This window comes from Mixophyes fleayi, chromosome 3, assembly GCF_038048845.1.
Source record: "Mixophyes fleayi isolate aMixFle1 chromosome 3, aMixFle1.hap1, whole genome shotgun sequence".
NCBI classification, from domain to species: domain Eukaryota; kingdom Metazoa; phylum Chordata; class Amphibia; order Anura; family Limnodynastidae; genus Mixophyes; species Mixophyes fleayi.
In genome coordinates this window covers 6,182,588-6,254,676 of record NC_134404.1, presented here as the reverse complement: position 1 = coordinate 6,254,676, position 72,089 = coordinate 6,182,588, and the positions used below count along the sequence as shown (strand labels likewise).

The following is a 72,089-nucleotide window of genomic DNA, read 5'->3' as shown; positions in this document are numbered from 1 at the left end:
ATCGTTTCTCATATACCCAATGAGCAGCCCTCACTTATTTCTGTCACATCGCCATAGGAAGTGATTTATGACTGAATGCTCGGCCTTGGTTATGAGCATCATCTTATACGTGTAACCTGTTTTCATGTCTACTCGCTATTTCGGCTTAAAATGTTATCGAAGATACTTGGCTCTGTCCAAAATTGTCAAATTAATTGTTGAAGTATTTCGTTATTCATCTTACAGTGAATAGACCGAAGCAATGGGCCATTAGACACGCAGCGAGGAGACCGGGGCCGTTAGCCGTTAGTGACGCAGCGAGGAGACCGGTGTCGTTGGATGTTAGTGACGCAGCGAGGAGACCGGGGTCGTTGGATGTTAGTGTGTTAGTGACGCAGCGAGGAGACCGGGGTCGTTGGATGTTAGTGACGCAGCGAGGAGACCGGGGCCGTTAGCCGTTAGTGACGCAGCGAGGAGACCGGGGTCGTTGGATGTTAGTGACGCAGCGAGGAGACCGGGGCCGTGGGGCGTTAAGGACACAACGAGGAGACCGGGGGCCGTTAGTCGTTAGTGACGCAGCGAGGAGACCGGGGCCGTGGGGCGTTAGTGACGCAGCGAGGAGACCGGGGTCGTTGGATGTTAGTGACGCAGCGAGGAGACCGGGGCCGTGGGGCGTTAAGGACACAACGAGGAGACCGGGGGCCGTTAGTCGTTAGTGACGCAGCGAGGAGACCGGGGTCGTTGGATGTTAGTGATGAGGTGAGGAGGACTGGGCCGTGGGGCGTTGGGGACACAGTGAGGAGACCAGGGCCGTGGGATGTTAGTGATGCAGTGAGGAGGACCGGGCCGTGGGGCGTTAGGGACACAACGAGGAGACCGGGGCCGTGGGGCGTTAGGGACACAACGAGGAGACCGGGGTCGTTAGTGACGCAGCGAGGAGACCGGGGTCGTTGGATGTTAGTGACGCAGTGAGGAGGACTGGGCCGTGGGGCGTTAGGGACACAGTGAGGAGACCGGGGTCGTTGGATGTTAGTGACGCAGTGAGGAGGACTGGGCCGTGGGGCCTTAGGGACACAAAGAGGAGACCGGGGCCGTTAGTCGTTATTGACGCATCGAGGAGACCGGGGCCGTTGGTCGTTAGTGATGCAGCGAGGAGACCGGGGTCGTTGGATGTTAGTGACGCAGTGAGGAGGACTGGGCCGTGGGGCGTTAGGGACACAACGAGGAGACCGGGGCCGTGGGGCCTTAGGGACACAAAGAGGAGACCGGGGTCGTTAGTGACGCAGCGAGGAGACCGGGGTCGTTGGATGTTAGTGACGAGGTGAGAAGGACTGGGCCGTGGGGCGTTAGGGACACAGTGAGGAGACCAGGGCCGTGGGACGTTAGTGACGCAGCGAGGAGACCGGGGCCGTGGGGCGTTAGATACACAGTGGGAAAATCCTGGTGTTTGGTGATTAGTGAAGCAGTTACTGGGAAATTTTTGGGTTCTTAGTCACACAAAGAACATGATTTGTTGTAGGATTTTTTAGTGGTGTAGTGAGGAGCACAAGGTGACGGATTATTCTTGGCAAATCTTACTCCCTCTTGGCTAAATAATTAATACAGTAATCCTAAAAAAGGAGGAACATAGTACACATTCATATACTGTAATATGAATAAACACATCTGTTACTGCATATCCCTATCATACAGACATGAAGTATGAGATCCGTTGATCTGGAACCTCTGTCCGCAGAGTCATTTTGCCTTTAGAAGACATAAAACGCTCCTTCTATTGTGATCCAGACCCTTGTCCAGCTGGCAGAGAATCGTTCTGTAGAACATACGGGTTGTACAGTATTGGATCAGAGCCGGCTGGGAATCTGCAGATCTCAAAATACAGCACTTTGTAAATTGTCAGAGCAGTGATTATATCAGTCCAGATATATTTTTGTTATGTGTTACTTCTTTATCTGAACATATTGGACGTACAATTTTAGAGACTAATTCCCGGTTGGCCATTACTCAGAGTTCCCGGCTGCTGGTGTCATTGGTGATATAAATAATTCTGTGTACAATAACCTGCTCAGGCACATTACACACAGGCTGAATATATAAGGTGCAGGTATGTACGTGTCAGTCATTGGTCAGGACCACGTCATACGTTCATCACATGTGGGGTTATCACTATCCTGCGTTGTCTGATAATAAGCTGTATGTATCTGTCAATGCACACTGGGCAAACGTCTATAGGGACTATTGTTACTTGTCCGGGGAGCCTGTTTTATTTCTCTTTCCCCGACCACGGTGAGTAATACATACAGAGACATCTATCTAAATATGAAGGAACGTCTATTTATTTATAAAGGAATTTGCCAGGTTTTCCTGCCTCCATCGCATCCAGTTTTTGTGGTTACGAGAGGGAGGTTGCAAGCTCCTAAATAAATTTGTTTTTGGGGGTTTAAAGACAACAATAGATCTAAATTGTCCAAAAGCGGATTCTCTACATGTGTCCATAATCATTGTAATCTCTGGAGCCGGCTGAGAGATCTTCATCGATGGGTCTCTGCATTGACCGTATAATGGGATCACTATGGATGTGTTCATCTCCCATGTAAGACTGTACAGTATAAAGTGGTGGGGTCACATCTTGTACAACTAAAATGTTTGCAGATTAAGAGAATGTCTTCCCCAGAGGCCCAAAGCACCAGAGATTGAGAGAATGGAAACTTTATGGATCCATCTGAATACCCTGATTTCTCCTATAACGGAGATTAAAGTGCGATTCCTCTTTCTCTAGGTGACTGTCGACCCAACGTCGAACGCCGGATAATTTTAATATGTAGCTTTCTTTTGCATGGGGTCTTTATATGTTACATAAAGCCAAAGGTACATGAATGTGCTGTACTAGAAGCTCCTAGTGTCATCTGCTGCTGCTATGTGTCAAAGTGGAAGATTGTTCAAAAGATGACGTCTTCCAATCACGTAACTCTGGTAAAGAGAACATTAAAGGACAAACCCATTACACCTGAAGCAGCTTTTTCATTGATTGAGCTCTGTGACAACAGTATTTCTAATCTCGTAAATATTTAGAGTAGTTCAGACTAAATTAAGTCAGTTGATCCAGTTTTCATGGTAAGGATACGAGCAGCAGGATGACAACGGGTGGGTAGGTGGATGTACGTTCAGCTCCACTTACTTAACTGATTGAAAGTTTTATTTTCTGATACATTAAAATTTGCACCTTCAGTACCACTGTCACTTCAGAAAATACCGTTATCGGGTGGAAGCAGAATGTTGATCATATCCTTCGAAGGATATTTAACAGCCTAACAAGGTTATAGAGCCGCGGTCCTTGGGATCTTTGTCATTGTAGGAAACAGACTCCAGGGGGTAAATGTATCAAGCTGAGTTTTCCAGCGGGTTTGAAAAGCGGAGATATTGCCTGATTGGTTTTTCAAAGTCGCCGGAAAACTCTCCGCTTGATACATTTACCCCCAAACGTATTTCAACCCACCAGACCTCATGTTAATGTCTTTACATAACTTTGGCAGCTGGGATGAGAAAGCTATTGGGTATATATACACAATGGTTATAGAAATGATTTCTCCAGCAACCATTGGGGGACACTGGATACATTGGGGTATAGTGTAGGGATCAGTTGTACGGGCACTTTAAGACATCTTAGAATTTCACCCTAGCTCTCTATACCTCACTTCTGTTGGGCCTTCAGTGTAGTTTGTGCCAGTGTGGCTGGGTGTGTTTCTTAATACTAGGGATGCTCAAGTATATTTTTATGGTGGTGGGAGACTCCTTTAGTTCCTTGACCTCTGCTTGGGTGAACAAGACTGTGGAATGCAGGTCTGAGCAGCTTTCCAATGGCCTGTTAGCTGGCAAACCTGGATCTGAATTGTTCCTGTTGGAGCAGATTCAGAGAGCTACGAAGTATCTGGGGAAGGTGGCTCTAAACACCGGACTGATTGGTGCTCGGATATCTGCTTCTGTGATCTCAGCTAATCTTGCTAAAGTCCTCGGAGGCTGGTGTGGTTTTTAAGAAGACTCTTGAGTCACTTTCCTTTTCAGGTGTCCTGTTTGGGCCAGAGCTGGAGAATATTATTAGTCGGGAGGAAAGAGTCCTTTCCTTACGGTTAATGCACCAAAAGCCAAGGTGTCTGGTTTTGCTTCTTCAGTATGTCAAGGGATTAGCACTTCAGTTGGCAGTCGTCCGCCCTCAGGGGTAATTTGCAGTGTGGAAAACAGGCCTAGTATGGTAGGTGCCCAGCCGATCAGTGGTTTCAATCCATTACAGATGCCGAGTGAGGGGAATTGGGTATACATGATAGATCTCAGATATTCCAAAAAGTCAGATAAAGTATCTTGCTCTGCAAGAGGTCATCATCTCCCTGACTTCTTAAAGGGTGGTTATATGAGCTTTGGCTCATCAAGGAGCTTTGGGTTTTTATTACAACCTATTTCTGGTACAAAAACCCGACCATTCATTCAGACCGATCTGGAACTTCAAATCTTTGATCACCTGACTGCAGATGCCAAAGCTCAAGATGGAGTCCTTGAAGTCTGTAAGTCACAACATGGAACAGGACTAGTTCATCATCATCATTTATTTATATAGTGCCAGCAAATTCCGTAGCGCTTTACAATTGGGAACACACATTAATAAAACAATACTGGGTAATACAAACATACAGAGGTAAGAGAACCCTGCTCGCAAGCTTACAATCTATGGGACAATGGGAGTTTGAAACACAAGGGCATGTGCTACATCATATTGCACATTGGACCAGCTGGAATGCAAAGGTAAAAGTATTGAGTGGGCTGTGTGATCAGTCACACAGCGATGTTGGTCAGAGGCTTGTTGTCTTGTCTTAACTGTGTAGGGGGTGGTAATAGGGTAACCTAGGGAGATTAAGAGGGTGGTAGAGGAATACTATAAGCTTGTCTGAAGAGGTGGATTTTCAGAGAATGCTTGAAGACTAGAGGAAAGTCTTACTGTGCGAAGGAGGGAATTCCACAAAGTGGGTGCAGCCCGATAAAAGTCCTGTAGCCGGAAATGGTGACGCAGATCTTTGGCAGAACGGAGGTGTCGAGTTGAGAGATATTTTGAGACAAGTGAGGAGATGTATGTCGGTGCAATTTTGTTGACGGAGTTGTATGTTAGTAGAAGAATTTTATATCGGATTCGTTGAAATACAGTCAACTAATGTAGAGACTGACAGAGTGGCTCAGCAAAGGAAGAATGATTTTCCTTGCAAACCAATCTAGCCACTGCGTGCAAAATAGATTGTAGGGGTTCAAGTCTGACTTTGGGAAGACCAGTAAGGAGGGAATTGCAATAGTCGATGATGAGTGCATGAATTAAGGTTTTTGCAGTGTCTTGTGTGAGATATGTGCGTATTCTAGAAATATTCTTTAGATGTATGTAACATGATTTAGATATAGAGTCAATGTGGGGAATAAATGATAGTTGTGAGTCAAGGATTACAACTAGGCAACGAGCTTGCGGGGTGGGATTTATGGTCGTGTTATCAACAGAAATAGAAATGTCAGGCAGGAAGCTTCTGTTTTTGGGTGGGAATATTATTAATTCAGTTTTTGAAAGATTGAGTTTGAGATGGCGAGAAAACATACAAGATGAAATGGCAGAAAGACAGTCAGTAACGCGTGACAACACAGATGGTGAAAGATCAGGAGAGGATAGATAAATTTGTGTATCATCCGCATAGAGATGATACTGAAATCCAAAGGAGCTTATTAGTTTTCCAAGAGAAGAGGTGTAGATAGAGAATAGCAGAAGACCTAGGACTGAGCCTTGTGGTACTCCAACTGATAAAGGAAGCGGAGCAGAGGTGGATCCAGAGAAATTAACAGTGAAAGAGCGATTAGATAGGTAGGATGAGAACCAGGATAGGACAGTGCCTTCAAGACCTAGGGATTGTAGCGTTTGTATGAGGAGAGAGTGCTGAGGATCTTGTGCACTGATGGTAGTTGGATGATATGGGGCAGGAGGATTCAGAAGAGATTTAAATGTGTTAAAGAGGCGTTTGGGGTTAGAAGCCTGAGCATAGATGAGTGATTGGAAGTAGGTTAGTTAAGCAGTGTCCAGAGCATTTCTATAGGAGTGGTAGATATCAGTATATGTGATGAAATCATTAGAGGTACATGATTTACGCCAGTGAAGTTCTGCTTAACAAGAAAGTTTTTGTAGAGTTCGTGTTACTTTAGTGTACCACGGTTGGCAACGTAGTCTATATGTATGTAGTGTCGCTGGAGCCACTTGATCCAGGGCAGTTGCTAGGGTTTGGTGAAAATGGGGTACTGCCCGATCAGGGGAGGAGAATGTAGAAATTGGGGAGAGAAGGTGTTGGAGAGAGGTGGAAAACTGTTGAAGATCAATAGAGTTGATATTCCTGCGGCTGTGAGGAAGCTTGGAAGAGTTTGACACTGGGGAGGGTAAAGAACTAGTTCATGGATACTTTTGACATCAAGGACAGGTGTCTACAAGCTCCCCCCCTCCCCCGGAGGGTCACCAGTCTCTCAGGTTTGTTGATTTGTCAGAATAGCTACAGTTCAGGGCTCTTCCTTTGATCTTTAGCCCCACGATTCTTCGCAAAGATCATTACGGCTCTATTGAGGTCCAGGTTTGTGATGACGATTTCCTTTCTGGACAATCTTCTCTTCTAGGTGGAGTTGACAGCGGTACATCTGTCCCATGTTCAGGTGAAGTCACAGACTGGGATCCCAAGGCTGCATTCTGCATGTAAGAAGTCCAAATTGATTCTGTTTCAGCAGATGATCCTTATGGGTCTTCTCTTCGACACCCACAAACAGAGGGTGTTTCTTTAGCCGTACAAGATTTAGGCTTTACAAAATATGGTAAGGTCTCTATTGGCTGACAGACAAACTTCTGTAAGCTTCTGCTTGAAGCCTCTGGGCAAGATGGTATCGACTTGCAAGGTGGTCCAGTGTGCTCCGTTTCGTGCCAAGGAGTTTCCGCTGGAGCTCGTCTTGAAGTAGAACAGATCTTACTTGAACCTTTCCAGTCAGCAGTTTAGTCTTTTGTTAAGGGTGCGTCAGTGGCTAATTTGCTGGCTGCAGAAGAACAATCTCTACAAGGGTCAACCATCCTCAATCTGGGATTGGACCTTGGTGACAACAGACGCCAGCGTTCGGGGTTGGGTAGCTGTATGTCTTGACGCCAATGGTCTGTACACCCTGACTTGCTCCTTCTCCTAAAGTTCAGTTTTCAGGCACTTTTGGTCATCCTTCAAAGAAGATACCTGGCTCTGATGTACAGATGTTCTTACAGGTGTTAGGCTGCTGGCCCTGATCACCAACCCACAGAACTAGATGACGGAGATCTTCGCCTATAGCAGCCGCCTTTCCCTTAGAGTAATATAAAACAATTCTGGCACAAAGTAAGGTAACCAAGAGAAGAAAGGCATTGAATAAAATGAAAGTTATGTTTATAAACATATGTACATAGGAAATCAGTGCACTGAAATATAATTAAAATTGCCACTAATCAGTGTATACAAATAGACAATGGTTAATCAATAACCGTTATGTAACATACGTCTTGCTATTGCAGGTACGTATGCAAAATATATATAATGTTGCAAGACCCAAATGGGAATGAAAGAGTTATGTGATCTCAACAGGGATAGCTACTAATAGCCTGTAGATACATACAGTTGCAATGTTTCTTGGTAGAAGTCCCGTGAAAAACACAAACTCTCTATGGTAAGGTGATAACTCTGTTGGACTCACAACCGTTCGTTCACTCTTCGTGCATCCAAAAGATAAGTTGTAAATCTCATGCTTGAAGTTATGTTTCCTGAAGACTGATAATTTTTCAATAGATCCAGTCTTTCGGAATTTGGTATCCGCGCGGGTGATTGTCCGTCACACTCCTGCGTCTATTGCCTAATCACTTCTGCGCCTTTCCCTTAGAGCTTGATGCGCTCACCGGTACTCGGATGTCCCCAGGACTTAGCTCCAAGTGTAGTGTGGGTTGGTAATGCTGGACCTCAGCGGCGGGCCAGGAGACTGGTAGAAGACAGTGGGTAGTCGAACGATAGCCAAGGTCAAGGGCCACAGGCAAGCAGGGTAATAATCGATGAACACGCCAGAAGTCGGGGTCACAGGCACGATAGCGAGGTCCAAGGTACAGGCTGAAGGGTCACTGGCAAACAGGCAGAGTCTAAAGTCCAGGCAGGGGGTCATACACAAGAAATCAATCCTACAGGTTTCCACCAACACAATACAGGAGCAGGTTAGCTGACAGGCAAACTGGACGCTATAACCGGCAGGGAGGCTAAGCCCTCCCTGCCTAATATACTAAGGCGCTGTTTAGACTGTTGCCTTGGCCGGAAGTGACGCCCCGGTCGTCATGGAGATGGCCGGGACGTCAGGGAGAAGTAGAGAGTGGCGGCGGTGTCCGCGGCTGCCGCGGCTCCTGACAACAGGTTGTGCTTCATGTACAACCTCTGTATGTTCCTCCAGTGGCTCCGTGGGATGTAAACCTAGTGTTGAACGCTTTGCAGCATTCCCATTTAGAACCCTTGGACTCTCTGGATTTGAAGTTCCTTACCTGGAAGACTTTCTTCCTTTTGCCCATTTCTACATCTAGGGGAGTTTCAGGTTTTGCAGCCTTGTCCTGAAAGTCTCCTCTGGTTTTCCATGAAGATTGGGTGATTACATCTGAGGACAGGAGCGCTCATTATTTGGATGTGGTCATAGCTTTGCACATTTATGTACATAGGACTCAAGACAGGACTGAGGATCTTTTTAGTTTCCTATGATTTGTACAAGAGGGCTGGCAGCCTGTAAGGTTACAGTTGCTGGATGGATTACGGCTGTGATCCGTCAGGCTTATTGCGTAGCAGGACACCCCGTTCCCCTGAATCTTTGTGTGCACTCCAGCAGGTCGGTAAATGCTTCCTGGGCGGCACGGCATGGTGCCTCGATGAGCAGCTGAGTTGGAGGGCTACCTGGTCCTCTGTTCACACTTTTACCCAATTTACTAGTTTGATGTGTTTGCATCTGGGAACGCCAGTTTGGGAGGAAGGTGCTTTGCGCTGATACTTCTGAGTATTCACACCCGTGATGGTGACTTTGGACGTCCTCAATGGATGCTGAGAAAATTGTATTTTATACTTACTTTAAATCTCTTCTCTTAGTACATTGGGGGACACCGGGGCACCCCCCTTGACACTGCAGGTTCCCCTTTGTGTGACATGTCTGGTTTGGGAGGATGTTGTTCCCTTCTTTCTGTTCGTTGCTCTATTTTGTCCTTTTTTGTGGGGTTGGTTAACCATAAACTGAAGGTCTAACCGTAGATGGGGAGGAGCTACGGTGAACTTCTAAGACGTTGTAAGTGCCTGCACGACTGGTCCCTACACTATACCCTAATTGCCGAAAAGGATTTAACCCAAAAATCCTATGAACCGCTGATTCCTCAAGTCCGTCCCACCTACTTATAGGACTGCCTGAGCCTAGGTGATGGGGAACTGCAGGCACTGACTCAAAGGGGTCGTTCCTGGGCATGAGTGTTAGGAAAGCCCACTGACACTTGGCATAACCTGTTGGTATGGTGGTCTCTATGATGAGGGGATCCAAGCTGCACATTTGTTGGGTTCCGCTGCAGAGTTGTGGGAAGTGGAGGCTCCGCAGCCACATAATAGGGGCTCACTGTTCAGGATCCGTTTCTAAGGAGGCAATTCTGGTGGGGGAGAGTTGGCTGAGTCTTTATTCGATGCACTGTTAACTCATATGTCCTTTCACCGGGAAAACAGAGTAGCAAGTACTCGTCGCTGGCCCCAGCGGTGTCATTCTTTGTGTTTAAAACGTCGCAATATTTAATGGAACTGTTTCAATCTAATGCTTTGGGCGTTTTTCCCTTTAGGATGAAGGTTTTTAACGATATTGTCACGCACATACAAATGTGCGACTGATGTTAATTTTACAGTTTTCATAACATTTAGGTTTAAATAAGCTTAGATGGTGAGATATCATATCCGCAGACACTGTCACAGCAATAAATGTGTGTATATATGTATGTGTAATATACAGCTTACACTAACTGTTCTATACCAAGCAGTGACATCACAGAGGCTGGTTATGATGTAGGCAGTCACATGATCAGCCTGGTCAGCTATTACACCACAGTCTGCCACCACTGATATTAAGGATTCCTCATCCCCTTTATAGGGGAACAATGGCTGCTCCATAGACTACAATCTTGGCTCCAAAGTATTTATGATTTTGTGACCTAGAAGCTGCCCGTGTTTAAATCACATTTCAGCTTTCCAGCTCTGTCGGCAGTAGGATAAACATTTGTAGACATATATACATCCAATCTCAAGGAATGGACATATAAATTTATTCAGGATTTCTTAACACTGAACAACACAAAATACTCTGTAATCCCAAATGAACTAATGTAAATCTAAAGCTTTTCCCTCTGTAATCATTTTCTTATATTAGTATTATTATTTGTAATTAATTATTCACCTTTTTTTCTCAAATGTGTTCAGTGGTCTCTTATTTAATCCACGGGCGTCACCTGTGTAGAATGGATGTCTGACTGTATTTCACCATAAATACACTTGTCTGTGCGAGGTCTCACTGACAGGGCCTGATTAAGGGTTCTGGCCGCCCTAGGCTAATACGGCCGCAGCGCCCCCCCCCCCCTCCTCCGAATATATAGGTGTATAGGAACACTCCTGAATATGAATGTCCAGGTGTATTCTCCAGCATTCAAATTTAGACAGATTGTGCCATTGTCTCTTACCTGTTCTTGCTCTTCTCTCTTGCAACTTTGTTATCCTCTCGTTGGCTTCTGGAAAGTTGGCGTCCTGTTTTGAAAATGCAAAAATGTATTATAATGCAAACCCTGAATGATTAGGCCCTTTAGTTAAAACAAAACACTCCATTATGGCCAGCTAAATGTACCCCATTGGACAGGCATATATAAGCAATATCTGAATATTTGTTGTCAATCAAATACAAACCTCTACCAGCCCCATCTCACTAATATTTAGTATTCTAGTGATTGCTGAGACCACCCATGTGACCACCACACAATCATGAGATTCTGCCCCCCAAAGCTGCTCTATTTTTTAAATACCCCCTGCAGCCATTTTCCTTAACCACAACCCCCCCCCCCCACAGCCATTTTCCTTAACCCCTGCTGCAGCCATTTTCTTTACCTCCCATCCTGCATCCATCCCCCTTGCAGCTATTTTCCTTACCTCCACTCTGTAGCTATCCCCCCCCGTCACATCAAAACTCCCCCAGTCACATATATCAGCCCCCCTCCTCTGCCCTCCTTCATACATATCAACCTCTCTCCCTACCTATAGATTTTCATGGCAGCACCCCCCCTCCCACCCTATAGATTTGTATGACAGTCCCCCTCTCCCTCCCTATACATATGCATGACTGTTCCCCCTCTCCCTCCCTATAGATATGCAGGGTAGTTACCCCCCCCCTCCCTATAGATATGCAGGGTAGTTACCCCCCCCCTCTATAGATATGCAGTGTAGTTCCCCCCCTCCCTATAGATATGAAGGGTAGTTCCCCCCCTCCCTATAGATATGCAGGGTAGTTTCCCCCCCCCCTTCCTATAGATATGCAGGGCAGTTCCCCCTCCCTATAGATATGCAGGGCAGTTCTCCCCCTCCCTATAGATATGCAGGGCAGTTCCCCCCCTCCCTATAGATATGCAGGGCAGTTCCCCCCTCCCTATAGATATGCAGGGCAGTTCCCCCCCCTCCCTATAGATATGCAGGGCAGTTCCCCCCCCCCTCCCTATAGATATGCAGGGCAGTTCCCCCCCTCCCTATAGATATGCAGGGCAGTTCCCCCCCTCCCTATAGATATGAAGGGCAGTTCCCCCCCCTCCCTATAGATATGCAGGGCAGTTCCCCCCCCTCCCTATAGATATGCAGGGCAGTTCCCCCCCTCCCTATAGATATGCAGGACAGTTCCCCCCTCCCTATAGATATGCAGGGCAGTTCCCCCCCCCTCCCTATAGATATGCAGGGCAGTTCCCCCCCCTCCCTATAGATATGCAGGACAGTTCCCCCCCCTCCCTATAGATATGCAGGGCAGTTCCCCCCCTCCCTATAGATATGAAGGGCAGTCCCCCCCCTCCCTATAGATATGCAGGGCAGTTCCCCCCCCTCCCTATAGATATGCAGGGCAGTCCCCCCCCTCCCTATAGATATGCAGGGCAGTTCCCCCCCCTCCCTATAGATATGCAGGGCAGTTCCCCCCCTCCCTATAGCTATGCAGGGCAGTTCCCCCCCCTCCCTATAGATATGCAGGGCAGTTCCCCCCCTCCCTATAGATATGAAGGGCAGTTCCCCCCCCCTCCCTATAGATATGCAGGGCAGTTCCCCCCCCTCCCTATAGATATGCAGGGCAGTTCCCCCCCCCCCTCCCTATAGATATGCAGGGCAGTTCCCCCCTCCCTATAGATATGCAGGGCAGTTCTCCCCCTCCCTATAGATATGCAGGGCAGTTCCCCCCCTCCCTATAGATATGCAGGGCAGTTCCCCCCCCTCCCTATAGATATGCAGGGCAGTTCCCCCCCTCCCTATAGATATGCAGGACAGTTCCCCCCCTCCCTATAGATATGCAGGGCAGTTCCCCCCCTCCCTATAGATATGAAGGGCAGTCCCCCCCTCCCTATAGATATGCAGGGCAGTTCCCCCCCTCCCTATAGATATGCAGGGCAGTCCCCCCCCCTCCCTATAGATATGCAGGGCAGTTCCCCCCCTCCCTATAGATATGCAGGGCAGTTCCCCCCCTCCCTATAGATATGCAGGACAGTTCCCCCCCTCCCTATAGATATGCAGGGCAGTTCCCCCCCCTCCCTATAGATATGAAGGGCAGTTCCCCCCCTCCCTATAGATATGCAGGGCAGTTCCCCCCCTCCCTATAGATATGCAGGGCAGTTCCCCCCCTCCCTATAGATATGCAGGGCAGTTCCCCCTCCCTATAGATATGCAGGGCAGTTCTCCCCCTCCCTATAGATATGCAGGGCAGTTCCCCCCTCCCTATAGATATGCAGGGCAGTTCCCCCCCCTCCCTATAGATATGCAGGGCAGTTCCCCCCCCTCCCTATAGATATGCAGGGCAGTTCCCCCCCCCTCCCTATAGATATGCAGGGCAGTTCCCCCCCCCTCCCTATAGATATGCAGGGCAGTTCCCCCCCCCTCCCTATAGATATGCAGGGCAGTTCCCCTCCTCCCTATAGATATGCAGGACAGTTCCCCCCCTCCCTATAGATATGCAGGGCAGTTCCCCCCCTCCCTATAGATATGAAGGGCAGTACCCCCCCCCTCCCTATAGATATGCAGGGCAGTTCCCCCCCCCTCCCTATAGATATGCAGGGCAGTCCCCCCCCCTCCCTATAGATATGCAGGGCAGTTCCCCCCCTCCCTATAGATATGCAGGGCAGTTCCCCCCTTCCCTATAGATATGCAGGGCAGTTCCCCCCCCTCCCTATAGATATGCAGGGCAGTTCCCCCCCCCTATAGATATGAAGGGCAGTTCCCCCCCCTCCCTATAGATATGCAGGGCAGTTCCCCCCCTCCCTATAGATATGCAGGGCAGTTCCCCCCCCTCCCTATAGATATGCAGGGCAGTTCCCCCCCTCCCTATAGATATGCAGGGCAGTTCCCCCCCCCTCCCTATAGATATGAAGGGCAGTTCCCCCCCGTCCCTATAGATATGCCGGGCAGTTCCTCCCCCTCCCTATAGATATGCAGGGCAGTTCCCCCCCCCTCCCTATAGATATGCAGGGCAGTTCCCCCCCCTCCCTATAGATATGCAGGGCAGTTCCCCCCCCCTCCCTATAGATATGCAGGGCAGTTCCCCCCCCCTCCCTATAGATATGCAGGGCAGTTCCCCCCCCCTCCCTATAGATATGAAGGGCAGTTCCCCCCCCTCCCTATAGATATGCAGGGCAGTTCCCCCCCCCTCCCTATAGATATGCAGGGCAGTTCCCCCCCCTCCCTATAGATATGAAGGGCAGTTCCCCCCCCTCCCTATAGATATGAAGGGCAGTTCCCCCCCCTCCCTATAGATATGCCGGGCAGTTCCTCCCCCTCCCTATAGATATGCAGGGCAGTTCCCCCCACTCCCTATAGATATGCAGGGCAGTTCCCCCCCTCCCTATAGATATGCAGGGCAGTTCCCCCCCTCCCTATAGATATGCAGGGCAGTTCCCCCCCCCCTCCCTATAGATATGCAGGGCAGTTCCCCCCCCCTCCCTATAGATATGAAGGGCAGTTCCCCCCCCCTCCCTATAGATATGCAGGGCAGTTCCCCCCCTCCCTATAGATATGCAGGGCAGTTCCCCCCCCCCTCCCTATAGATATGCAGGGCAGTTCCCCCCCCTCCCTATAGATATGAAGGGCAGTTCCCCCCCCTCCCTATAGATATGCAGGGCAGTTCCCCCCCCCTCCCTATAGATATGCAGGGCAGTTCCCCCCTCCCTATAGATATGCAGGACAGTTCCCCCCCTCCCTATAGATATGCAGGGCAGTTCCCCCCCCCCCTCCCTATAGATATGAAGGGCAGTCCCCCCCCCCTCCCTATAGATATGCAGGGCAGTTCCCCCCCTCCCTATAGATATGCAGGGCAGTTCCCCCCCTCCCTATAGATATGCAGGGCAGTTCCCCCCCTCCCTATAGATATGCAGGGCAGTTCCCCCCCCTCCCTATAGATATGCAGGGCAGTTCCCCCCCTCCCTATAGATATGAAGGGCAGTTCCCCCCCTCCCTATAGATATGCAGGGCAGTTCCCCCCCCCTCCCTATAGATATGCAGGGCAGTCCCCCCCCTCCCTATAGATATGCAGGGCAGTTCCCCCTCCTTATAGATATGCAGGGCAGTTCCCCCCCCTCCCTATAGATATGCAGGGCAGTTCCCCCCCCCCTCCCTATAGATATGCAGGGCAGTTCCCCCCCCTCCCTATAGATATGCAGGGCAGTTCCCCCCCCTCCCTATAGATATGCAGGGCAGTTCCCCCCCCTCCCTATAGATATGCAGGGCAGTTCCCCCCCCCTCCCTATAGATATGAAGGGCAGTCCCCCCCCCCTCCCTATAGATATGCAGGGCAGTTCCCCCCCTCCCTATAGATATGCAGGGCAGTTCCCCCCCTCCCTATAGATATGCAGGGCAGTTCCCCCCCTCCCTATAGATATGCAGGGCAGTTCCCCCCTCCCTATAGATATGCAGGGCAGTTCCCCCTCTCCCTATAGATATGAAGGGCAGTTCCCCCCCTCCCTATAGATATGCAGGGCAGTTCCCCCCCCTCCCTATAGATATGCAGGGCAGTCCCCCCCTCCCTATAGATATGCAGGGCAGTTCCCCCCCCCTCCCTATAGATATGCAGGGCAGTTCCCCCCCTCCCTATAGATATGAAGGGCAGTTCCCCCCCCTCCCTATAGATATGCAGGGCAGTTCCCCCCCCCTCCTTATAGATATGCAGGGCAGTTCCCCCTCCTTATAGATATGCAGGGCAGTTCCCCCCCCTCCCTATAGATATGCAGGGCAGTTCCCCCCCCTCCCTATAGATATGCAGGGCAGTTCCCCCCCCTCCCTATAGATATGCAGGGCAGTTCCCCCCCCCTCCCTATAGATATGCAGGGCAGTTCCCCCCCCCCTATAGATATGCAGGGCAATTCCCCCCCCCCTCCCTATAGATATGCAGGGCAGTTCCCCCTCCTTATAGATATGCAGGGCAGTTCCCCCCCCCCTCCCTATAGATATGCAGGGCAGTTCCCCCCCCCCTCCCTATAGATATGCAGGGCAGTTCCCCCCCCTCCCTATAGATATGCAGGGCAGTTCCCCCCCCCTCCCTATAGATATGCAGGGCAGTCCCCCCCCCTCCCTATAGATATGCAGGGCAGTTCCCCCCCCCTATAGATATGCAGGGCAATTCCCCCCCCTCCTTATAGATATGCAGGGCAGTCCCCCCCCCCCCTCCCTATAGTTATGCAGGGCAGTTCTCCCCCCCTCCCTATAGATATGCAGGGCAGTTCCCCCCCCCTCCCTATAGATATGCAGGGCAGTTCCCCCCCCCTCCCTATAGATATGCAGAGCAGTTCCCCCCCCTCCCTATAGATATGCAGAGCAATTCCCCCCCCCCTCCCTATAGATATGCAGGGCAGTTCCCCCCCCCTCCCTATAGATATGCAGGGCAGGTGCCCCCCCCCCTATAGATATGCAGGGCAATTCCCCCCCCCTCCCTATAGATATGCAGGGCAGTTCCCCCCCCCTCCCTATAGATATGCAGGGCAGTTCCCCCCCTCCCTATAGATATGCAGGGCAGTTCCCCCCCCCTCCCTATAGATATGCAGGGCAGTACCCCCCCCTCCCTATAGATATGCAGGGCAGTTCCCCCCCCTCCCTATAGATATGCAGGGCAATTCCCCCCCCCCCCTCCCTATAGATATGCAGGGCAGTTCCCCCCCCTCCCTATAGATATGCAGGGCAGTTCCCCCCCCCCTCCCTATAGATATGCAGGACAATTCCCCACCCCCTCCCTATAGATATGCAGGGCAGTTCCCCCCCCCCTCCCTATAGATATGCAGGGCAGTTCCCCCCCTCCCTATAGATATGCAGGGCAGTTCCCCCCCCCCCTCCCTATAGATATGCAGGGCAGTTCCCCCCCCCTCCCTATAGATATGCAGGGCAGTTCCCCCCTTCACTTACCTGTAGTTGTGCCAGCGTCGCTCCTCTCCTCAGATCAGCAGATAGGAAGTGAAGACGTCCTGCTTCCTGTCTGCTGCACAGCAACAGGCAGCCTGGCGATTGGCTGTGTGTTGCTGACCACCAATGCTTTTGATCGTCGAACCCTCCACCCCCCAGCGGCGACCCCCAGTGGCGACCCCCCCCCCTTCCCCACCCCGAAAAAAAATATGAATGAAGAAAAAAAAATAAAAAATAAAAAAAATAATAAATTATTTTTTAAAAAAAATAAAAAAATACCCACAGTGCCGCGCCCCCCGGGACCCAGCGGCCCAGGCTGCAGCCTGGTCAGCCTAGTGGTTGATCAGGCCCTGCCCACCGAGGGTGTATTTACATAAGAGATTCCTCAAGGGAATCTGAGAGGCGATTAAACATAGCACCAACTAGAGAATATATAAGAACATTCCAAAGACTGTTTATATTCAAATATATTCAACATAGAGAAATCCTGGAGGAAAACCTGAAAAATCCCCAATAAATACATTTTGCATGTGAAAAATGCCAGATGGGTGGCAGTGGGTGAGAACTTGTTATAGCCGCTGTAAGACCCTGATTCAGACCGACTGGTTGAGGATAAGGGGGCTGGATGTTTCCTGATACGTTCCCGTAATAGAAAGGGAAAACACTTTGCTGGTTGAGTAGATGTTTAGCACTGGTTTGAGAGTCACAGGACAAACACAACAATTTAAGAAGCTCGCTTGATGCATCCCACAGTCTGTCTGCACGGTCCATCCATGGTCACACCTGAGGGGGAGATACCGCCGAAACTAGAAGTGCACCTCGGTGTGTGGAGCACAAGTGTAACCGTCCCGTCATATCCAACCATCCTAGAACGACCACTTCATGAAATGTTTCTGTCGTTCTCGTAAGGAACAGTTGGTTTTGCCACATTTATGTATTAAATTATTCATGAGAGTAACGGGACATCGGCTGCCTATATCCTTGAAGAGATAAAACAGCATTGTTCCATCAAACATGTTCCCTACCTGACCGTGCTCCATCCTACCTGTCCTGACCATGCTCCATCCTACCTGTCCTGGCCGTGCTCCATCCTACCTGTCCTGGCCGTGCTCCATCCTACCTGTCCTGGCCGTGCTCCATCCTACCTGTCCTGACCGACGTGACCGTGCTCCATCCTACCTGTCCTGACCATGCTCCATCCTACCTGTCCTGGCCGTGCTCCATCCTACCTGTCCTGGCCGTGCTCCATCCTACCTGTCCTGACCGTGCTCCATCCTACCTGTCCTGACCGTGCTCCATCCTACCTGTCCTGGCCGTGCTCCATCCTACCTGTCCTGACCGTGATCCATCCTACCTGTCCTGGCCGTGCTCCATCCTACCTGTCCTGACCGTGCTCCATCCTACCTGTCCTCGCCGTGCTCCATCCCACCTGTCCTCGCCGTGCTCCATCCTACCTGTCTTGACCGTGCTCCATCCTACCTGTCCTGACCGTGCTCCATCCTACCTGTCCTGGCCGTGCTCCATCCTACCTGTCCTGACCGTGCTCCATCCTACCTGTCTTCGCCGTGCTCCACCCTACCTGTCCTCGCCGTGCTCCACCCTACCTGTCCTCATCGTGCTCCACCCTACCTGTGCTCACCGTGCTCCATCCTACAAGTGCTCACCATTATCCATCCTACCTGTCCTCGCTGTGCTCCATCCTACCTGTCCTCGCTGTGCTCCATCCTACCTGTCCTCGCTGTGCTCCATCCTACCTGTCCTCGCATTGCTCCACCCTACCTGTCCTGACCATGCTCCACCCTACCTGTCATGACCGTGCTCCATCCTACCTGTCCTCGCCGTGCTCCATCCTACCTGTCCTGACCAGGCTTCATCCTACCTGTCTTCGCCGTACTCCATCCTACCTGTCCTGACCGTGCTCCATCCTACCTGTCTTCGCCGTACTCCATCCTACCTGTCTTCGCCGTACTCCATCCTACCTGTCCTCGCCGTGCTCCATCCTACCTGTCATGACCGTGCTCCATCTTACCTGTCCTCACCGTGCTACACCCTACCTGTGCTCACCGTGCTCCATCCTACCTGTCATGACCGTGCTCCATCCTACCTGTCCTCGCAGTGCTCCATCCTACCTGTCCTGACCGTGCTCCATCCTACCTGTCCTCACCAGTCTCATAACATCTCACAATGCTTTCTGTGCTCTTCCTAAAACCTATCACAGTCTCATTACTCATAACATAGTCATAACCTACAGTTTAAATGCCAAACAAATCAGCATCATGCACTTGAGTGGGAGAGGAATCAGTAGCAGAAAGAAAGAAGTAATAATACCACTGTATAGGTCATTGGTACAGCCTCATCTAGAATACTGTGTTCAGTTCTGGAGGCCATATCTCCAGAAGGATACAAATACATTACAGACTGTACAAAGTAGTTCAACTAAAATGGTGCATGGCCTACAGCACAAAACTTACCTGGAAAGATTAAAATGTATAGTTTGGAGCAGAGAAGAGAACGGGGGACATGATAAAAACTTTCATATATATCAAGGGTTATAACAAGGTACAGAAGGGAAACATTCTACAAAGGGAGAGAAGTTTTAGAACACAAGGACATGTACTGACACTGGGGGAAGGAGGTAGTGTATAAGTGGGATAGCCTCCTATCAGAGGTGGCAGCACGGTGGCTCAGTGGTTAGCACTTCTGTTTTACAGCACTGGGGTCATGAGTTCAATTCCTGACCATGGCCTTATCTGTGAGGAGTTTGTATGTTCTCCTCGTGTTTGCATTGGTTTCCTCCAGGTGCTCCGGTTTCCTCCCACACACCAAAAACATACTGATAGGTTAATTGTCTGCTAACAAAATTGACCCGCGTCTGTGTGTTAGGGAATTTAGACTGTAAGCCCCAATGGGGCAGGGACTGATGTGAGTTCTCTCTACAGCACCGCAGAATTAGTGGTGCTATATAAATCAATGGTGATGATGATACAGTAGAGCAATACAAACATGCTTGGGATAGACAAGGATAATCTTATAAAGAACTAAGGATCAAATGTTTATAAACTATGATTCTGTTCTGCTCTGAAGCATCTCCTACTTACCTTGAGATTAATAGCTTGTGAGCAGAAACCTCTTCCATGTTGTCTCTCCTGTTCGGTCGTACTTGTGTCTCATTGTAAAGCACTTCGCAGTATTGTCGCTATACAAAAAAAAATGGTTTCTCTTTCTTGCACCTCCTGCGAGATGGAATGGACAGAGCAAGGTTTTTTGGTAGATTTAACCGACTGGTTGTTTAAAGCAGCTTGTAGCGTCTCCGGTGACCTGGTATGGTAGTATCCATGTATCTGATAACGGATCACCAGCAATCAATGTGGATGTGTAACAGAGGCGGAGAGAGAGAATCTGGGGAGTACAGTGGTTATAGATCCTTCCCATGGATAGACCACAAAACGCATGAAATGCGGAAACAGAACACCTGCCACTGGAAAATGATCTGTAACAATAGTATAGAACAGAGGTGTCCAAACTCAGTCCTCGAGGCCTACCAACAGTTCATGAAGCCCTTGAGGACTGATTTCGGACACCTCTGGTATAGAAGGAAGTTGTAAAATGGGAAAAAAAATCTACAGGAGAAAACCTTGTGGTAGACAAATGTTTCATATCAAACTGGTCTTCATTAAGGTATAACGTGAGATTCATCTTGTAAAAGTAATAGATAATCAAAGTGAGGTATGAAACCCTGTACGTACCTTGGCGTATATAATAGGTGTATTGTTAAATTCTTTATAACTGAAAGTGTATATAAAATAAGCCAATACAATAAGGACATATAAATTAATCCCACGTCTAACACCATCTGTACATCTCCATTGCAACTTAATCCAGAGAGACAGAACAATGTCAGATGTCCGATGCCAGAGAAGACATAATATAGGCTGTGTAAAATGTTAAATATCTGTTCAGCATAAATAATGTTATTTCTCATGTGTTTCTGTGCATTACATACTGAGGATTATTTCACATTCAATTATACATATTAACAACAAAGGTGAACTTTCGCCAATAGTTATTAATTATCTAAAGGTCGTTAAAGAGTAAATCTTCATATGTTAAAGAGTAAATCTTCATTATGTAGAACATACAGTCCAGGCAATGTTCATTCCTCTAGTACTGAAGAATTTTAGACTGTAAGCCCCAATGGGGCAGGGGATGATGTTAATGAGTTCTCTGTACAGCGCTGCGCAATCAGTGGCGCCATATAAATAAATTGTGATGATGGTGAAGACCCCGACCCCTTTACATCGGCAGCTAGCCAAGACCCTGCTGTACTTTCACAATACAGGCTTTATAGCATTATGGCCAGACAACTAATCACTTAAACTAATGACTACGTCTTTCTTATTCACTCCTCCTGTTTTATACGGCTTTCCAAATGTGCTCTCAAGAGCAACACGGAGTGGCAGATACTAGGAACAGGCAACCAACTATAAACTATCAACAGTGTCACCTCAGACCAGGCACTGGAAGAGATCGTGGTTACCAAGCCAAACATAAGCCTATCCAGTGTGAAGCCTCTCATTCAGTGGTAAACTCCCGATTCTCCTTTGATTCTGCCCACTAAGTCGTCATAGTCCAGATTTATAGCAAAGAACCTGGAAAATGGACACCAAGGTCGGAGACGTCTCATTAAAGAGCTGAGCGATGAGAAGTGACTGAATACTGGGCAGTACTTATAAGACTAGGGGGGTTTTGAGCTTTGTCTGCTGTGCTGTTCTGCTTTTAAATAATTTAAATACATTTTTTTATTGTATGTTAATTATATGTTTAGTAACGATATTACTGGTATGGCATAGTGTATTGTCCTGGGCAAAGATGATCAATATCCAGATAAAGATGGAATTTGTGCTGAACAACATAATATCCTGCAATCACTGTTGGTGTTTATGAACAGTTTATTCACACATTTAGTTATTTTATGACAAAACTTAGGACGCTGGTTGAAAGAGTCAAAGTTCAGAATTAACTAGAACAATGGATCTCGGAGATGATCGAGCATAAATCACATTTAAAACCTCTAAGAAGTTCAAACAAAATAATTGAGCTGTTGCTTTTAGTGCTGACCAAATAACCCCCCAACTAGTGGCTAGCTTGTGTCCAGATAATGCTTATTATGTATCATTCTCTCTGACTTTCACAAGTTTGGAGCCTCTTCATATTTGGAGGTTCAGAGTCCAAGAAAATGTTTGTTAGAAGACCTCGGCTTTGGTCAACTCTTCATGGTCGTTGTTCTATTATGGTGGTGGTAAGACTGTGACGTTCATGGTGACTGTGGCGGGTTTAGCTACCAATCCTGGGCATGGAACGAGAAAGAGATCTCACATCAGATCCTGTGGATAAGAATTGGAGAACGAAGACTTTTGTGTGGAGATAGACTACCCCATAACTTCTCTGCCAAAAGGTGATATTCAGAGAAGATGTTGGCTGGGCGGCAACCTGTCATGAAAGAAATATATGTACATAAGTAAACACGAAACACATTGAGTGTACAACTGAGAAAGATATTTTCTTTAGCTCTTTACAAATGAAATGCTCAGTCCTACTTCTCTACACTCAGCTGCTACCTCATGAACGTTCTCCTGTGGTTAACTCCACACCAGGTCTTGTGAAGAAGCTGTATGTAGCTGGGAAAAACAAGCTAAATGTTTCATGATATCTGCTGCAAGGTGTACAGAATTAGCCTACGTTTGGTCATGAATCACGTGGATGTACAGATGCTGCGATTAATGAGCCATTTGTCTCTACAGCCCAAATTATAGTAAGTTATAGTTTCCATCTTTCTACAATTCAGTCAAATAAGTAACACTAGTTAATTTAAAACAATTAAGCAACCAGTTTATCTGAGTCTAAAACAGGATCTAACTAGTAGTGAAAACAAAATAGGAAGTGAGATTGAAAGAACTGGTTGTTTGTTTGGTGGAGTCTGTCGGAAAGTCTTGAAATTATGTGTTATCAGTTTGTGTATCTCATACTATATCTCACTATGTTAAATGCATAAAGGACTGACACAAAGCTTCTGCTTTACTGATGACCTAGTAGTAGAGGAACTGATTGGTCCTACCTCAAAACAAAAAGGAGCAGGCAAAATGAGATTAGTGATGATGGTTGTCGTCATCTCAGTAGGGGAGACAAATGATGATGATGGTCATTTGGGTTGAAGGGTTTCACAATAAAAGTCATTGCTCCTGGACAAGTCTTGTAGATTCTGCACCCAGAGAACACAACTATTTTCTGCCATAGAAATGTAGGCCTCTGTAGTTTGCATTTTTTGAGAACTGGATAAGGATGTACAGAGCCGAGGTCAGGACCGCAAGACAAGAGTTTCCTAGGAACACTCTTGTAGCACTCCGTGTCTTACAAAAGATATACTGTTAAATTCTTTATAACTGAAAGTATAAAAAGCACACAAGTATTCACTCAATGATCTTCCATGCAGATCCACCAAACGTCTACTATAACTCCATAGCGTCAAACATTCGGCAGTCTTTTGACCTTTAAAGTACCGAGCACATTACACGTAACAAACTGAAACTAGGACTATTTGTCTTCAGTGATTAAAACTATACTCTCTTATATTTATGAGGTGTGACGGTGTCATGGTCTCGTGGATTTACTACAGAGAACTCATAAAATATTGGTCATTTCTTGGTCCACTCCCTGATTCATCTGCAACTCCATAGTCTTTGGCATTGTTTCATGTTTTCATTCAATGTGGCTAAAAGGAATCTCTAGTTACTAACAGAAGAGAAACATAGGCTGTATATTTCTCCTAATGACACCAGGGCCTTTGAGCAATGTCCACAGCCCATCAGAAGTTCTGCAGCCTGCCTCCTATATGGGTCCTCTGGTGAGTCTTCAGATGATGGGACTGGACAAAGCTTTTTGAGCACTGTGTGCACTTGTACGGCCGCTCTCCAGTGTGAATTCGCTGATGGACTTTCAGGATTGAGTTTTTGATGAACTTTTTCCCGCATACCATGCACTGGTATGGCTTTTCTCCTGTATGGACCCTCTGGTGAACCATCAGCTCGTAGGGCTGCCTGAACGTCTTTACACAGTGACGGCAGTGGTACGGCCTCCCGCCCGTGTGACCGATCTGGTGCCGGAGGAACCGGGACAGGTCTGAGAAGGTTTTAGCGCACTCGTTACACTGGTACGGCCTGTCTCTTCTGTGCTGGGGCAAGGGCGAGAGGACGCCCACGCGATTGTGCCATCCGCTCCATCGATAGAATGAGCCATTTAGGAAGCACTCCGAGCCAGGCGACTCTTCCAGCTCTGACATATCCTGTCTGTTCTCTGTGAAGGAACATCGATTAATGTCTTTGTTTTATGCTTTATAATTAGGCATGGTTTGTTATTTACTGACATACATTGTACAAGCTCTTATCCTAGCATGTCCCTCTTCTATAGACCTGTCCTCCTTTCATGCATTAAACCTCCCCTCTGGCAACGATATAATAAAAAGAGGTGCAGAATATAGTCAGTGAAACGGAGACGCGGATCATCTACACCGCAGACAGGCAACATGCGGCTCTCCACTTCCAGCATGGTCTGACAGCACTTGCTGAGACAGTTCTACAGCAGCTAAAGACTCAACTCAAGTGACTTATATTCAATCTATTGGGTATATGAGCATTGAGCAGTTACATACTGCTGAACATGAACGTCAAACTCATTGACAAATACTCTGTCACGTAAAAGTTCAACTTTACTCTATTAAACTAAGGCAAATTTACCAAGATGTCCAGGACACTCTGAAAAGGCGGGGGGTGGGGGAGAGCCATCTTCTATACTACAACCAATGGCCAGCTCTGTCTGACAATCAGATTTTATAAAAGAGGGTTGACTCCCCCTTCCTCTGCTGGCCTCACTACCCCATAGAGACAGGTATCTGTGTGATAAAGTCATTCCAGTAGTGACTCTACGTCCTCTGAGCCTGGTGGTCTACAGCTTCCTGCTCCTTCCGTGCAGTTGGATAACTGAAGTGTACAATGATAATAAGGAGCAATCCACTGATAAACATAAAGACTCATTACTGACTTCCTAAAGACTCACTGGTCACCTTGGTTGTAACGTTCCGTCGTCTCTCTGTCTCCAGACGTTCCGTTCATCCACATTTCCGTCATCTCTTCAATCCTGAGGTCTGAGTTACTGTCTGGTGAGCAGACGGAGAAGAAGATGATTAAACTTCAGCGAAGATCTGTGATCTATTACTCACAGATAATACACAGATTATACACAGACATTACACAGACAATACACAGACATTACACAGACATTATCCGCAGACATTACACAGACATTATACAGACATTGCACAGACGTTACGCAGACATTACACAGACAAAACACAGACATTACACTGGTAATACAGACAATACGCAGCCATTACACAGATATTACGCAGACGTTACGCAGACATTACACAGATATTACACAGACGTTATGCAGACATTACGCAGACATTATGCAGACATTACATTGATAATACAGACAATACGCAGCCATTACACAGACATTACGCAGACATTACGCAGACATTACGAAGACAAAATGCAGACATTACACTGATAATACAGACAATACGCAGCCATTACGCAGATATTACGCAGATATTACACAGACATTACGCAGACATTACGCAGACGTTACACAGACGTTACACAGACATTACGCAGACGTTATGCAGACGTTACGCAGACGTTACGCAGACAATACACAGACATTACACAGACATTACACAGATAATACAGACAATACGCAGATATTACACAGACATTATACAGACATTACGCAGACATTACACAGACGTTACGCAGACATTACGCAGACGTTACGCAGACGTTACGCAGACGTTACGCAGACGTTACGCAGACGTTACGCAGACAATACACAGACATTACACAGACGTTACACTGATAATACAGACAATACGCAGCCATTACGCAGATATTACACAGACATTACGCAGACGTTACGCAGACGTTACGCAGACATTACGCAGACAATACACAGACGTTACACAGACGTTACACAGACGTTACGCAGACATTACGCAGACATTACGCAGACGTTACGCAGACGTTACACAGACGTTACACAGACAATACACAGACGTTACACAGACAATACACAGACAATACACAGACATTACACAGATATTACATAGATAATACACAGACATTACATTACACAGACATTACGTAGACAATATACAGATACAGAGACTGTAATACAGTATGTGCTGTACATTATATCACCAAGAACAGCAGCTGTAAGTGGACTTGTCCCCAATAGGTAACAATACTTTAAACCCAACTTAGCACCATCTTTCCCTGTTGGAGACTTTATAAGTGATTCCTCAATTAAACAGCACTAAACTCCCAGAAGAATTGTTACTACATAAAGTTCTGAATCCTGCACAATGTAGTTATGTTACTTTATATATAAGTCTCTGATGTATTGTTTCCCACATGATTACTGTCTCTGAGAGCCGGCGCTTACAGCTGTGTCTCCTTGTATTCTGTTCTGCTCACCCTCCCACCAGAATTACATTGTTCTAAAATCATCCCGTCACCTATGATAACTGTATATACATTTATAGATCTATGTAAGTGTAGAAAAGTACAATAATACAGATTGTAAATATATGGATAATGTCATTACTGGAAGTAAACATCTCACATTTACTGCAAGATGTAAAATCATTTAAACAAGAAAAGTCTAAATAAATACACGTAGAAAACATATATATATACTATATGAACAAAAGTATTCGGCCACACCTGTTAATTATTGAATTGAGGTGTCTCAATCAGACCCATTGCCAGAGGTGTATAACATCATGCACCCAGCCATGATGTCTCTTTGCTAAAATTTGTGATCCAAATAGGTTGTTCTGAAGAGCTCAGTGACACCAAGCGTGGTACTGTGATAGTATGCGTGGTACTGTGATAGTATGCGTGGTACTGTGATAGTATGCGAGGTACTGTGATAGTATGCGTGGTACTGTGATAGGATGCGTGGTACTGTGATAGGATGCGTGGTACTGTGATAGTATGCGTGGTACTGTGATAGGATGCGTTGTACTGTGATAGGATGTGTGGTACTGTGATAGGATGTGTGGTACTGTGATAGGATGCGTGGTACTGTGATAGGATGCGTGGTACTGTGATAGGATGCGTGGTACTGTGATAGGATGCGTGGTACTGTGATAGGATGTGTGGTACTGTGATAGGATGTGTGGTACTGTGATAGGATGTGCGGTACTGTGATAGGATGTGTGATACTGTGATAGGATGTGTGATACTGTGATAGGATGTGTGGTACTGTGATAGGATGTGTGATACTGTGATAGGATGTGTGGTACTGTGATAGGATGTGTGATACTGTGATAGGATGTGTGATACTGTGATAGGATGTGCGGTACTGTGATATGATGTGTGGTACTGTGATAGTATGCGTGGTACTGTGATAGGATGTGTGGTACTGTGATAGGATGTGTGGTACTGTGATAGGATGTGCGGTACTGTGATAGGATGTGTGATACTGTGATAGGATGTGTGATACTGTGATAGGATGTGTGGTACTGTGATAGTATGCGTGGTACTGTGATAGGATGTGTGGTACTGTGATAGGATGCGTGGTACTGTGATAGGATGTGTGGTACTGTGATAGTATGCGTGGTACTGTGATAGGATGTGCGGTACAGTGATAGGATGCGCGGTACTGTGATAGGATGTGTGGTACTGTGATAGGATGTGTGGTACTGTGATAGGATGTGTGGTACTGTGATAGTATGCGTGGTACTGTGATAGGATGTGTGGTACTGTGATAGGATGTGTGGTACTGTGATAGGATGTGTGGTACTGTGATAGGATGTGTGGTACTGTGATAGGATGTGTGGTACTGTGATAGTATGCGTGGTACTGTGATAGGATGTGTGATACTGTGATAGGATGTGTGGTACTGTGATAGGATGTGCGGTACTGTGATATGATGTGTGGTACTGTGATAGTATGCGTGGTACTGTGATAGGATGTGTGGTACTGTGATAGGATGTGTGGTACTGTGATAGGATGTGCGGTACTGTGATAGGATGTGTGATACTGTGATAGGATGTGTGATACTGTGATAGGATGTGTGGTACTGTGATAGTATGCGTGGTACTGTGATAGGATGTGTGGTACTGTGATAGGATGCGTGGTACTGTGATAGGATGTGTGGTACTGTGATAGTATGCGTGGTACTGTGATAGGATGTGCGGTACAGTGATAGGATGCGCGGTACTGTGATAGGATGTGTGGTACTGTGATAGGATGTGTGGTACTGTGATAGGATGTGTGGTACTGTGATAGTATGCGTGGTACTGTGATAGGATGTGTGGTACTGTGATAGGATGTGTGGTACTGTGATAGGATGTGTGGTACTGTGATAGGATGTGTGGTACTGTGATAGGATGTGTGGTACTGTGATAGGATGTGTGGTACTGTGATAGGATGTGTGATACTGTGATAGGATGTGATAGGATGTGTGGTACTGTGATAGGATGTGTGGTACTGTGATAGGATGTGTGGTACTGTGATAGGATGTGTGATACTGTGATAGGATGTGCGGTACTGTGATAGGATGTGTGGTACTGTGATAGGATGTGTGGTACTGTGATAGGATGTGTGGTACTGTGATAGGATGTGTGGTACTGTGATAGGATGTGTGGTACTGTGATAGGATGTGTGGTACTGTGATAGATGCCACCTTTACAATAAGACGGTTCGTGAAATTTCATCCCTGCTGGATATTCCTTGTTCATCTGTAAGTGATATTATTATAAAGTGGAAACATTTATCAACAACAGTAACTCAGCCACGAAGCAGAAGACCACATAAAACCACAGAGCAGGGTCAACGACTGCTAAGGCGCATGGTGCGTAAAAGTCACCAACGCTCTGCTGATTCCATAGCTGAAGAGTGCTGAACTTACTCTGGCATTAATATAAGCACAAAAACAGTGCGGCGGGAGCTTAATGGAATTGGTTTCCATGGCCGAGCAGCTGCATGCAGCCTCACATCACCAAGACCAATGCCAAGCAACGGATGGAGTGGTGTAAAGCACACCGACACTGGACTGTGGAGCAGTGGAAACGTGTTCTGTGGAGTGATGAATCACGCTTCTCTGGTTGGCAGTCAGATGGGCGAGTCTGGGTTTGGCGGATGCCGGGAGAACGTTACCTGCCTGACTGCATTATGCCAACTGTGTAGTTTGGTGGAGGAGGGATAATGGTACGGGGCTGTTTTTCAAGGCTTGGGCTAGGCCCCTTATCTCCAGTGAAGGGCAATTATTTTTTTTTCTATATTTTATTAGGAAGTTTTTCAACATTTTTACAAGATGAAGTCAAAATTACATTAAACGTTCAACAAGTAAAAGAGTATTAAAGGAAGCAGAGAGAAAAAGAACAAGGTGAACAGAAATGAAGAGGGGCGAGATAATTAGAGAGGAAAGGGGGGTGGAAGCGAGAAAATGTTAGTAGGGAGGGTTGAGGGGGGGGGGGAGCGGGCGGAGTGAAGGGCAATCTTGATGCTTCAGCATACCAATGCTATGGACAGTGCTATGGACAGTGCTATGCTATGCTTCCAACTTTGTGGCAACAGTTTGGGGAAGGCCCTTTTCTATTCCAACATGACTGTGCCCCAGTGCACACAGCAAGGACTACAAAGACATGGTTTGATGAGTTCGGTGTGGAAGAACTTAACTGCCCCACACAGAGCCCTGACCTCAACCCCATCAAACACCTTTGGGATGAACTGGAACAGAGATTTCGAGCCAGGTCTTCTCCTCCAACATCAGTGTCTGACCTCATGAATGCTCTACAGAATGAATGGGCACAAATTCCCACAGAAACACTCCAACATCTTGTGGAGCCTTCCAAGGAGAGAGAAAGCTGTTATCACTGCAGAAGGGGAACCAACTCCATATTAAAGTGTATGTGTTTGAATACAACATTATTGAAGTGCCCCTGTTGGTGTGATGGTCAAGCATCCGAATACTTTTGTCAACATAGTGTGTGTGTGTGTGTGTATGTGTATATATGTAAAATTTCAGTTCTAACAACTGAAGATGTTTAAGATAATGTGATTATGAAAGGGTGTAGGGCAGGGTTGTCCAACCCCCGGCCCATGGGCCGCATGCGGCCCAGCCCGCCTGTAAATGTGGCCCAGCGGTTGTGGCAGGGGGGAAGCGCTGTTAATGAAAGAAATATCCTGCAAAAAAAAAAAAAAAAGAAAATACCTTGTGGTCACGTCAGCTGGCGCTCCGGCTCCCTCCCTGGTCTCCTCCTCCGTGCGGCGCTCGCAGTGAATGTCGGGGGTGACGTCATCACACCCGACATCCATTACGTAGCGCAGCACAGAGGAGTCACCCGCGCGAACTATCAGCAGCAGTGAAAGATTATCCAGTATCTTATTGTTGTTGCTCTGAATTTGGACTTTCTGCACCATGCAGTTATGAACTAGCTGTGTTCTCTGTATGTATCTAATATATACATATTAAGAGATGATTGTATTTTTAATATTTTAAACCATTTTAAATGTGCAGTGCTGAGTAGGGTGAAAATATCACCCACTGTTACCCTCATCGGAGGCTGCTCCATGAGACATTTTTCCCGCCACCCTATCTTTAAATCTCTGTAGATTTCTATTAGTCCTCCTGATGCTCCTATATCGGTGACCATTTCAAACTGGTCAATAAAAAAAATGATTCATGGGTGCAGAAAGAGAGGAAAAAAAAGTTTTTGCCATTTAATTCCCCGAACCCCACTAAGGGGCAGATGCAGGTAAGTTAAATTGCAGCTGGTAATGGGACTACTGCTTTAATCATGATTCTGCAACAGGTTTCCTAACTCTTACTAACTTCATTTCCAAGTAAGTTTAATATGTTAACTATGTTTTCTATGTTTTTTTGGATGTTCAGCTATCGTTAGTGTTAGTGTATTTTATGTGCGGCCCAAACCAACTCGTCGTCTTCCAATGTGGCCCAGGGAAGCTAAAAGGTTGGACACCCCTGGTGTAGGGGGTAGAGAAACATATGTTAAAACAGCAGACTTCTTGTCAGTAATCCCATAGAAGGATGCTGCAGCTATCCTCTCTCCAGCCTGAAAGGGCTGATAACATAGAACAACAGCTTACACACAGCTATGCTGCAAATGCTACTTCAAAGTAAAATATCTGAAGTTCTCTCACAGTATGGAAAACTTTGCAAAAACGTATTAATAGCTTATTTGTGTTAGATAACTTTTTTTTGTAGGTTTATCAGCCATAGTGATTTCTCATACTGCCACTTCCCCCCACTCTGCCTGTTTATATCTGGTAATAGTCGTCCTCCTACCAGTGTATCCAACACAGAGGAGGAATGATGGAGTATTATAGGAGTATCGGAATCAGTGTACGGAATGTGGCTAATCTCACTTTACGTAATGAAGTCAGTGGCTCATGGAGACCACATTACAGTTTATCGGGAAATCCCTAACCGAGTGCACCGGACACTTCAGCCAACTTATCCCTGTCTACATGCGGTAACTCCCCTTCATCAAGTCTGGAAGTGTGTGAGGAGCTGGCAGAGTCCAGGTGCGCTGGGTGGGTTCATTAATGGATGAATATTATTATTAGGAAGGTTTAAGGTGTAAAGGGAATGATAGCAGCAGTAATTAGGGAAGATACCAGCGGGAACTGAGGGTGATAGCAGCAGGAATTTGGGGAGATAGCAGCGGGAATTGGGGTTGATAGCAGCAGGAAGTTGGAATGATAGCAGCAGGAAGTTGGAATGATAGCAGGAGAAATTAGGGAAGATAGTAATGTCAATTGGGAACGATGCCAGCAGGAATTGGGGACGATAGCATCAGGAATTAGGGATGATACCAGAGGGAATTGGAGATAATAGCAGCAGGAATTGGGAGTGATAGCAGCAGAAATTGGGGGAGATAGCAGCAGAAATTGGGGGAGATAGCAGCAGGAATTGGGGATGATAGCAGCAGGAATTGGGTGTGATAGCAGCAGGAATTGGGGATGATAGCAGCAGGAATTGGGGATAATAGCAGCAGAAATTGGGAGTGAAAGCAGCAGAAATTGGGGGTGATACCAGAGGAAATTGGGGACGATAGCAGCAGGAAGATGGGATGATAGCAATGTCAATTGGGGATGATAGCAGCAGGAATTGGGTATAATAGCAGCAGGAATTGGGGATGATACCAGCGAGAATTGGGGACTATAGCATCAGGAATTAGGGATGATAGCAACAGGAATTGGGGGTGATAGCAGTGTGAATTGGGAATGATACAAGCAGGAATTGGGGATGATACCAGAGGGAATTGGGGACAATAGCAGCAGGAAGTTGGGATCATACCAGCAGGAATTGGGGGTGATATCAGAGAGAATTGGGGGCGATAGCAGCAGGAAGTTGGGATGATAGCAGCGGGAATTGTGGATGATAGCAGCAGAAAGTTCTAATGATAGCTGCAGCAATTGAGGTGGTAGCTGCAGGAATTGGAGATGATAGCAGCAGGAATTGGAGATGATAGCAGCACAAACTGGGCACCATTTCTATCATCATCATCATCATCATAAGGGGTCTCCAGTAGTTGATTCATCTGGTCCCCGTTACACCTTCTCCACATGGCTCATTTAGTGACAATGTTAAATGCACTTGCGAGAAAAATGACATTGAACCACAACAACCAATCAGCAATGAGCTTTCTCGGTCCAGTGCAAGTGTCTTATTGGTAGCATTTAGGGGCAACACTTAAACCTAGAAATGTTAGTAAATGAGTCATGTTGTCTTCCACATCTCTCCCAGTAAATGAGAAGGGGGCGAGTTCCTCATGACTGAAGATTCAGCAACAGATGGCGTAACAAGCAGGGTTATTGCTATTTTGCATATTGAGGAGTTTTTCAGGACTACTGGTCACTGTCAAACTTGGGTCCATCAGCATTGTTCAATTTCCAACTCTGTGTACGAGCGAACATCTGATATATTTATTTCTGCTTGTGACCTCTGACCTCAGATTTCTTATTTGTGTGTGAAAATCCCATCTTCTTGGTTATATGTCTAGTCTACAAGCTTTATGTGGGCAGAATGGCTTTATCTCTATATTAAGGTGGCGGCCATACTTACATGTCCACTCTACCTCTCCCCATCCTTATACCCCAGATTTCTGTTGCATAATGCAAAGTTTTCCTATGAGGAAGATATTAAAGAAGTACAACGGTGGTCCTAAGGTGGTGGTCCTAAGGTGATGGTCCTTCCCAAAATGCCTGTGAGATGGTCTCCAGAGACACTATATAACAGACTCCTCTGTGACCTTTCATAGCCTTATAATTTACAGTAAGGGGTATATTACCTCATCTATCTTGTGTATTACTTACATATTCACAAAAACTTAAAACTCATTTTGTTCTTTTTATTTTTAAAGTTCAAAATTAAAGCAACACCCATAACTCTGTGTCTGTGTTCTCCTACCTAACAGAACTCTGCTGGGATATTCTGATAAATGACACAGTGTCTGTGTTCTCCTACCTAACAGGACTCTGCTGGGATATTCTGATAAATGACACAGTGTCTGTGCTCTCCTACCTAACAGAACTCTGCCAGGATATTCTGATAAATGACACTGTGTCTGTGTTCTCCTACCTAACAGGACTCTGCCAGGATATTCTGATAAATGACACAGTGTCTGTGCTCTCCTACCTAACAGAACTCTGCCAGGATATTCTGATAAATGACACTGTGCCTGTTGTTACGAGCCGCGGCGGTACTCACCGGGACGTCACTTCCAGCCGTTGCCAAGGTAACGGTCGGACGCTTCCTCCTCAGCACCGCGTCCCGGCAATGAAAGAAAGCCGGGCGCGTGCGCAAATCCTCTCCACTAGCCTGCGGGCTAAATAATGAGTATAATTTAAACATATGCAGGGGGCTGTGGATACTTCAGAGCCAGGCTCTGATTGGCTGCTTGTAGTATTTAAGGCAGGGAGGGCTTAGCCTCCCTGCCGGTTATAGCTTCCAGACTTCTGTGTTGCTGCCTGCTGCTGTGCTGTTGGTGTTAACCTTTGGATTGTCGTTTGCTGTGTATAACCCCTGCCTGTACCTTGGATTTGTCTTTTTGCCTGTGCCCTTGACCTTCTGGCTTGAACCTCGGATACTGCTGATTTGCTCGTGACCCCGACCTCTGGCGTGTTTCCTGACGATTCTATCAAGCAAGTGACGCCTGACCTTGGCCTGTTCTCTGGATACGCTGTCTGCCATAAGCCTTTGCTCCTGGGTTCTCCACAGCCGGTACACATCACATGACCCTCCATTTGTCTGCAGCCAAGCCTGTCCCCACCACTAGGGACAACAGTGAACACCAGACTTTCGGAGTAGACTCCGGGTGTTGTTGTACTGGCTGGAGGAGTTCCTGACATTATAACCGGTCCTAATCTTTGGAGAATTCGCTTCCATGGATGATAACGGGGCGAACCTTTCTCCAGCCCAAGTTCTGGTAGGTCAGATCCAATCCATCTCACAAGTGGTTCAGAATCTGGTTCAACATCTGTCTGTTCAGGAAGAGGCCACCAGAGCCACGCAAGTCCAAGTCCAGCAAAACCCGTCAGCTCCTGCGATGGAGCCCAAGCTGAACTTGCCGGATCGATTCTCTGGGGACAGGAGTCTCTTCCGTAACTTTAAGGAGAGTTGTAAACTTTACTTCCGTCTCCGACCCCACTCCTCCGGCTCTGAACAACAGAGTGGGTACTCTGATTTCGTTGCTTCAGGGCCTTCAGCTTGCCTTCCAACAGTCCTTCGCTGAGGTCTGTGGATTCTTTTTTCGAAGCCCTAGGCCTCCTGTATGACGACCCGGATCGGGTAGCTTCCGCTGAGGCCCACCTCAGAGCCCTAAAACAAGGCCGACGCACTGCAGAAGAATATGCTGCCGAATTCCGGCGCTGGTCCACTCACAGTGAGTGGAATGACCCAGCTTTACGCAGCCAGTTCCGTTTGGGGTTATCAGAACAAAGGATTCCCTGGTACAGTACCCTTCACCTACCTCCCTGGAGGGACTTATGCAGCTCACAATCAAAATTGATAGACGCCTCAAGGAAAGAAGAGCTGAGAAGGAAGCACCCACTCCCTGTACATTCCTTTCTGTGCCTCCTTCTAATATGGAAGCTGCGGAACCTATGCAGTTAGGCGCCTATCGCCTCTCCCAGGAAGAGAGAACTAGGAGACGCACCTTGGTCCTCTGCCTATATTGTGGAACCAAAGGTCACCTTCTGCGCTCTTGTACCAACAAGTCGGGAAAAGATCAGGCCTAGAGAAGGTGGAAGAAATTCATCTAGGTCTGCAGTTCATTTCTTCCAAAAATGCATTAATAGTTCCCGCTCATCTTTCCTGTGGATCACATTCCTCTGTCATCTCAGCATTTATTGATAGCGGTGCTGCAGTCAACTTTCTGGATATCAGTTTTGTCAAGTCCGTTGGAATCCATTTCATGAAAATGAATTCCGCGATCACTGTCTGTGGTTTGGATGGGGGTCCCTTACCTGGAGGCAGGATTTCCTTCACGACTCTGTCATTACAACTTACAGTTGGGTCTCTTCATTCTGAAACCCTGTCTGTGATCAACTGGAATCTTGGAGAAATTACTCGTTGGAGTACTCACTGTTCTCAAAATTGTTTGGCCATGTCTCTTCGGCTTCTGCAGCCGCTACCGGATCAACTGCCTTCTGCATATCGTGAATTCCATGACGTGTTTTACAAGAAGGTGGCTGATTCTCTACCTCCGCATAGAGACTTTGATTGTGCCATTGATTTACTTCCAGGATTAAAGTTGCCCAAAGGAAGGTTATACTCCCTTTCTGGCCCTGAGACTAAGGCAATGCAAGATTATGTGGAGGAAAACTTGCAGAAAGGGTTCATCAGACCGTCAAGTTCTCCTGTAGGAGCGGGGTGTTTTTTCGTGTCTAAAAAGGACGGTAGTCTACGCCCGTACATCGACTTTCGTGGTCTGAACAAGATCACCATCAAAAACACATATCTGCTCCTGCTCATCTCTGTCCTGTTTGACCAGCTGAGGGATGCTACCATATACACCAAGATTGATCTCCATGGTGCCCACAATCTAATACGCATCAGGGAGGGCGATGAGTGGAAGACGGCCTTCAACACTCAATCTGGCCATTATGAGTATTTGGTCATGCCCTTCGGCCTGTGTAATGCTCCTGTAATTTTCCAGGATCTCATTAACGAGGTTCTCCGTGAGTTCCTGGGTCATTTCGTGGTAGTATATCTGGATGACATCCTGATATATTCTCAGTCTCTCCCTCAACATCGTAATCATGTCAAACAGGTTCTGCTTAAACTCAGAGAGCATCATCTTTTCGCCAAACTTGAAAAGTGCGAATTCGATGTCAAAAAGGTGTCATTCCTAGGATACGTAATTTCTCCCGATGGATTTTCTATGGATCTTAGTAAAGTCCAAGCCATCCTGGAGTGTGTACGTCCCACAAATCTGAAAGCGATCCAAAGATTCCTGGGCTTCGCAAATTACTATCGGAGATTCATTCAGGCTTTTTCTGATCTAGTGGCTCCCATCACTGCTCTTACCCGCAAAGGGGCGGATCCCTGTAATTGGTCACCGGAGGACACTGCATCATTCGACGCTCTTAAAAATGCGTTTATTACTTCTCCGGTCCTCAAGCATCCTAAACCGCAGTTGCCATTTATCCTGGAGGTGGACGTCTCGGAAGTAGGCGCTGGTGCTCTCTTATCCCAGACGGACCCCGGTGATCGTAAGGTGCAACCATGTGCCTTCTTTTCACGCAAGTTTTCGTCTGCCGAAGTCAACTACGATGTGGACAATCGGGAACTTCTGGCAATCAATTGGGCTTTCGAGGAGTGGCGCCACTGGCTTGAGGGAGCAATTCATACAATTTCAGTCCTCACTGATCATAAAAACTTGTTGTACATTGAGTCTGCCAAACGGTTAAACTCCAGACAAGCTCGATGGGCCTTATTCTTTACCCGTTTCAATTTTGTCCTAACCTACAGACCTGGTTCTAAGGATTCAAAGGCGGATGCTTTGTCCAGGAGCTTTCTACCTCATCAACTACCCACTGGTGAACCACCACCTATAATTCCGGCTGCTATCATTCACACTGGGCTGACCCAGGACTTAGGAAACACCATACACCAATTTCAGAAGATAGCCCCTGCTGAACACCTGCGGGGCGCCTTTTTGTGCCGGTGCATCTTTGTAGAGCTGTCCTCACTGAGGTCCATGAGAATAAATCGGCCGGGCATCCGGGTATCTCTAAAACCCTTGAAATCCTTACACGTTCTGTATGGTGGCCTTCACTGTCCTCGGATGTTGAGAGCTTTGTCCGCACTTGTGAAGGTTGTGCAAAAAATAAAACCTCCAGAATCTCTCCTTCAGGTTCACTTATGCCTTTGTCTGCGCCTATGAAACCCTGGACACATCTGTCAATGGATTTTATTGTGGATCTGCCATATTCTTCAGGAAACAACACTATTTGGGCGATAGTGGACCGGTTCAGCAAAATGTCCCATTTTGTTCCACTGCCCAAGATCCCTAGCGCTCAAGATCTGGCGGTGCTATTTGTACAACATGTTTTCCGTCTTCATGGCTTACCCATTGATGTCATTTCGGATCAGGGCTCCCAATTTGTTGCTCAGTTCTGGAGGTCCTTCTGTAGTCTTCTGGGGATTAACATCAGTCTCTCCTCAGCCTATTATCCTCAATCCAATGGACAGACTGAAAGAGTGAACCAGTCATTGGAACAATTTCTACATCACAGAGTTTTTAAGACAATTGGTCGTCATTGCTTCCGTGGGCTGAGTTCGCGTATAATAACGCTTCTCGTTCCTCCACCCAAATCTCTCCATTTTTCTGTAATTTTGGCTTCCACCGAAGATCCAATTCCTTATCATTGCTCAACTATTCTGGTCTTCTGGAGATCCATTCCACAGCTTCATACCTCAAAACTGTTTGGAAGAAGGTTCACACTGCACTAGTACGGGCCTCATTCCAGTCTAAAAAATTTGCTGATCGTCATCGGAAGGACTGTTCATTTAAGGTGGGGCAAAAAGTCTGGTTATCCACTCGCAATATCAAGCTCAAACAGCAAAAAACTGGGCCCTAGATTTATTGGCCCATTCCTGATTACCAAACAGGTCAATCCTGTCGCCTTCAGGCTAAAGCTTCCTCATTCACTTAGGATGCTGAATACTTTCCATTGTTCTCTCCTGAAGCCTGCTATCCCTGCACGCAAGTCTAGGCTGCGTTACTTACGGAAATCTCAGACTGTCATCCCGGAGGGCCACAGGAAATTCTTGGTGGAGAAGATTCTGGACTCCAAAAAGGTCCAGGGGCAAATCCATTTCTTGGTTCAGTGGAAAGGTCGTGGCCCAGAGAAAAGAACCTGGATTCCGTGGAGACGCTTGCACGCCCGCAAACTCATTGAAGAATTTTTCAAACAATTCCCTGGAAAACCGGGTTGTCGGGGTCCTTTGACCCCTCCTCAAGGGGGGGGGTACTGTTACTCACCGCGGCGGTACTCACCGCCGCCGCGACTCGTCTCCTGTACTCCCCGGCGTCCCGGCCGTCACCTTGACGACCGGGACGTCACTTCCGGCCGTTGCCAAGACAACGGTCGGACGCTTCCTCCTCAGCGCCGCGTCCCGGCAATGAAAGAAAGCCGGGCGCGTGCGCAAATCATCTCCACTAGCCTGCGGGCTAAATAATGAGTATAATTTAAACATATGCAGGGGCTGTGGATACTTCAGAGCCAGGCTCTGATTGGCTGCTTGTAGTATTTAAGGCAGGGAGGGCTTAGCCTCCCTGCCGGTTATAGCTTCCAGACTTCTGTGTTGCTGCCTGCTGCTGTGCTGTTGGTGTTAACCTTTGGACTTTCGTTTGCCGTGTATGACCCCTGCCTGTACCTTGGATTTGTCTTTTTGCCTGTGCCCTTGACCTTCTGGCTTGAACCTCGGATACTGCTGATTTGCTCGTGACCCCGACCCTGGCGTGTTTTCTGCCGATTCTATCAAGCAATTGACCCCTGACCTTGGCCTGTTCTCTGGATACGCTGTCTGCCATAACCCTCTGCTCCTGGGTTCTCCACAGCCGGTACACATCACACGACCCTCCGTTTGTCTGCAGCCAAGCCTGTCCCCACCACTAGGGGCAACAGTGAACACCAGACTCTCGGAGTAGACTCCGGATGTTGTTGTACTGGCTGGAGGAGTTCCTGACATCTGTGCTCTCCTACCTAACAGAACTCTGCAGGATATTCTGATAAATGACATCACATGAGACATTACTAATTAAATGTCTTCTGATGTCATAATTGTCACCTTATTTATTGTCTCATAATGCGAAAAATAGAGTCACTGTGGTTAACGTGGAACCAAAGTGAAAAGTTGGAAGCATGTAATTTACATGTATGTAATTTACATGTAATAGTTACCTGTTTATGCATGTGATATGTATGTGTCGAAATGTATACTCCGTGACATCCATTCTACAGTCTTGTCTGACAGGGACATCACCCCCGGTGGATCTTTGGGCAGCGGGGTGGGAAGCGGTTAGTATTGCTGCCTCACAGCGGTGGATCATGGGTTTCAGACTAGTGTGGAGTTCGTAGGTTCTCCCCGTGTTCGTGTGGGGTGCCTCAAGGGCTCCAGTTTTGTCCCACATACTGGTAGAGTGGACCCTAGTGTATCCGGTGGACAGGGACTGATGTGAGTGATACATATTCTCTGTACAGAGCTGCATAATATGTTGATGGTTTATAGTAATGTTACACATAATACAAACAAGTGCGCTGCTACATAATACAGTGTTGCTAATAGGATAATGTATTGACCTGTCATTGACTAGGCATATAGGATGGATTTTCACAGAAATATGGCAGAATGATCTTCCCTCTATTAACTCTGACTTTCCTCACTTATAATTCCACATGAAATACAGTATAAGTGGAATTAAAAGTTTGTTCCAGAAATAGATTGTAAGCTTCCATCCCCTTATTCATAACAGTGTAGACCGAAATGGGATTTTATACCAGAAAATACGGATCTATCAGTGGTCTCAACAAACAAATATCTTTCATCGCCTTTCACCCTCCAGAGGAAATCAAACTAGTCTCATATTCTTTCAAAACATTTTTTTTATTTTAGTCCCTAACATTAATCAAATATTTAGATACTATTTCTAAAAAATAATCACAAACACCCGGAGACCAATCTAACATAACAGTGACACTGATAAAACGCTGGGGGCAGGGGGCGCGGGTTAGGTTATTTTTCTTTTTGGGGGGACAGGCTGATCTGTACTGCATCCGCTAATTCCCATCACCTGCCGCCTTGGTCCAGAAGGGATGTTGGGGTGTTCGGTGGTCCGATGATTGGCTGATGGACACGATACGGGGTGTATGACCTCTATACCCCTTTGAATAATGCTGCCTAGGGCTGCCAGTCCGTCCGTCTGCTGGATCTGTAGGAGGTTCAGAGACAACGCTATCTGGGACAAGATGGCGTTCTGCTCCTGCATGAGGATGTTGGATTCTTGCTGATGGGACGACAGGTTATGTAGAGTGCTGTTTATAGTGGAGAAGTTATGGTCTGGTGCCTCCGACTCTGACTCCAGAGCCAGATCTCTATCTTCCATGGCATCAGAGGGCTGAGGCAGATTCTCAGGGGAAACCATGGAGGGGTCTTCAGAAGAGTCTTTGCTGGAGTCCTCAACCAAGTCCTGACACCGAGGAGAGAAGCCGATGATGACCAGGGACTCGTTCTGGACACACTCTATGGGTTCTAAATACATAAACAGTTACTGTGTTACCAGACAGAATATGTACAATCTAATATACAATTAGATCTCTAACAATGCGATGTGACGGAGCATTTTATAACTGGACATTTCCCATAATCTGAAACCCTGGAGATGGCAAATACTGCTCTATGTTGCTCCTCTATAACCCCAGATCATTCCTCTCTCTCTGCTCGGGGCCCCTGGGGGCCATAGATGGTAAATAGTTCTCAATGTTACACCACTATGCTCCTCTATAATCCCAGATCCTTCCTCTCTCTCTGCTCAGGCTCCTCGGGGGGCGGAGGTGGCAAATACTGCTCTATGTTGCTCCTCTATAACCCCAGATCATTCCTCTCTCTCTGCTCGGGGCCCCTGGGGGCCATAGATGGTAAATAGTTCTCAATGTTACACCACTATGCTCCTCTATGATCCCAGATCCTTCCTCTCTCTCTGCTCAGGCTCCTCGGGGGGCGGAGGTGGTAAATACTGCTCTATGTTGCTCCTCTATAACCCCAGATCATTCCTTTCTCTCTGCTCGGGGCCCCTGGGGGCCATAGATGGTAAATAGTTCTCAATGTTACACCACTATGCTCCTCTATAATCCCAGATCCTTCCTCTCTCTCTGCTCAGGCTCCTAGGGGGGCGGAGGTGGTAAATACTGCTCTATGTTGCTCCTCTATAATCCCAGATCCTTCCCCTCTCTCTGCTCAGGCTCCTGGGGGGCGGCGATTGTAAATACTGCTGTATGTTGCTCCTCTATAATCCCAGATCCTTTCTCTCTCACTGCACTGTTCAGGCCCCTGGGGGCCAGGGATAGTAAATACTGTTCTATGTTGCACCTCTATAATCCCAGATCCTTTCTCTCTCACTGCACTGTTCGGGCCCCTGGGGGCCAGAGATAATAAATACTGTTCTATATTACTCCACCATGCTCCTCAGTGATATGTGAACACAATATGAGGTATGGAATGAAATGGGTGTGTAGTTCTAGAGTCGACATACAGGAAATAATTACAGAGTTTATTTAATGTGCCGGACCCCACAGTCACCAACAGTTCATCTTACATTAAGGTATCGTGTACCAGTTACTATTAGTCAGGTTGCTATGGTTACAGCACATTGTTAGGAGTCAGATGCTGGTAGTAAAGCAGATGATTATAAGAGATATAATGTGGTATAACTAGATTACATGCTGATGGCCGTGCTTATATCAGGACAGGTATAAGGTGTGGTAGACGGACACTAGAAGAAACCGAGGTTTGGAATCTCACCTGTTAGATAACTGTATAACAGAATTATTGTGAATTTGAGAGACTTTATATCTGGTGTGCCCAAACACTACAATATATAGGAGAGCTACCATCCACCGATATACAGGGAACGTTTGGGAACTGGTCAGCCGTGAAGATGTTTGGACAATGTTTCCTACACATAATGGCTAATGGGACCACCAGTCTGATCAGGGTACATAAGAATGGATGACCACAGTGCGCGGGTATGAGGGCAAATACGCAGGGCAGGTTTTGCACCCGCTGTACTTGTTTAAGCTGCAACATGAACCTGCTCTACATAGTGATGTGAGATCACACGGATAACATCCCGCAACAAGCTGCGATTATGGTCCGTCAGACACCCTGTACATTTACGTGTTATGGGGTCATGGGGGTCCATGTCACTGGGGGTGGATGTCTTATGAGAAGCGTCTCTGTCTAATAAGTGGTGGGTCTTGGTGTCATGAGAAGGGTCTATATCTAGTAGGGGATCGGTGTTGGTGCCATAAGAATGGTGTCTGTAATTAGAAGGATCTCCAGGTCCATGGACCTTCAGCTAAATCACTGCTCATATTAAGATTGTGCTGAAGAAACAGGATAAATAATTTGTATGGCCTTAGCATGTGAAGGCTTCAAAGTCAGTCCAACATCTACCCCTAGTTCTGGTCTTTCTGGACAGCAGAGAAGCAGCCTCGGTCCTAGATGACAACAACTGCTATGTAACAAGAGAACAATACTTTCTACGGTCATAGGTTTTCAAACATGTCATACACATAGCAAGAATACATGAAATAAGACTATTTACCAGCCTCCGCCTCCTCAGGCAAGTCTTCTTTGTCCTGGTTCCACTCCACCTCTTTGCTGAACTCCGGCTTGAAGAAATCTCTCAGTCTCTGCTCGTACATGGCCAGTCTCAGATGTGGCGGTGGACGACGCCCGGTTTCTGCTACATGGGCCGCAGCCTCACTTAGCTTCTCATTCATCTTACGCTTGGCATCCTTCCATCTCTTCTTGACTTTATCGCTGGTGCGGGAAGCCACTCCTACCGTGCTGACTTCATTGGCTATGGCTTGCCACATGGCATTCTTAGCAACGCTGGGGGTGATGTCAGCCTCTTTGCCAAAAAGCTTTGAGTAATTCTCGATCACCAGGTCCACAAGGACATCCAGTTCTTTCTCAGTGAACTTTACGATCCGCAGACGCGGGACTCCGAGGTTGGGAGATGAAGCCGACTGAGATCCATGTGAATTAGAGACCTGAGTCACTGGGAACTGAGAGGGGGGTGCGGTATCACTGCTATCTATGTTCGGCTCACCCGCATCTGTCATTTTGGCAGAGAACAAAGTATAGTTTAGAGATATCTGCCATGAACCTTTGGCACAGGCCTTTTGAGGACAATCACTAAGTGGGCCAAAAAAAGCCTGGAATTCTAAAGTCATGAAGTTAAATAGAGGTTAAAATTCTATCCTGCACTGGGAATACAGTAAATTAAGCGTTATGTTATCCCTGGCTGGAGAGCTTCCATGGTCATCAACTTCGTATTACATGATCTCTGCCTTTCCCTGACTCCTCACCACTATCAGCTCAACCTCGATTGTCACAATGACACCATCCTTCTTTTATCTTCCCTCCCAGACCAAAATCTCCTGCCATTAACCCATGCCCCCTCGTCTCTTTGACTTCCCCCTCTATCCATCTCACATAACAGCGGAGCTCTGCTCCCACCAGTCCGTGTCCTCTTGTCCTGGACATTAACTCCGTCCTGAACCCGTTTAATGATTTCACCTCCCTTCTGTAACCTCCACGTGTAATTCTGTTTATCCGACACTGAATCTAGTTTATTAGGGATAGTGGTGTGCCCCCGAAGAGATTGGCTCTTTAACCCAGATAATTTAGCCATAGTTTACCCTTTGTTGGGACACCTTATTGTTTAAAGAAGAAAATAACTGATAAGCCATTAGCAGTGATGACATTTTACATTGTTTCAGAGATCAGTGGCAGGAAAACGAGATGAAAGTACAGGCAGGAACAGCGATATAACGAGAGAAAACCTCTCCATTCTCTGATAAAACTCTGCTATACGACTGATGTCTGCTCGTGATGGAAAGGAAATAACTCACAGATTAATAGTCGTATCTCTAAGCACACACACACACAAACACACACACACACACACACAAACACACACAAACACACACACAAACACATAAAACTCACTGCACATTTCACACAATAATACAAACATGTCTTATGTAGAAAGATTCCATGAAAGAGCTGAATTCTCTCCAGAAAATATTATACTGGAGCAAATCTGATGGATTAAACTGCTCAGTACAGAACGTAAGACATGGACGTCTAGAGATGGCTGTACACAGACTTGTTATATCAGATTACACGTAGAGTACAGTTTATTCTGAGTGAGTACCAGCAATATTATACGTGTGTCCAGAGCTAGCTTCTCTCGTAGAGATGCCAGATGCTATACAAATCCATGCTACTACTCTAGTTCACGGCTTAGGGCTGATGGCCACATACGAGACTGTCCAAAGTACATATGATCTAAGCTTTCCTTATACCCAGAACACTGGGTAAGACAGTAGTCAGAGTGACCCCGGGGGTGGTACAGTAGTTACAGCCACAACCCGCCCCTGTGGTCCTGTAACACTGAACCGTTAACGAAGGTCTCACAACCAAATCTATAGGTCATTTCTCTTTATTCATCCTCTTGGACCTCTCTGCAGTCCTTGACACCGTCACTGTTCGGCATTGGTCTGCATAAAACGGTCTATTCTTGGCTGTCCTCCTACTTTTCCAAATGGTCCTACTTCTGACTCCACTACCTATCGGGGTCCCTTAAGGCTCCATTATTCGCCCCTTCCTCTTTACCCTGTACACTTGGTTATCTCATCAACCATTTTGGTTTCAAATATGACCTCTATGCTGATGACACCTCTCCCTTTCTCATGTGTCCAGCTGTCTTTAAACTGAATCCATCGCATTTTCACCCCAAGTTCCCTCACCTCATTGTTATAACTCCTGACAATTATAAAATGACCCTTTCCTCTGTCAGACAAGTCCGCTGCCGAGGAGTTATCCTCCACTCCACCTTTGAAACGTCTCCAGGATCAGACCTTTTCTGACATAAATAATTCTTTCTCACTGCCTACCAGTTCTCCTCACCTGCCCCCTGCACACTGACTCCCCATTCTGTGTGACCCGTTTGTCTGCCTCCGCAGCTAGACTGTAAGCTTCATGAGCAGGATCCCTTCCCTTGCGTTCCCCTCCTCTTATTACCTATACCACCATACCCTGGTATCTTCCCTCCATCCTGCTATCCGCCGGGTACAGGCTCAGCTGGTGCTGATCCGTCTATACCGTCCCCAGCTTCTTACACTCCTACTGCAAGTTATAAGGAGCTGCTACACTCCACCCAGCACTTCCTTCTTTATATTGTATCGTCCTGTAATACTACGCTCTCTGTACAGCACTGCACACCAATAATAAGAGCCGGGCCCCTGTGGCCCTATCACATTACACTATATATAAAATCACAGTCCAGGTGGTACAGTAATAAGAGCCGGGCCCCTGTGGCCCTATCACGTTACAGTATATATAAAATCACAGTCCAGGTGGTACAGTAATAAGAGCCGGGCCCCTGTGGCCCTATCACGTTACAGTATATATAAAATCACAGTCCAGGTGGTATAGTAATAAGAGCCGGGCCCCTGTGGCCCAATCACATGTTACACTATATATAATCACAGTCCAGGTGGTACAGTAATAAGAGCCGGGCCCCTGTGGCCCTATCACATGTTACACTTTATATAACCACACAGTCCAGGGTGTATAGTAATAAGAGCCGGGCCCCTGTGGCCCAATCACATGTTACACTATATATAATCACAGTCCAGGTGGTATAGTAATAAGAGCTAGGCCCCTGTGGCCCTATCACATGTTACACTATATATAATCAAAGTCCAGGCAGTACAGCAATATGAGCCGGGCCCCTGTGGCCCAATCACGTTACATTATATATAATCACAGTCCAGGGTGTACAGTAATAAGAGATGGGCCCCTGTGGCCCTATCACATGTTACACTTTATATAATCACACAGACCAGGTGGTACAGTAATAAGAGCCGGGCCCCTGTGGCCCTATCACGTTACACTTTATATAACCACACAGTCCAGGGTGCATAGTAATAAGAGCCGGGCCCCTGTGGCCCTATCACGTTACACTATATGAAATCACCGTTCAGGTGGTACAGTAATAAGAGCCGGGCCCCTGTGGCCCTGCCACTATATATAATCACACAGATGGCTAGTCCTTACCTCTACAAGTAGCTGTGGTATCGTCTGGTCCATGTCCTCCTACTGACACCTTAATATATTCCAGTTCTTCCTGTTTGATTGGTTTGGACATCACCTGTCCTGTAAATATAACCAGACGTGTCAGTAACAGGGTCCTGTGTTCCCTCATCTACCTTGTATCCTTGTCTAATGGTGATATAGAGCAATGTGTAAACGTGTTACTATGTACACAGAGCTTACTATTAATCAGAGCCATCGCTATAGTCCCTTAGTTCCCTATGATCAATCTTCTATCGTGAGAGGATCATCATCAGACCCTAAGTCAGAGATCAGCCGTCACATACATTTGTCCAGCCTCACCTCTAGCCGCGGCTCCAGTACTGTCTGACCCGTGTCCACCCATTGACACCCTGGAATGGTCCAGATCTTCATGTCTGATCGGCTGGAATGACACCCTTCCTGCCAACAGAAACAAATATAATCCGGGTCAACAAATCCTCGGGCTATGTAGAGCCAGACAACTCTCTATCCTTGTGAAACATATTAAGGGAACCTTTGATAAAAACAGATTCATTATTCTGGCAACGAAAAATAGAAATGATTTCTAATGGTAGTGTGTAACATAACACAACGTCTCCTATAACACAGAGGACATCACATAGAACACCCCCAGCATCATTACATCACACAACGTCTCCTATAACACAGAGGACATCACATAGAACACCCCCAGCATCATTACATCACACAACATACCCTATGACATCACATAGAACACCTCCAGCATCATTACATTACACAATGTACCCTATGACATCACATAGAATACCCCCAGCATCATTACATGACATAAACATCTCCTATAACACAGAGGACATCACATAGAACACCCCCAGCATCATTACATCACACAATGTACCCTATGACATCACATAGAACACCCCCAGCATCATTACATCACAAGTCTCCTATGACACAGAGGACACCGATATCGCTCAGTAAAGGATGGTACACACAAAGCTGTACACCATGAGGCTGACACTCAGCATTTATCTGTCTAACGGTGGTTACACAATACAAGTAAACGTCTGAATGGGGCATATTTCCACCTTTGAGCAATGTTAGCAAGTAGCTCGCTGTGTGCTAACCTGAAATCCATATAATACTACTACACTGGAGCAGTACTGCCTGTATGCCCCCACGCTGTGTCCTGTCTCCCCCACAGGAATGTCAGTCATACAAACCAGGAGAGAGCAGCCAAGTACAGCTTTGGACTAGAACTGGAAGTACGCGTATAACATGGAAACATTTTGGCGCTGTTATTATTACATTCTCACGGTCTTTATGGACATGGTCATAGCGACACACAGAGTCCTCCAGGCTGTTCTATATCCCGCGTCACCCCTATAATCTACAGAGAATCCTGCGACTGACATTCCGGGTCCTTTCTGTCAGTCTCTACATTGTGCTGGTACTGTCCTGAGTCCAATATAAGATACTTCTACACCACTATACACCTCCTCATTGGACCCTCCGATCTGTCTCTCATCCACACTCATCACCTGCCCCCATTCCCCGGTACAGGACATTTCTCCATCTGCTCCACATGTTGTGGATTTTTTCCCCTCGCCCAATAAGCCTTTTCCATAACTTCCAAACTTTCCATGAAATCGCACCTCTTCAGGCAGCTTCTCAAAATATCTGGAGGGTTTTCCTCAAGGATTAAAGGGACACTAAGCATTATAGCCACGCAGATTTATGAATAGCTAATAATTTGCTTCTATACTTATAATAAAATGGATGATGAGATTTATTTACTAGCTTTCTCCTCATCAGACCACTCGTCATCTCCCTCACTTCATCTCCTCCCTCAGTTTCATCAAGGTGAACTTTCCCTGTCTCATATGGTGATTATTGGTGGAATGCACCATGACTTGTCGAAATACTTTCTTGGCAACACCTGAGGTTCTACCTGTCTACTTTCCAATAATTTTCCATCATTGCCTTCTAGGGCTTCCATGTTCTTCTGAGGACCCCAACATCTCTCACACTATTGGTTGTCCTAGGGACAGCAGTGTCCCCCTTCTTGTGTGCGGGAGGTTTTCATTATATCTATCACTGACATAACGGGCATCCCCTGCCAACATAGATACCCGTCATCTAATATCTTATATTCCTTCACCCTGGACACATAACCAAGCAGCTTATCGCTATACAACATCTGCCATGTCTGCACCTTCCACAATACTTTCCTTCAGCTCCTCTTCTGTCCATTCCTTTTCTCATTATAGGCTTCCTCAATACCTTATCTCTGTTTGCCAAGCCATTGTTGACCTGACGTGCAATCTTCTCAATGTTACGTCCATGTCTACATACTTTTCCAAAGCAACGTCAATGCCAATCAACTCTTCCACCACCGTCTGTCCACCAAGCAAATCACTTAATGGGAATAGATTTATCAAACCTTCTTAAGAGGAAAAGTGGAGGTATTGCCCAGAGCAACCAATCAGATTCTAGCCATCATTTATCTTCTACACTCTAGAAAATAAGAGCTAATATCTGATTGGTTGCTATGGGCAACACCTCCACTTTTCCTTTATTAGAAAGTTTCATACATCTACCCCAATGTCTTGTCCATCAACTCTCTGCCAGTACCTCATAAACTCCAATACCCCGTCCCTTGCAAAAACCGTTTAGTTATCATCACAACGCAACTCCGCAATGGCTCATCTTACACTGACTGCATTAGAGATAAGGGAACGTTGTACACTGAGTTTTGTGTGGTGTAATCTGTCCTGTTACAGACTGATATCTGGATGGGTTCTGGAGTATAATGGTACCAGTATACAGAAAATTATATGTCAATGACTATATTAGCCAATTAAAATCTATTCAATCATGATGAAATCAAGCTATGGTTTCTGGATCTAAATCTTGACGTTGTCATGTACAAGAGTATAATATGTATATTGTATAATATGCTAGTAATATATGATGCTAATCACACCCCATATGTTGTAGGAAATAGATCGTCTTGCAGAAACTAGATAGGAACTGCTTAAAGAGATTAATTATCAGTTGATATAAGTAGTTCTGGATAATTCAACCAATGTTCTCTCAGCTTTGTCAAATGGTGATCTTTACACACAGGTTCAATCTCCTCAATATCCTGAATGTGGGATCTAGATGTCATCAACACCCAGACCTCGGGATCTAGATGTCACCAGCAATCAGACTGGGGGATCTAGATGTCACCAGCACTCAGACCTCGGGGGATCTAGATGTCACCAGCACTCAGACCTTGGGATATCTAGATGTCACCAGCACTCAGACCTTGGGATATCTAGATGTCACCAGCACTCAGACCTTGGGATATCTAGATGTCACCAGCACTCAGACCTTGGGATATCTAGATGTCACCAGCACTCAGACCTTGGGATATCTAGATGTCACCAGCACTCAGACCTTGGGATATCTAGATGTCACCAGCACTCAGACCTCGGGATCTAGATGTCACCAGCACTCAGACCTCGGGATCTAGATGTCACCAGCAATCAGACCTCGGGATCTAGATGTCACCAGCAATCAGACCTCGGGATCTAGATGTCACCAGCAATCAGACCTCGGGATCTAGATGTCACCAGCAATCAGACCTCGGGATCTAGATGTCACCAGCACTCAGACCTCGGGGGATCTAGATGTCACCAGCACTCATCATCATCATCATCATTTATTTATATAGCGCCACTAATTCCGCAGCGCTGTACAGAGAACTCATTCACATCAGTCCCTGCCCCATTGGAGCTTACAGTCTAAATTCCCTACTATAGACACACACTCACACAGACAGACCGAGAGGGAGACAGACAAAGAGGGAGAGCCTAGGGTCAATTTTTGATTGCAGCCAATTAACGTACCAGTATGTTTTTGGAGTGTGGGAGGAAACCGGAGCACCCGGAGGAAACCCACGCAAACACAGGGAGAACATACAAACTCCACACAGATAAGGCCATGGTCGGGAATCGAACTCATGACCCCAGTGCTGTGAGGCAGACGTGCTAACCACTAGGCCACTGTGCTGCCCACTCAGACCTCAGACCTCGGGGGATCTAGATGTCACCAGCACTCAGACCTCGGGATCTAGATGTCACCAGCACTCAGACCTCGCGGGATCTAGATGTCACCAGCACTCAGACTTTGGGATATCTAGATGTCACCAGCACTCAGACCGGGGGATCTAGATGCCATCAGCAGTCAGACCTCGGGGGATCTAGATGTCACCAGCACTCAGACCTTGGGATATCTAGATGTCACCAGCACTCAGACCGGGGGATCTAGATGCCATCAGCACCCAGATCTCGGGATCTAGATTCATCAGCACCCAGATCTCGGGATCTAGATTCATCAGCACCCAGGCCTCGGGATCTAGATTTTATCACCAGACTGCGGAAACTAGATTCCTCCAGAAATTGTACTGCAGAAGTACTTTGTAGCCCTGATCTCACCTCTAGATGTGACTGTGGTAGCGTCTGACCTATGGCCTCCCACTGACCCTTTGATATAATCCAATTTTTCCTGTTTGATTGGCTGACATGTCACTCGCCCTGCAAAGAGAATGAAACACTGTATGAAGAACCCGTTATTGTCTGGATGTTGTGATTGTAAGATAGATAGAAATTTGGTGGATATAAAATGCCATACAGGACAAAACTGTGTATACAGGTTATTGAAAACCTAAAAAAAACCATAAGCCTGGTAGACTGAGACAGTATAAGGATAAGACATTCACAAGATATTTGCTGGGGTCAGAGATGGGATTGGAGAGCGAGACAAGAAAGCCAGCATTCCCCTTATGAGATGGGTCCGTCTGAGAGTGTGTTTTCTTCTAATCCTTTGTTGGTTACGGACAGGTCAATAGAGGGAAGACAGACCCTTACATAAAGGACACCGATCTGTATAAACCCTACAGACAGACCTTGCTGCAGACAGCAACGTCTGTCTGGGTCACAACATCTGTTATACCTTAAGATCTTAATTTCCCCATTTTACGAATAGCACTATAAAGAGGCAATTTACAGGGACTCTAAGCTTATACTATACTCTTGTATTATCTAATGCAGTGATGGGCAAACTACAGCCCGCGGGCCAGATCCGGCCCGCCAAAATTTTAAAAAATTTCATTAAAATATGCATAAAATGATTAGGGCCGACCCTGTGTGTCAGAACCTTCATTTTCATGCCTTCCCAGCTATTTCCTCCATTACACTTCATCCTCCTTCCTAAAAGGACACTTCGTATGTCAATCACTCAAAAACCTGCCCACCCCTTAATGGCTGAAAGTCATGTGAGAAGAGATGGGCTGGGCCATATACTAAGGCGGATTTCGATTGGCTGCTGTGTTGTCAGTTAGTGGCTCACCAGAAAGACGGATCTACAACAACCTACTGAAATTAGTGCTGTGTCTGTACGATCGCTGCACTTATAGAGGTAACACTGCTATATAACACCCTCCCGTCCCATTCAAAAAATTTGTATTATATATTTCGATATTTGAGTTTTTTAATAAATTATATTGGCCCGCCTAAAGTTTTTCTTTTTTATTTGGCCCGCTCCTGAAAAAGTTTGCCCATCACTGATCTAATGTAATAGCTAAAGATGAACATAGGAATATACTCCAGTTCTGGGACCTAGTTTATATCACAGTGCTATCTGATCTGCTTGCAGAGTGGTAATTCAATAAAGTGTCCATCGTTCTTTCATCCCATAATCTCACTGTGCCCTGTCAGAGCCCCCTGTCAATCGTGTCTGATGTGTGGTAATATTCTCACTACTGGTTACCTAACTCAACAAACCCTAAATGATCTACTTAATGAACACAATTCCTGATTTGCTGCTTACTAAATACTATACTAAATAGTATTTCTGATTGGGCAATGACTTCTTCCTGCAGTTAGAGTTCATTAGGTCCATCCACATTGGGTTCATTACACTCATTACATTCTCAATGGTTACCTAATTCTGTAATGGAGAGAGATAGAGTGAAGAAGAGGGAAATAGTATAATAATAAAAGTAATTATCTAAAATAAAAACATAGAAATGATTGTGATATTTAAACATGTGGTGGATCATGGCTCAGGGCTTTCTTGATGAAACCCCACACTGGGATGTCTGTGACTAGGCCCAACTCTTCAAGTCCCTTATCCTCTCCCAATCCTCTAACCCCCGCCGCCTCTTCGCCACCTTCAGCACTCTCCTGGCCCCGCCCCCTCCTCCCTGACTGCCTCCGACTTCGCCTCCTTTTTTTCCTCTAAAATTGAGGCCATCCGACTTGAAATCTCCTCCTCCACCCCCCCCCACTCTTCCGTCCTCCCCCCCTAGCCACCCTCCCCTCCACTCCTTCCGCCCTACCTCGGGTGAGGAAGTCCACTCTCTCATTTCATCCCCCCCCCCCCTCTACCTGTCCCCTCCCACCTTCTTTGCTCCCTTTCCCCCCACTACCTGTTCCCACCTCGCTCACCTCTTTAATCTCTCCCTCTCCTCCGGCATCTTCTCCTCCTCCTTCAAACATGCTCTTGTTTCCCCCATTCTTAAAAAACCTAATCTTGACCCCACTTCTCCCTCTAAATATCGGCCCATTTCTCTTCTCCCCTTTGCCTCCAAAATTCTCGAGAGTCTCGTCTGTAGCCGTCTCTCCTCCTACCTTTCTGAACACTCCCTGCTCGATCGTTTCCACTTTGGTTTCCGTCCCCTACACTCCACTGAAACTGCCCTGGCTAAAGTAACCAATGATCTCCTCTCGGCTAAAGCCAGGGGCCACTTCTCCCTTCTCGATCTCTCTGCAGCCTTTGACACCGTCGACCACCCCCTTCTTCTCCATACCCTCCAGTGCTTTGGCCTCTCCGGCCCAGTCCTGTCCTGGTTCACCTCTTACCTTTCTGACCGTTCCTTCTCCGTCACCTCCTCTGGGTCTATCTCCCCCTCGTCCACCCTTCCAGTCGGGGTCCCTCAGGGCTCTGTTTTGGTACCCTTACTCTTCTCTCTATACACCTCTTCCCTAAGTGAACTCATCAGCTCCTTCGGCCTCAACTATCATCTCTACGCTGACGACACTCAACTTTACCTCTCCTCTCCTGATCTCTCTCCCTCCCTCCTCTCTAGGGTGTCCACCTGCCTCTCTGCCATCTCCTCCTGGATGTCCTCTTGATACCTAAAACTTAACCTCCCCAAAACTGAACTCATAGTCTTCCCTCCCCCTCGCCCCCTTCTGACCTCTCTATCACTGTCGACAACACCTCTATCTCCCCTGTCCCCCAACTTCGCTGCCTTGGGCTCATCCTCGACTCCTCTCTCTCCTTTGGCCCCCACATTCTCTCTCTTGCTAAATCCTGCCGCTTCCAGCTGCGTAACATCGCACGCATCCGGCCCTTCCTTTCCCAAGATGCCACTAAATGTCTTAATTACTCTCTGATCATCTCCCGCATAGACTACTGTAACCTCCTCCTTACTGGCCTCCCCCACTCTCACCTCGCTCCCCTTCGATCTGTACTTAACGCTGCCGCTAGGCTCATCTTCCTTTCTCGCCGCTCCTCTTCTGTCTCCCCCCTCTACCAATCCCTTCACTGGCTCCCCTTACCCTACAGAATCCTGTTCAAGCTCCTCACTCTTACATACAAGGCCCTCGCCAACTCCACAGCACCCTACATCTCCTCCCTCCTCTCTATTCATGCTCCATCCCGCCCTCTCCGATCGGCCAGTGACCGTCGCCTCTCTTCCCCCCTGATCACTTCCTCCCACGCGCGTATCCAAGACTTCTTCCGCGCGGCCCCCCTCCACTGGAACCAGCTCTCCCGCTCCATCAGAACTTCCCCTAATCTGTCCAGTTTCAAAAGGTGTCTAAAAACCCACCTTTTTCTTAAAGCCTTTCTGTCTCCCACTTAACTTCCTACCTTTTCTTCTGACTCTTCCCCCTCATTCCCCTCCCCCTATCCTTATCCTCCGTTCCTCCTTCTCTCCCTCTCTCCCCTGTGTCTCTCTGTCAGTCTTCCCCTCCCCTTAGATTGTACGCTCCTTCGAGCAGGGTCTTCTCTCCTCCTGTCTCCACCACTTTTAACTCTGCTCGCCAGCTACCTAGCCTTACTTCTTGATGACCCTCTTCCCCCATCCCCTCTCGCTTCCTCCTCTTCCCCTGGGGGTCTCCCTCTAATCCGTGCCCTCCCTCCTTGGTGCCGTTGTTGGCTGACCTTCCCCCGCTCCTCTAGCTGTGCCTTGAGCTCACTGAGTCACTGTGATTATTGTTTACTGTTCTGTGCCGTCTCTCCTCGTATTGTTATTTTGTTTGTCCCTGTACGACGCCGCGGACACCTAGTGGCGCCTTATAAATAAAAATTAATGATAATAATAATAAAACTCCAGTACTAACAATTATACCCTCTAGCATGGAACATGGGACACTCCATTAAACATACATGTCTATATACTTGCAGGCAGTATCATGCGTGAGTGCACCAAACAACAATCCATTGGTTACATTAATGTCCGCATACATTACGGTAGAACAATAATGTGTTCTGGTCGCTCTGTATAATAGTGATTTTATCATCTTTTCATTATACACTGTTTACAAGTTACACAATGGTGTTGCTGGTAGGAATAATTTGACTATGTCACAATGGGAAAAGTTAGCTCGACCATGAAGAAGTTCAGATTGCTGTAAAGTATTAAACGCAAGCTGCGATAAAGCCTCTGGGGGGAGAGACTCTGGGGCAGTATACTAGATAAGGAGGATTAATTGGCGTAGCGAGCAGAATAAACCTGTAATCGGGGCCCCCTGGGGAAGGTGACGCAGATAGATAACTGAACATCTCCCCTGTGTACACAGAACAGCTGGCTGCGTCCCTCAGCTCAGGTTATTATAGCTGGAGTCAGCCGGGAAATGCACATAATAACTGCTCTCAGCTTTCCTCCCACTGCAAATAAAGCCCCTGGATAATGAGTATGAAAGATGTGACATATATATCCTGATGGGGAATGTAAAAATAACTAGAGGTGTATAGAGAAATCACATCCAGTCTAAAGCCAGCGTCACTTCACAGCTGTGATCCCCTAATCTGAATACTCCTACACAACAGTCCCTATTTATATAAGCACCTACACACAACAGAAATATTGGATATATAACTTATATTACTGGTTACAGTGCCTTTATGTGACACTATACAAATAAGTATAATCTGTCAGTTCTGATGTCATCACTTGTGTATTATAAGGAATAATGCAGTCCCTGCGGTAACGTATTATGGACATTAGAAGTCACCTTGGACTTCTGTGTCGTGTATACAAGCGTTCAGTGAGAGGGGTGACTGGTAATATCTATGTAATGATCCGTAAGGATCGCATTATGCCAGAGACTCACTGTGCGATTGGCCGGTCCTGACCTCTGACCTGTCCGCGGGGTGCAGCTCCTTCTTCTCCTCCTCTTTGTGCAGGGAGAAAACGGAGGTGACGATGGGCTCAGCTGTGTATAGAGGAGAGAGAGCGTCATCCCTGACATTGGCCGGACTGAGATCAGCGAGATCCGTCTCTATCTCTCCATGTGCGTCCTGCCTTATACCACAGACATAGGCATGAGTGACATACAGATAACAGCAGATTACATAGCCCAGTGTAAGGAAGATTTATATTACATGCAACAGAATGCAGATCAGTGGTGCCATCTAGTGTGCAATAAGGAGAAGACAGTCGTATGGTGATGAATTACGCAGGTGACACCGGTACTGTGCATTCAGTGCTCCCACTGCGGACTCACCGGCGCTGTGCGTGAGGCTCTGCTGCGGGAGGTCGTCCTGTTTTATCCTCAGCAATATATCCGGGCTACACGCTGGGGAAGAAGCAGAAGACATTACTGTGAAGATACCGGGTTTATCTGACCCAGTGCTATCCAGTACCTTCTAGGATTCGTATGGTCACTCAGGCAAAATGCAGTTATACAAATACAACAGTATATTTATTGTCATACAAACAACACTAGAGTATTATATACACACAGTAAATAAATGCCAGGCAGATTTACCACATCATCTGTCCCTTACCCCAATAACTTAAGGAGATATAGTCACCTGCTGTCCAGACTTCATGACCCATGGATCCCTCTCAGCTGCATATATAGACTCGAGTTAGAAAACGACAATTCAAAACTCCATCTTGCACCTTCCTGAATGAAATCCAAGCACGAACACCCCTCCCCCCTGGAGTTGTTCCTTATATATCACAGGTCTAATTTCCACAGTCTTTCCCCTCCCTGGGCAAACCCCTGTGTCTATTCTACTTAACCATTGGTCAGTGCTGGACTAAGGGGGGTGGGGGGTTTGGACAGGGGAGTGAAGATGACCTGTCCCTCCAGAGAACCTCCCCTGTTAGATGGCCTCTCTCTGGACTAGCCTGGTGAGAACAATGGACACTAATTAGTTTTTCTACTCCAGCACTTGGCAACCTGATCCCTACCCACAATCCCCCTGGCTTCGGCTTAAGGACAATGAATAGCAACCTTACTTCAAGTTATCAATATACAATAAACAATATACATATGTACACTGAACTACAATGTCCCCTTAGCCACATGTTATTGGACAATGCAGTTGTAGTCTGGTGAGCTGGGGAACAAACAGCATGGGCTATAAAAAGTACTATAATCCACATTATGTGAGAAATGAGACATGCTCACAGGGTTATCAAACTCATCTCGTCACAATTACCAAGGTACTACTAATCATTCCCACTCTGGATAACTGGGTTCCGATACACGCAACGGTGCTGATCATAACCATGTCCTCTGCAACAAAGACCCTCATGTAGACAAATGACGAACACAATCTCACCCCAGGAGACAGCTCAGAAGCTGGAGAACTGTCCCCTTTAGATTTGGGTGTCCATGGAATGCCATCTCTGGGTTCCCATTTAAAATCGATGGGCCAGTTTCAATAGTAGGGTTTACAAATATCAAGGTCTAAGGTATCACTTTGTTCCTAATTATGCCTTTTACTGCCAAAAAGTCACACTCTTCATAAAATGTATTAACTTGTTCCACAATTCCCCAATCTGTATGTGGGCATCACATGGAATGTTATGGCGTATTATCTGTGTAATCTCATGATAAGACATATGGTAGCATCTCATAGTCCTTTCTAACCATATACCATTTCCCAAACACATCGGTTTTCTCCCAATATCTTGTTATAGAGGTGCCCCAGCTTTGGTATATACAAAGATCTGTCTACTAAGCTTATACACCGGACTGTGCCGGAGACATGAAGACAACCGCTGAGACTGGAAGAAAGACTGTTTCACCATCAGCACAGAAAGGGGCTCATCAGTGTAAGGGAAGTCAGACTATGGAACGCTTTCTATGGAGGTGGTGATGGCCGTGTCATTACATGGATTTACAATGGATTGGAGCCATCTTTACATTAAATGATTATTAGACCATACTAGTCGATGAATGATCCAGTGAATTAAGCTGATTGCCATGTAAGGGGTCAGGAAGAATTATTTTCTCTGCAGCGAGGGTAAAGTGAAAAGACCCCAATGCACCACAGGTGTTGTATTTCCACTGTACTTGTCTCCTGATTGGGCAATACCTGGATGGTAACAATTTAGCAGACTGCGTTATATACTGTGCATCTGCCGTCTCCCCTGCGTCTCTCTAATTCTCCCACACCTTGTGCTTATGGCAGCGGGTACGAACCTCACATGATGTGAGACCCGCCTCATACTTTATGTTTTGTGAGACAATGATGTGAATATCCTGTGATACATAAATCTGTAAAAATAAAAGAATATGTGAGAAATCGGGGCAAAGCCAAGCTACAATATAATCCACATCTACCCTGCATCTATTATACCGTTTTCAGCCATCACAATTAATCCTCAACCCTTGCGGCACTGGTCGGCCCAGTTGTACCCGTGAGAAAAAGAAGGGCGCACCGAATTTTTGCTCAGAGATGAGGAAACACAATACCACTCACCTGGGTGGGCGCTGGGCTTGGCTCCTCTCCTCCTGCATGGATCCAGCTGGGAGATCCTCTCTTGTTTCAGTCCCATGATCCAGCCGGGCTCTCCGGGTGAAGGGGCTGCAGTAATAGAGACCTAATTATCCTTCCTGACCACATCATGACACATATATAGAGTGTAAGGGCGATATAAGCTGTGGTGAAGCTGCTGAGCCAGTTCCTCATAGTAGGGTGCGATTCCCGATCCTTCATAGGATGGTGTGATTCCACATCCCCAATAGGGTGGAGCGATTCCCCATCCCTCATAGTAGGGTGCGATTCCCGATCCTTCACAGGACGGTGTGATTCCACATCCCCATAGAACGGTGTGATTCCCCATCCCCATAGGACGGTGTGATTCCCCATCCCCCATAGGACGGTGTGATTCCCCATCCCCCATAGGGCGGTGTGATTCCCCATAGGACGGTGTGATTCCCCATCCCCCATAGGACGGTGTGATTCCCCATCCCCCATAGGACGGTGTGATTCCCCATCCCCCATAGGACGGTGTGATTCCCCATCCCCCATAGGACGGTGTGATTCCCCATCCCCCATAGGACGGTGTGATTCCCCATCCCCCATAGGACGGTGTGATTCCCCATCCCCCATAGGACGGTGTGATTCCCCATCCCTCATAGGACGGTGTGATTCCCCATAGGGTGGTGTGATTCCCCATCCCCCAGAGGGCGGTGTGATTTCCCATCCCCCATAGGACGGTGTGATTCCCCATCCCCCATAGGACGGTGTGATTCCCCATCCCCCATAGGGCGGTGTGATTCCCCATCACCCATAGGGCGGTGTGATTCCCCATCACCCATAGGACGGTGTGATTCCCCATCCCCCATAGGACGGTGTGATTCCCCATCCCCCATAGGACGGTGTGATTCCCCATCCCCCATAGGACGGTGTGATTCCCCATCCCCCATAGGACGGTGTGATTCCCCATCCCCCATAGGACGGTGTGATTCCCCATCCCCCATAGGGAAGTGTGATTCCCCATCCCCCATAGGACGGTGTGATTCCCCATCCCCCATAGGACGGTGTGATTCCCCATCCCCCATAGGAAGGTGTGATTCCACATCCCTCATTGGACGGTGTGATTCCCCATAGGACGGTGTGATTCCACATCCCCAATAGGACGGTGTGATTCCACATCCCCCATAGGACGGTGTGATTCCACATCCCCCATAGGACGGTGTGATTCCACATCCCCCATAGGACGGTGTGATTCCACATCCCCCATAGGACGGTGTGATTCCACATCCCCCATAGGACGGTGTGATTCCACATCCCCCATAGGACGGTGTGATTCCACATCCCCCATAGGACGGTGTGATTCCACATCCCCCATAGGACGGTGTGATTCCACATCCCCCATAGGACGGTGTGATTCCCCATCCCTCATAGGACGGTGTGATTCCCCATCCCTCATAGGACGGTGTGATTCCCCATCCCTCACAATACATTGTATAACGCTGATCGAGCCTCCGAGTCCATTCAGGGCCAAGACTATCCATAGGTCATCTCTAACCTATACCTACTCCTCAGCCACTGTAGATTGTAAGCTCTTCTGAGCAGGATCTTCACTATAAGTGTGTGCCAGTGTACATGTGTATCTGTCATTTTACTGAAATTTACAACACTGAGCAATAAGACTAAATATATAAAAAATAATAATACCATAGTAGGCCAATCCTTGTCATACTGTATTATACAATATGGCCTGTAATAGTAAGGATGTCCCTATCCAGCATGCCAGTGGTACAGCTTATTAGGATGGGAGTGTGGCTGGTACTGTGCAGATTGGATTGACGCAATCCTGCAAGGAACGGCAGAGAGGAAGAACTCTCACCTGCGCTGGCGACGCCTCTGTCCGTCTCACAGACCTCGATGTACATGTCTTTAACCTTCTTAATCCGAAACAAGACGTCGGGGTTGAGGATCTGAAAGCCTGCAGGACAGAGAGAGCTACAAGTCACTGTGCCCGGTATGCGTGTAGTATCAGAGTACCGTCACCGCTGCCATCGTTCTACGGTCTCCTGTGCTTAGGACGACACTGGTGAATATACAGAAGTGGACACTCGTGTTGTGATATCAGGAAACTGGCCCAATATCCAGCCTGCGTGGCCCGCACAGTTATTTATTATGGTTTATTTATAGAACGCCAATCATATTATACATGAGTATACAAATTAGCACCCAAGGGTCCAGAATGAGTGTACGCAATGCATAGAACCCCCCAAGCCCCCCGCCCCATCGATCACAATCACTCACAGCTCAGGTGAGAACGGGTTCATCAGTGTCACACCAATCATATAACGTAGGTACGCAGGCTGGTGACTGGCACAGAACCTCCTTCTCTTACATCACATTTTCCCACATACTATCAGGCCACTAATTGCCCATGGTAGGTGCATGGTACAGACCGAGAACTTGGCAAGAAGAAAAGCCGGAATACACCTACTTACCTACTGAGTCCTGTCTAATCTGAGGGTATCACCCTATAGGACCATCACATTGGGATGAACTGTATGTATATGATGATTGTATGTGTGAGAATGAAGGTGGCAGATGGAATGACTGCCCACATACCCATGGCTTCCAGTGAAGAGTGGATCTGCCGCATCACCTTCTTGTACAGTTCCCTCTGCCAGTCCTCTAACACACCCCACTCCTCAGCGGAGAAGCAGGCTGCCACGTCGTGGAAAGTCACCGACACCTAGAGAGGAAGACGGGATATATATATAGTTAGTCATAAGATCAGGTTAGGGGTACTGTCTCCTGGGGTTAGACGGCTGAACGTCACATGCTTTAGTCAGATAAATCAGACCAGTCTAGTGTTTTGGTTCAACTAGATTTATTCTCCAGACTTAATATAAACAGACAGAAACAAAAGTCCTAACCTGTCCAGCTTTTAACTTGTCACACAGGAACCTCTCTTACCTGTGCAGGACCTTGTGTCCCACACACACACAAATTACAGGACTTACTGGTCACCGTTTGCAGTGTCGCTCAGGGGCCACCTGACCTCCTCCCCAGGTCTGAGAGACTGAATTTACTGCCTTGCAGCATTTTAACAGCCCAACACAGGAGCAACTTTTGATTATTATTAGAGTGAACTACAACATACGCTGGTAAATTGGAAGACCTGGAATGGTCCTTATGAATGGAGCCCACCCTTCTCTCTCCATTCATACCCCATACATCTGTTGGCAGTGACCTCACTGAAGGATCATGACAAATATCCAACAGACATTAAAACCCAGGGAGCATTCTGATGGATTCAGCATACACCATGCACATTAAATGAACATTAAGACCTTAAATTAATGTAAAACGCTCCAAATTTATACTAAGACTCGATCGCTTGTGACAAAATCTAAAATTAATTCTTACCCCTTAAGATGAATATAAGTTGATATAAATTACAATTCATCAATATTAAGCCCATTAAATTCATGTAAGAAGTTTAAAATGACTAAGACCTTTTTAAAATGAATTTAACTATTTAACAAGTTAATATGATGTGTCCATAATAATAAGATGTAGAATTAATGAGACAGAGACAAGGTGCTCCGGTTGACAAGGGAACAAGCCCCCTTCAGTTGCAGAATATCCAGAACTCTGTTTAACCAGACTCTTTATTATAACCTGAAAATCAGCGGCAGAAACACCAGGCAGATAATCATCCACCCTAACCAGGTTCTATGTCGGGGGAATACTACTCCCTGAAAATATCCAACGCCTACTGTGGCAGGATGGACCGCCTATGTCACCCTGTCTGTTGTTGCTGGGAACCGGCTGGGCTTACTTTGCCACTGTTCCCTTTCGTTATCACAAAATGCGCCTTCTAACCGCAGTAGGAGGGGCTTACACGAGCTGCCACCACTGGACTCCTTACTGGCTGCCAGAACCGGGTTCCTTCTGGGTAACTGTCACTGCTAAGGTACCCCCTGCTGGTACACCTGGGCTTGTACCCCTGACCTCTTACTATAGATCAGAGTTGCTGTGGATGGATCCCCCCTGGCCTATCACACTGGCCAGAGCTGCAGGGTAGCGGGGAGAGAGGTTGTACTGGATGCTGGGTCCAAACCTCAGACAGCCAGAAAAGGATTCGATTTTGGGTCTAATCTGTAGGTCACAGGATTTTCAGCATGGAGCAGTTCTCAAGCAGGTCTCTGCAGCAAGTGATGTTCATTTGCTCTCACACTGGTTGAAGGTACCAGTGATCAGGTCAGATGGAACAAGAATGACACATTCAGTACAAACCAGTGCTGTGTTATACAGTTTTGGACACAGCCTCACAGCATAAGCAGCACCTGCGGTCTGAGTTATCTTTAGTACCAGGATGCAATATATTTACCCAAACATGGATTTAAATTTAATTTATACTTAACACAATTTACACTTTTCTGCGATACCGAATCCCACTGACCGGAGATTTCCTTTCACTTTAACCAGGATACAGACAACGGCTCCCTGCCGTACATTCAAGTGTTGGTCGCTCACATTGGACAGACTTATTTAGCATTTCCTGCTATCCACAAAACAGACTCACTTCCCACGATTACTTGAAAAAGTCTGTGGTCCAGACGAAACGCGTCGCTCTATCCATGCTGCCTGTACTACCTGGATTGTATAATTTCTATGAGGAATTTGTTAACAAGTGGAACTATCTTTTTTTGATACTTGTATCTTGTCCGGACCCGTAGGAGGTGCGCACCGAAGATACTTTCTACACTGCTCCATCCCGTGATCTGCAGTGACGGCAAGAAGGTAAAACCTTTTATTACTCTCTGACCCACTGATAGGATGTGCTGGGAGCAAGATCGGAGGTTATAATTCCCGGAGGCCTGTTCATTTCAACTCGATTTTAGCCGCTTAGCCGGTAAGAAGATTTATCTAACGGGTGATTACTACTGACTGCCCCAGTTACAGCGATATCAGCCTGCATGTGGTCTTTGTTTCTGCCAACCGTACTGACGCCCAAAAGGAGTTACTCTTTTTCCTCATTTAAAGTGGATAATTGTTTGACTTTTCAATACACTCATAGAAGTGGATGTAAATGATCTAAAAGTCATTTCTATACAAATTTGTCTTCTTTTGACTATCAATCCGGAAAGACATATCTATATACAATCTTTTTGACGTCAACATCATTTGAATCGGACGTTCTTTTTCAACTTATGGAGATTTAAGTGCATATGTGCAATTCATGTGATTTTTATTTGTTTTAAGATTTTTAATATTATTTGTATGAAGGCATATTTCTTCCTTGCATGGTATTTACTTTATATGTGTTTACTTATGCCTAGTTAGATAGTATGTATGTATGTATGTATGTATGTATGTATGTATGTATGCGTGTATCCAATTCTCATTCATGCATTATTATCTCTACATATACCCTTCGTTAGCCTATACTGTCTCCAGGCATATTTATATATGATAGTGTTTTAAACCTTTTTAAACATTTGTATTCAGTATTTCTGCGCAACTCCATGTTTTTCTCACTTCCCACATATGCCTAATTGGAGATTTCCTCAAGCAAAGCTACAAAAGCCCCAAACAAGACATTTCCTCAACCAAAATACACAAACAACTTCCTCAACAAACCCTTATTGCATCAGAAATGAATACCTCAGAAATGAATGCCATTCCTCTACAAAGTGCCACACAATATAGTAAAATTAGTACATTGCAATGATATAAATAAGCGATCTGCGCTATTTCCTTTAAATAAACTTATACCATAAGTCATTTATAAGTGATTCAGTCACACCTACAATAACAATTGTCTTTCTAGATCCCGACAAGGGTTTGGTGGAGTGTACTTATCTAAAGGCAGCCGCAGGTTTCGGAGAGCTTCCTCCAATGTTATGCTTTGTGCCGAATGATACGCAATAATGGGTGGATATCAGACCCTTTCCCTCTCACCAGGTTAAAAAGCCAGGGCGCCCCCATCTCCAAATGGTTGTTGCAGCAGACAGATAGCGGCACCCTCCCACTGACCTGACGTTTACTATTAGCACGTTTCTAGAACCTGTCGCTCCGCGAGTACACTAGGTTAGGTTTCCCTTTTTGTTGTCTCTCTTTCTGGTTTGACTGGACTGTCTGCCCGCCCCATGATGGGTAGACCTCAGGAGTGTTGGGTATAATGAGGGAAGTTGGATCCTCGAAACCACCACCCTGCCCAACACCACCCTGTCCACACCACCACCACCACTCTGCCCCATACCACCCTGCTCACCACCACCAATCTGCCCAACACCACCACCACTCTGCCCAACACCCCACCACCATCCTGCCCACCACCACCACACAGGGGCGGATCTAGACTATTGATATACCCGGGGCGATTTTAGGGGGGGGGGGGGGGGGGGGGGGGGGGGGGGGGGGTTAGACCCCGCCCCCTTTCTGATTTCTAAGGCTGCCGGCGGCTGCACAGTATGTGCAGGTCCGCTTGGCAGTGGCAGTGTGCTGCCCCGCTGCTCTGATTGTGTTTAAAACACAATCAGAGCAGCCGGGCAGCACACTGTCACTACCGAACGGACCTGCACAGTGTGCAGCCGTCGGCAGCTAGCCACTGCTAGGGGAGACGATCGCTTTACAAATCTACAATAATAATAATAATAAAAGGAGTCTCTAGGAAAAGTGCATATCCTGCCCGTTGCTGGCCAGGACAAAAATCAGACTGAAATCAAACCATAAATCCGACTGGCCTAGAACTTCCCTAGTGTTATCCTGAACATGATCAATCCTACATGATGTTAAAGAACAGAAGAGGTCTACTGACCTGATACATGTGGGCGGACATGTTGTAGCATCCGTCTTTCAGGAACAGTGAAGAACAATGACATTCACAGTGGAGGAGGCGAGTGTCTGGTGCCGGCCGCAACTCCTCGATGACCTGCAGGGGGAGAGCAGAAGTTAGTCAGAGGTGACCTTACAACTAGGCCAACACGTAACCACAGAAGATCTCTCAGAGGACAACATCATTGGGATCTACTGGTTGGATAAGCTGTGTAAAGTTAAGTAAGATCTTACGCGTCCGTTATAATAAAAACGTCCTCATAAGTTACACTAGGTGGTACATTATCCCATGCAGAAACATTACAGTTATAAGGTAAGAGGTCCAAAATATGCTATAAAACACATCATTTATATATATCTGGAGAGCAGTGATGTCACACTTGTAAAATATAACATATGTGCAGAGCAGTGATGTCACTGGCGTCACATGACTGGGTGTAAGAGTGCTGCGATGAAATATACAGTGGTGCTAGAAAGTTTGTGAACCCTTTAGAATTTTCTGCATTAATGTGTTCAGTTACTGAAAGCATAGCGTCATATGCTTTATCTGATAGCTTCACATGCTTTATCTGATAGCTTCACATGCTTTATCTGATAGCTTCACATGCTTTATCTGATAGCTTCATGCGCTTTATCTGACAACGAAACATAATGTTGCATAATGTTGATCAATAAATGATTGAAATGATATAAACGCATTTGTGTGTTGTCCTGTGGTTTGATATGTGGACATAGGGACGTATACAGCTCATGATAGCCCCCTCAATGACTGGACACTGTACGCACGGCATTGAAGGAGTACTTTTAAGGGAATGGGAACGCCTTAATGTAACATGGCCACACACCCATGTCTGCGTGGCAGCACAAGCACAATACCCCAATTCTAAATATTTTGAAAGCCACACAGTTTTTACTGCTTTGCCAGCTGTGCAGGGACCAAGTTCAATGTCCTCCTGCTTTTACAGGTTCACAAAGAAGCAAAGTCCACAGAGACTTATCCAGCAAGCACAAGTCAGGACCAGTCGTAACCCCTTGTCAGCCTGTCTGAACTAGAAGGACAGGGATAGATGTCGACCTCAGTTTATGGCCTTGGTAAGGGCTGATCTCAGATAACAATTCCCAGCTGGATTGGGTGCTTGTATAATGGAGGACAACCACTGAGCCTTCCCCAAGTCCTCGGTTGCAGAAGACACCCACCTGAAAAGGGCTCTGGGAAGTCTGGCTAATGCTGGAGAAGAACAAAGGACACTCATTTGTTTAGCCAAAAAAAGAACTCACTTAAGTCCATGTCCCATCTCTGAATTAACTTTAAAGCCAAACTGGGTCTACAGCTTAACGGCACTTTTTGCTCAACAAGGCCGACCTGGAGCGGAAAAAGCCAGTGGCCAGAACATCCTCTCTGTGCGTCCTGATAACCTGCTGAAATTAGCCCTCTAAGGGGACATGTTGGAGAATCTAGCGGCACATACAGTATTCACCTGGTGACTGATATAAGAATACATAAACCAACCATTATAATAGCAGTTTCAAAGCACTAACACATGGTATGCAATATAGTCCAGGCTGAGAGGGGATGACAAGCAGGCTAAACCTTTATTTACAATATGCCCAGAACCCTGCTCTCGCCACACCGGGCTATGCAATGCCCAGCCAGATTGCCAAGGCTTCACTAAGTGTTTTGAGATATGGGGGATATATATCTTATTAGGGAATATGGTGCACACAGATAACGTGTGTACATTCATGCAGCAATATAAGTAACTTTAATTTGCAGGGAAAACCCCTCAACTACCTCCGAGGAATGGGCAATATGGCATATACGCTGCCCCCCATCACTCCTTACCTTGTATACAAGGCAGACGATGGGTATCCCTGGCTGGTATCAAGGGGAGAACAAGTCACAGGCTGGAGGGAAATAAGACGAGTGATGGGCAGGGAGGAGAGTAAATAACAATATCCGGCTAACGTCAGCAGTGGTGACACTGACACCATCAGGCTGATATCTCTGACATCAGCCCCGACACCCCAATATGATGTGGCCACGCCCCCTTCTGGTGCTTGGTGGCTGCCACGCCCACGCGGGACCTCCAGGTTAGGGCACCTGAGATATCCTGATGGTGATAGTGAGACCCCCCCCCCGGGGGTCCTGGTGAGACCGCAGCCCCAGGGAGCACTACAACCCCCAGCATGCCCTGGTTCCTGGATGTGCACCTCATATCCTTCTCCTCAAGACCCAGCCTCTTATACAGAGAGAGATCACCTGGTAATAACCACACCCAGCATGTAAAACCAGGGAGCATTCTGGAGGATAGGGACAGTGGCAGCAATGGAGATTAACTACAGGAGAACATGACATCATGTATGTACACACAGGGCCATAGGAGGAACATGACATCATGTATGTACACAGAGCCATAGGAGGAACATGACATCATGTATGTACACAGAGCCATAGGAGGAACATGACATCATACATGTACACACAGGGCCATAGGAGGAACATGACATCATACATGTACACACAGGGCCATAGGAGGAACATGACATCATACATGTACACACAGGGCCATAGGAGGAACATGACATCATACATGTACACACAGAGCCATAGGAGGAACATGACATCATGTATGTACACAGAGCCATAGGAGGAACATGACATCATGTATGTACACACAGAGCCATAGGAGGAACATGACATCATGTATGTACACACAGAGCCATAGGAGAACATGACATCATGTATGTACACAGAGCCATAGGAGAACATGACATCATGTATGTACACACAGAGCCATAGGAGAACATGACATCATGTATGTACACACAGAGCCATAGGAGAACATGACATCATGTATGTACACACAGAGCCATAGGAGGAACATGACATCATGTATGTACACACAGAGCCATAGGAGAACATGACATCATGTATGTACACAGAGCCATAGGAGGAACATGACATCATGTATGTACACACAGAGCCATAGGAGGAACATGACATCATGTATGTACACACAGAGCCATAGGAGGAACATGACATCATGTATGTACACAGAGCCATAGGAGGAACATGACATCATGTATGTACACACAGAGCCATAGGAGGAACATGACATCATGTATGTACACACAGGGCCATAGGAGGAACATGACATCATGTATGTACACACAGAGCCATAGGAGGAACATGACATCATGTATGTACACAGAGCCATAGGAGGAACATGACATCATGTATGTACACACAGAGCCATAGGAGGAACATGACATCATGTATGTACACACAGAGCCATAGGAGGAACATGACATCATGTATGTACACAGAGCCATAGGAGGAACATGACATCATGTATGTACACACAGAGCCATAGGAGGAACATGACATCATGTATGTACACACAGAGCCATAGGAGAACATGACATCATGTATGTACACACAGAGCCATAGGAGGAACATGACATCATGTATGTACACAGAGCCATAGGAGGAACATGACATCATGTATGTACACACAGAGCCATAGGAGGAACATGACATCATGTATGTACACAGAGCCATAGGAGGAACATGACATCATGTATGTACACACAGAGCCATAGGAGGAACATGACATCATGTATGTACACACAGAGCCATAGGAGGAACATGACATCATGTATGTACACACAGAGCCATAGGAGGAACATGACATCATGTATGTACACAGAGCCATAGGAGGAACATGACATCATGTATGTACACACAGAGCCATAGGAGGAACATGACATCATGTATGTACACACAGAGCCATAGGAGGAACATGACATCATGTATGTACACACAGAGCCATAGGAGAACATGACATCATGTATGTACACACAGGGCCGTACAGATATGATGACGTCATACATGTACACACAGGGCCGTACGGAGAACATGACGTCATAGGCCCAGGACAGGTGCAGCCGGTACCTGGCTCGGTGGTCACACTGCTGGGGTCATGACCGCTCTGGGGCTCCCGGAATAACGTACCAGTCACCGGCTCTACTTCATAAGTGAGATCTGCAGCGGTGTCTCCGTACACAGGGCGCCGCCATGACAGCAGCACAGCGCATGCGCGGAGCGTCCGAGTCTCCACTGACACCTCTGGAATCACAGCACACTCTGAAGCCACGCCCCCCTCTGTCACCCGCGGTGGAGGAGTCAGAGGTCTCCTGTGATTGGCTGGCGGCTCCGGAGACGTCATCTCACGTGTGCAGCGCGAGGTTCAAAGCGTGCGCTGAGGTGATTGGCTCCAAAATAGAGACCTGACTGACGTCACTGACCCATAATTACCCCACTACCCCCCTGACCGACCCATAATTACCCCACTACCCCCTGACCGACCCATAATAGCCCCACTACCCCCTGACCGACCCATACTTACCCCACTACCCCCTGACCGACCCATACTTACCCCACTACCCCCTGACCGACCCATAATAGCCCCACTACCCCCTGACCGACCCATAATAACCCCACTACCCCCTGACCGACCCATAATTACCCCACTACCCCCTGACCGACCCATACTTACCCCACTACCCCCTGACCGACCCATAATAGCCCCACTACCCCCTGACCGACCCATAATAACCCCACTACCCCCTGACCGACCCATAATTACCCCACTACCCCCTGACCGACCCATACTTACCCCACTACCCCCTGACCGACCCATAATAGCCCCACTACCCCCCTGACCGACCCATACTTACCCCACTACCCCCTGACCGACCCATACTTACCCCACTACCCCCTGACCGACCCATAATTACCCCACTACCCCCTGACCGACCCATAATAGCCCCACTACCCCCCTGACCGACCCATACTTACCCCACTACCCCCTGACCGACCCATAATTACCCCACTACCCCCTGACCGACCCATAATAGCCCCACTACCCCCCTGACCGACCCATAATTACCCCACTACCCCCTGACCGACCCATAATTACCCCACTACCCCCCTGACCGACCCATAATTACCCCACTACCCCCTGACCGACCCATAATTACCCCACTACCCCCCTGACCGACCCATAATAGCCCCACTACCCCCCTGACCGACCCATACTTACCCCACTACCCCCTGACCGACCCATAATTACCCCACTACCCCCTGACCGACCCATACTTACCCCACTACCCCCATGACTGACCCATAATTACCCCACTACCCCCATGACCGACCCATAATTACCCCACTACCCCCTGACCGACCCATACTTACCCCACTACCCCCATGACTGACCCATAATTACCCCACTACCCCCATGACCGACCCATAATTACCCCACTACCCCCCTGACCGACCCATAATAGCCCCACTACCCCCCTGACCGACCCATACTTACCCCACTACCCCCTGACCGACCCATAATTACCCCACTACCCCCTGACCGACCCATACTTACCCCACTACCCCCATGACTGACCCATAATTACCCCACTACCCCCATGACCGACCCATAATTACCCCACTACCCCCTGACCGACCCATACTTACCCCACTACCCCCATGACTGACCCATAATTACCCCACTACCCCCATGACCGACCCATAATTACCCCACTACCCCCTGACCGACCCATACTTACCCCACTACCCCCCTGACCGACCCATACTTACCCCACTACCCCCTGACCGACCCATACTTACCCCACTACCCCCCTGACCGACCCATAATTACCCCACTACCCCCCTGACCGACCCATACTTACCCCACTACCCCCTGACCGACCCATAATTACCCCACTACCCCCCTGACTGACCCATAATTACCCCACTACCCCCTGACTGACCCATAATTACCCCACTACCCCCTGACCGACCCATAATTACCCCACTACCCCCTGACCGACCCATAATTACCCCACTACCCCCTGACTGACCCATAATTACCCCACTACCCCCTGACCGACCCATAATTACCCCACTACCCCCCTGACTGACCCATAATTACCCCACTACCCCCTGACCGACCCATAATTACCCCACTACCCCCCTGACTGACCCATAATTACCCCACTACCCCCTGACTGACCCATAATTACCCCACTACCCCCTGACCGACCCATACTTACCCCACTACCCCCTGACCGACCCATAATTAACCCACTACCCCCTGACCGACCCATACTTACCCCACTACCCCCTGACCGACCCATAATTACCCCACTACCCCCTGACTGACCCATAATTACCCCACTACCCCCCTGACCGACCCATACTTACCCCACTACCCCCTGACCGACCCATAATTACCCCACTACCCCCTGACCGACCCATAATTACCCCACTACCCCCATGACTGACCCATAATTACCCCACTACCCCCATGACCGACCCATAATTACCCCACTACCCCCTGACCGACCCATACTTACCCCACTACCCCCATGACTGACCCATAATTACCCCACTACCCCCATGACCGACCCATAATTACCCCACTACCCCCTGACCGACCCATACTTACCCCACTACCCCCCTGACCGACCCATAATTACCCCACTACCCCCCTGACCGACCCATACTTACCCCACTACCCCCTGACCGACCCATAATTACCCCACTACCCCCCTGACTGACCCATAATTACCCCACTACCCCCTGACTGACCCATAATTACCCCACTACCCCCTGACCGACCCATAATTACCCCACTACCCCCTGACCGACCCATAATTACCCCACTACCCCCTGACCGACCCATAATTACCCCACTACCCCCTGACCGACCCATAATTACCCCACTACCCCCCTGACTGACCCATAATTACCCCACTACCCCCTGACTGACCCATAATTACCCCACTACCCCCTGACCGACCCATACTTACCCCACTACCCCCTGACCGACCCATAATTAACCCACTACCCCCTGACCGACCCATACTTACCCCACTACCCCCTGACCGACCCATAATTACCCCACTACCCCCTGACTGACCCATAATAACCCCACTACCCCCTGACCGACCCATAATTACCCCACTACCCCCTGACCG

General features: G+C 47.2%; 1 protein-coding gene across 2 annotated transcripts; it reads right to left on the bottom strand.

Annotated features, from left to right (window-relative positions):
• Positions 1–21,634: 21,634 nt before the first annotated feature.
• LOC142143316 (uncharacterized) lies at positions 21,635–69,184 on the bottom strand. 2 transcript variants are annotated; one of them, XM_075201052.1, is made up of 13 exons: positions 69,007–69,184; positions 65,035–65,148; positions 60,831–60,957; positions 60,091–60,189; positions 58,215–58,319; positions 56,000–56,071; positions 55,607–55,708; positions 50,699–50,797; positions 46,554–46,652; positions 46,215–46,313; positions 24,820–24,912; positions 22,819–24,053; positions 21,635–22,193 (listed from the first exon to the last, which is right to left on the bottom strand). In XM_075201052.1, the coding sequence occupies exons 2-12, from the start codon at positions 65,053–65,055 to the stop codon at positions 23,566–23,568; spliced, it is 1,404 nt and encodes a 467-aa protein (XP_075057153.1). In that variant the 5' UTR covers positions 65,056–65,148; positions 69,007–69,184; the 3' UTR covers positions 21,635–22,193; positions 22,819–23,565. The 2 variants fall into 2 exon arrangements, with proteins under 2 accessions (XP_075057153.1, XP_075057152.1); XM_075201051.1 differs by lacking the exons at positions 21,635–22,193; positions 22,819–24,053; positions 24,820–24,912 and adding exons at positions 39,950–40,613; positions 42,688–43,203 and having other exon boundaries at positions 69,007–69,181.
• Positions 69,185–72,089: the final 2,905 nt, after the last annotated feature.

What these genes read in the sequence shown, in the direction of transcription:
- LOC142143316 (XM_075201051.1), bottom strand. Translation starts at nt 65,055, where the DNA reads ATGTCCGCCCACATGTATCAG. An exon ending in GAGCCTCACGCACAGCGCCG is followed by an intron (nt 55,709 to 55,999) that starts GTGAGTCCGCAG and finishes CTCTATACACAG; the next exon opens with CTGAGCCCATCGTCACCTCC. An exon ending in CAGGACCGGCCAATCGCACA is followed by an intron (nt 50,798 to 55,606) that starts GTGAGTCTCTGG and finishes TTCTCTTTGCAG; the next exon opens with GGCGAGTGACATGTCAGCCA.